This window comes from Hemitrygon akajei, chromosome 27 (genome assembly GCF_048418815.1).
Source record: "Hemitrygon akajei chromosome 27, sHemAka1.3, whole genome shotgun sequence".
In the NCBI taxonomy this organism is placed as follows: domain Eukaryota; kingdom Metazoa; phylum Chordata; class Chondrichthyes; order Myliobatiformes; family Dasyatidae; genus Hemitrygon; species Hemitrygon akajei.
The window spans coordinates 12712883-12784971 of NC_133150.1; the positions used below are offsets into that span (position 1 = coordinate 12712883).

At 46.2% G+C, this 72089-nt stretch overlaps 1 long non-coding RNA gene across 1 annotated transcript; it reads right to left on the reverse strand.

The window, feature by feature from the left end:
- Positions 1-21141: 21141 nt before the first annotated feature.
- On the reverse strand, positions 21142-59223 carry LOC140717130 (uncharacterized). Its single transcript, XR_012096455.1, has 4 exons — positions 57818-59223; positions 54476-54592; positions 39406-39740; positions 21142-21375 (listed from the first exon to the last, which is right to left on the reverse strand). It is a non-coding gene; the product is annotated as an uncharacterized lncRNA (long non-coding RNA).
- Positions 59224-72089: the final 12866 nt, after the last annotated feature.

The window sequence follows — 72089 nt, forward strand, 5'->3', positions numbered from 1 at the left end:
GGGATCTGCCTGCCTGCCCGGAACTGTGGGATCTGCCTGCCTGCCTGCCCCGAACTGTGGGATCTGCCTGCCTGCCCCGATCTGTGGGATCTGCCTGCCTGCCCCTGAACTGTGGGATCTGCCTGCCTGCCCCTGAACTGTGGGATCTGCCTGCCTGCCCCTGAACTGTGGGATCTGCCTGCCTGCCCTGAACTGTGGGATCTGCCTGCCTGCCCCGATCTGTGGGATCTGCCTGCCTGCCCCTGAACTGTGGAATCTACCTGTCTGCCCGCCCGGAACTGTGGGATCTGCCTGCCTGCCCCGAACTGTGGGATCTGCCTGCCTGCCCCGAACTGTGGGATCTGCCTGCCTGCCCCGATCTGTGGGATCTGCCTGCCTGCCCCTGAACTGTGGGATCTGCCTGCCTGCGCCGATCTGTGGGATCTGCCTGCCTGCCCTGAACTGTACGATCTGCCTGCCTGCCCCTGAACTGTGGAATCTACCTGTCTGCCCGCCCTGAACTGTGGGATCTGCCTGCCTCCTGCCCTGAACTGTGGGATCTGCCTGCCTGCCTGCCTGCCCCGAACTGTGGGATCTGCCTGCCTGCCTGCTCCGAACTGTGGGATCTGCCTGCCTGCCCCGAACTGTGGGATCTGCCTGCTTGCCTGCCTGCCCCGAACTGTGGCATCTGCCTGCTTGCCTGCTCCGAACTGTGGGATCTGCCTGCCTGCCTGCTCCGAACTGTGGGATCTGCCTGCCTGCCTGCTCCGAACTGTGGGATCTGCCTGCTTGCCTGCCCCGAACTGTGGGATCTGCCTGCTTGCCTGCCTGCCCCGAACTGTTGGATCTGCCTGCCTGCCTGCCCCGAACTGTTGGATCTGCCTGCCTGCCTGCCCCGAACTGTGGGATCTGCCTGCTTGCCTGCCTGCCCCGAACTGTGGGATCTGCCTGCCTGCCTCGAACTGTGGCATCTGCCTGCTTGCCTGCCCCGAACTGTGGGATCTGCCTGCCTGCCTGCCCCGAACTGTGGGATCTGCCTGCCTGCCTCGAACTGTGGCATCTGCCTGCTTGCCTGCCCCGAACTGTGGGATCTGCCTGCCTGCCTGCCCCGAACTGTGGGATCTGCCTGCCCGCCCGCCCTGAACTGTGGGATCTGCCTGCCTGCCCGGAACTGTGGGATCTGCCTGCCTGCCTGCCCCGAACTGTGGGATCTGCCTGCCTGCCCCGATCTGTGGGATCTGCCTGCCTGCCCCTGAACTGTGGGATCTGCCTGCCTGCCCTGAACTGTGGGATCTGCCTGCCTGCCCCGATCTGTGGGATCTGCCTGCCTGCCCCTGAACTGTGGAATCTACCTGTCTGCCCGCCCGGAACTGTGGGATCTGCCTGCCTGCCCCGAACTGTGGGATCTGCCTGCCTGCCCCGAACTGTGGGATCTGCCTGCCTGCCCCGATCTGTGGGATCTGCCTGCCTGCCCCTGAACTGTGGGATCTGCCTGCCTGCGCCGATCTGTGGGATCTGCCTGCCTGCCCTGAACTGTACGATCTGCCTGCCTGCCCCTGAACTGTGGAATCTACCTGTCTGCCCGCCCGGAACTGTGGGATCTGCCTACCTGCCTGCCCGGAACTGTGGGATCTGCCTGCCTGCCTGCCCGGAACTGTGGGATCTGCCTGCCTGCCTGCCCCGAACTGTGGGATCTGCCCGCCTGCCCCGAACTGTGGGATCTGCCCGCCTGCCTGCCCACCCGGAACTGTGGGATTTGCCTGCCTGCCCTGAACTGTGGGATCTGCCTGCCTGCCCCGATCTGTGGGATCTGCCTGCCTGCCCCTGAACTGTGGAATCTACCTGTCTGCCTGCCCGGAACTGTGGGATCTGCCTGCCTGCCCCGAACTGTGGGATCTGCCTGCCTGCCCCGATCTGTGGGATCTGCCTGCCTGCCCTGAACTGTACGATCTGCCTGCCTGCCCCTGAACTGTGGAATCTACCTGTCTGCCCACCCGGAACTGTGGGATCTGCCTACCTGCCTGCCCCGAACTGTGGGATCTGCCCGCCTGCCCCGAACTGTGGGATCTGCCCGCCTGCCCCGAACTGTGGGATTTGCCCGCCTGCCCACCCGGAACTGTGGGATTTGCCTGCCTGCCCTGAACTGTGGGATCTGCCTGCCTGCCTGCCTGGAACAGTGGGATCTGCCTGCCTGCCTGCCCGGAACAGTGGGATCTGCCTGCCTGCCTGCCCCGAACTGTGGGATCTGCCTGCCTGCCCGGAACTGTGGGATCTCCTTGCCTGCCTGCCCTGAACTGTGGGATCTGCCTGCCTGCCCGGAACTGTGGGATCTGCCTGCCTGCCTGCCCGGAACTGTGGGATCTGCCTGCCTGCCCGGAACTGTGGGATCTGCCTGCCTGCCTGCCCGGAACTGTGGGATCTGCCTGCCTGCCTGCCCGGAACTGTGGGATCTGCCTGCCTGCCTGCCCGGAACTGTGGGATCTGCCTGCCTGCCTGCCTGCCCCGAACTGTGGGATCTGCCTGCCTGCCCGGAACTGTGGGATCTGCCTGCCTGCCTGCCCGGAACAGTGGGATCTGCCTGCCTGCCCGGAACTGTGGGATCTGCCTGCCTGCCCTGAACTGTGGGATCTGCCTGCCTGCCCGCCCGGAACTGTGGGATCTGCCTGCCTGCCCGCCCGGAACAGTGGGATCTGCCTGCCTGCCCTGAACTGTGGGATCTGCCTGCCTGCCCGGAACTGTGGGATCTGCCTGCCTGCCTGCCCGGAACTGTGGGATCTGCCTGCCTGCCCTGAACTGTGGGATCTGCCTGCCTGCCTGCCCCGAACTGTGGGATCTGCCTGCCTGCCCGGAACTGTGGGATCTGCCTGCCTGCCTGCCCGGAACAGTGGGATCTGCCTGCCTGCCCGGAACTGTGGGATCTGCCTGCCTGCCCTGAACTGTGGGATCTGCCTGCCTGCCCGCCCGGAACTGTGGGATCTGCCTGCCTGCCCGCCCGGAACAGTGGGATCTGCCTGCCTGCCCTGAACTGTGGGATCTGCCTGCCTGCCCGGAACTGTGGGATCTGCCTGCCTGCCTGCCCGGAACAGTGGGATCTGCCTGCCTGCCCCGAACAGTGGGATCTGCCTGCCTGCCCCGAACTGTGAGATCCGCCTCCCAGCCCCGAACTGTGAGATGTGCCTGCCTGCCCACTCCGAACTGTGGGATCTGCCTGCCTGCACGCCCTGAACTGTGGGATCTGCCTGCCTGCCTGCCCGCTCAGAACTGTGGTATCTGCCTGCCTGCCTGCCCGCTCAGAACTGTGGTATCTGCCTGCCTGCCCGGCCGGAACTGTGGGATCTGCCTCCCTGCCTGCCCGGCCGGAACTCTGGGATCTGCCTGCCGGCCCCGAACTGTGGGATCTGCCTGCCTGCCCGCTCCGAACTGTGGGATCTGCCTGCCTGCCCCGAACTGTGGGATCTGCCTGCCTGCCCCGAACTGTGGGATCTGCCTGCCTGCCCCGAACTGTGGGATCTGCCTCCCTGCCCGCTCCGAACTGTGGGATCTGCCTTCCTGCCCACTCCGAACTGTGGGATCTGCCTGCCTGCCCCCTCCGAACTGTGGGATCTGCCTGCCTGCCCCCTCCGAACTGTGGGATCTGCCTGCCTGCCCGCTCCGAACTGTGGGATCTGCCTGCCTGCCCGCTCCGAACTGTGGGATCTGCCTGCCTGCCTGCCCGCCCGGAACTGTGGGATCTGCCTGCCTGCCTGCCCGCCCCGAACTGTGGGATCTGCCTACCTGCCTGCCCCGAACTGTGGGATCTGCCTGCCTGCCTGCCCGCTCCGAACTGTGGGATCTGCCTGCCTGCCTGCCCGGAACTCTGACTGATGTGTCCTCTCTGTGCTCTCTACCGTTCTAACTCCTGAACTCCTACCCCTACCTCACCAGATCCTCACTCACTCTCCTCTTGTCTGTTCCATCACTCCTTCGCTCCATTCCACTTCTCCTTCACTAGCCACTGCCCCCACCCTCCACTTCCCTTCTGCCATCACTCTGACTGACGTGTCCTATCCCAAGACCTCGCCAAGGACAAGGATATTAAAGCCATGCTCGAGGGTAGTCACATGCAGAAGCTCAGATCCAGATCGTGGAGGAAGACCCGGTTTTACAAGCTGCAGGAAGACTGTCAGACAGTGTGGTTCAATTCCAAAAAGATCCTGAAGTCAGCCAGGAGCCAAATGTGTGAGTGTTGCTCAAATCTTGGAGGGATGGTGTGACGGCAAACATATTTTAAATTAAGTTTTAAAAAATTGTCTTGGGCACCAACAATTGCAGGTATTAGTCCTGGTTTCCTGGTATGGCACCACACTCAGGCCAGTAGAGTTACTGCTTCACTGCACCAGTGAACTAGATTCTATCTTTCATTGATTCTGTTTTGTTTGGAGATAGAGTACAGACAGGTCCTTCTGGCCCAATCAGCCACACCACCCAGCGGTCCACCTGTTTAGTGCCAGCCAAATCACAGGACAATTTACAACGACCAATTCACCTACTAACTGGTCGGTCTTTGGACTGTGGGTGGAGTCCAGAGCACCCGGAGGAAACCCCCACACTCACAGGAAGGACATGCAGACTCCATACAGACAACACTGGAATGGACACACTGCAGTGGGTGCAGAGGCTCCCAGGGGTGGTGGCGAGAAAAGATCAAGATCAGCTTCATTTGTCACATGTGCATTGAAAGTAGAGTGAAATGCATCAAATCAAATCAGCGAAGGTTTTGCTGGGCAGCTCACAAAAGCATCACCATGTCCTGGTACCAACACGGCATGCCCACAACTCACTCATCTTACCTGAATATTTGCAATGGTAGCACCAGGAGCATGGCAACATTTGCAGGCTGTGTCCGGCACATCCTCGAATTGTGTTGCTCGTTGATGCAAATGAGGTGTTTCATTGTTCGCTACGATGTACATGAGACACATAAAGCTCATTTTACCTTAAATCCCAGAGGTTGGATTATAATCTGCCAAACAAAAGGAGCGAACTGGGGCGAGTCTCAGCAACTCTGCCAAAGTCACATGACTCCTGAGAGTCAATGCCACAGCCACCATCCATTCAACCACAGAGTCCACCAAGCTCGTCCCATTCGCTCACTTTTGGCCCAAATCCCTCTGAGCTTTTCCTAAACATGCACTTAACCAAAGGTCTGAAATATTATTATTCGACCTGCCACAACTCCATCCTCTGGTAGCTCACTCCACTTGACAACACCCTGATGTCCCTTTTAAATCTTTCTCCTCGCACCTTAAACCTCTGTGCCCTAGTTTTTGGTTCCATGTCCCTGGGTAAAGATTATGTATATTGGCCCTCATCATTTTCCTCACTTCAGTCTCTGGGCATTCCAAGGAATAAAGTTCAAGTTTGAGTTTATTGCCATGTGACAGTAATTATCTACAACCAAACGAAACAACGTTACTCCGAACCACAGTGCACCTACTAAATATATATCACTCTTGACACATAGAGTCTGAGCCTGCCCAACCTCTCCCTATTAACTCAGACCCTCGGGTCCTGGCTGCAGACAGGAAAATCTTCTCTCAACTCTTTCCAGTTGAATCATGCATTTTGCAAAACAGGCTAAACTGTACACAGTACTCCAAACACAGTCTCTGCCACTGCAACAGAATGCCCCGACTTCAACACTCACTGTGCCTTTTCTGACGACAAAGAAAGAATATTAGCTTAAGCAGTTTCTACTGTGTCATCAAGCATTCACAGCTCATTAAGTGGTGCCAGAAGCACCCATGGGTGTGGTGGAAGGGTGGCAATGTGTGTGCGCTAATATCCGTGAGCCTGGGGTTTGTGCAACCTGCCTTGTGGACTGGGCTAGCCAGGGGAGAAAGTGAGAGCAAGGGTGCCCTTCCAGGCTGTAGGCTCACACAGGTGCTTGTAGAACCGATTCCTGCCCCGTGTCCAGGAGTCAGAGTTACTCCAGCCCCAGGCTCTTGTCAGGGTGCACTCGGGCCCAGTTAAAACTGGCTAAGGCAGCAACAGTGTTATTCACCACACCACAGTGAGGAACACACTGACCCAAGCTCCACCGGTCCTGATAAAGGGTCTCGACCCGAAACGTCAAACATCGACTGTTCATTTCCCTCCATAGAAGCCACCTGCTATGCTGTGTTCCTCCAGCATTTTTTGTGTGTGTCTGTGTCTGTGTCTGTGTCTGTGTCTGTGTCTGTGTGTGTGCGCGCGCGTGCGTACTGCGCAGGATAACAACTCTCCAATTCCTTCAGCATTCCACAGGCAGAAAAACTTTCAGACGATAGGACCCACATGTTGCAATATTCTCCTCCTAAGCTCCTTTGTCTCTCAGCTCCTGGTCCATTTCCATTTCTCTGTTCATCCAGGTTTCCCACAAACATGACATGAGGCATATCCATCAGGCAGGAGCTAGGGAAACCTGAAGCAACAGGTAGGAAGGGGCAGAACCCCCGCCGGGCAGTGGCAGTCCGGCCGGAGCCGCCCGACGGAGGCAACGGGTAGGAAGCTGGGTCCAGGGTAAGTAGCAGAACTACAGTGATCCACCGGGTACGTTGGTAAAGGCAACCGAAAGCGCGGTTAAGACGAATAAGACTGAACGGCAGGGCCAGCGCACCCGAGAGGAGCAGGAAAAGCATGACGAACCGGGAAAAACAGGATAAACCAACTTCGGAGCAAACAAGGAGTAGACGAACCAGGTATAGAGCTGGTTAAACCAGCTTCGGAGCTCACCAGATACAAAACAAAATGACCACTCGCCCGGTCTCCGTCCCACGGCCCCTTATAAACACCTGCGGCCGAATTGGCCACAGGTGTGCCTCCTTGATCCAGGATGATCTTAACAGGCTCAAAGGGGCCGGGAGGGACAGCTGCAAAACCCGGAGTCCGGAGCATTTCGGACCGGATCGAGACCCGGAACGCGGATTCCGGACCGGACCCTGACAATATTAAAATAATACTGAGAAAAACATTACTAACTAATGGAATCTGTGGATGCTGAGGGCCTGAGGGAACTAAAGGTCATGTAGGGGAAGCAAACAGAAAAGTATTGTAACATGGGGATGTGCCTTTGACCTCCTACATGGGGTAGGGGTGGACTTGGCGCTCTCTCCCTGGCTCTGTGTTGTGGCAAACTGCTAGATAGATGCTTGATCAGCCATTCTCTCCTCTTCATGCGGCAGTTTCTCTGCATCAATTTAGAAATGCCACGGATCCAATGACTGGCCTCGTCGGCGTCGGTGCCACCAGATCCAAGTTCTTCCTGCTGCCTTTAAATATTATGCTGAAGCATTGATCGGTGGGTATTTCTGCGGCATACCGCTGTATTCCCTCCGTCTGATGACCAGGTTTCAACTCCTTGATATCGTCAATGGAGAATGCAAGGGAGGGAGCAAAACAGCGGCAGAGATCAGAACAAGAGATTCAGACACATTCATAAGCACAAGAGATTCTGCAGAAGCTGGAAATTCAGAGTAACACACACACACAAAGTTATTTATTCACAGTACTCTATCTATTTAGAGATACTCTGTAGGACTGGCCCTTCTGCCCCAAAAAGCCACATTGCCCAACACCCCACCTATTTAACACCAGCCTAACCGCAGGAAAATTTCCAATCACCAATCAGCCTTCTTTGAACTACAGGAGGAAACCCACATGGTCACAGGGAGAATATAAAAACTCCTTACACACAGCACTGGTATTGAACTCTGAATTATTAAGCACCCACTCCCAGCCCCCCATCCCTGACCGAGCAGCAACAGCATCGCACAAACCCCTCTGCTATTGTGGTGCCCTAAGATGCCGGAGGAACTCTGCAGGTCAGGCAGTATCTATGGAGAGGAGTAAAGAGTCAACACTTCAGGCCAACATCCTCCATCAGGATGAATCCTGCAGACGGGTCTCACTGTGTGTGTGTTTGTTCTGCCCCTTCCTACCCTTTGCTTCCGTCGGGCGGCTCCGGCCGAACTGCCGCTGCCCGGCGGGGGTTCTGCCCCTTCCTATCTGTTGCTTCTGTTGGGTGGGTGTGGCCGGACTGCCGCTGCCCGGCGGGGATTCTGCCCCTTCCTACCCGTTGCTTCTGTCGGGTGGGTCTGGTCGGACTGCCACTGCCCGGCGGGGATTCTGCCCCTTCCTACCCGTTGCTTCCGTCGGGTGGGTCTGGCCGGACTGCAGCTGCCCGGCGGGGATTCTGCCTTTTCCAACTCTCGTTTCCCAATGGTTCTGACCCGCACCTCCCAGGTGTCCGCGACTGGCCCAGGCCTCTGTGCTTTCCGCCTGGGCCTTGGCCCGGCCCTGGATCCATGTGGCCCGCCCTCGGGTCTCCTACCCTTTCCTCCCCTCATTTCCCATGCATTGTGCCCCGCACCTGCCCAAGTGTCCGGGACTGGCGCAGGCCTGTGAGATCTGCCTGCCTGCCCCAAATGGTGAGATCTGCCTGCCTGCCCGCTCCTAACGGTGGGATCTGCCTGCCTGCCTGCCTCCCCAAACTCTGGGATCTGCCTGCCTTCCCTGAACTGTGGGATCTGCCTGCCTGCCCTGAACTGTGGGATCTGCCTGCCTGCCTGCCCGGAACTGTGGGATCTGCTTCCCTGCCTGCCCGCCCGGAACTCTGGGATCTGCCTCCCTGCCTGCCCCGAACTGTGGGATCTGCCTGCCTGCCCGCTCCGAACTGTGGGATCTGCCTGCCTGCCCCGAACTGTGGGATCTGCCTGCTTGTCTGCCCCGAACTGTGGCATCTGCCTGCTTGCCTGCCCCGAACTGTGGGATCTGCCTGCCTGCCTGCCCGCCCTGAACTGTGGGATCTGCCTGCCTGCCCCGAACTGTGGGATCTGCCTGCCTGCCTGCCCCGAACTGTGGCATCTGCCTGCCTGCCCGGCCGGAACTGTGGAATCTGCCTGCCTGCCTGCCCGCCCTGAACTGTGGGATCTGCCTGCCTGCCCCGAACTGTGGGATCTGCCTCCCTGCCTGCCCCGAACTGTGGGATCTGCCTGCCTGCCCGCTCCGAACTGTGGGATCTGCCTGCCTGCCCCGAACTGTGGGATCTGCCTGCTTGTCTGCCCCGAACTGTGGCATCTGCCTGCTTGCCTGCCCCGAACTGTGGCATCTGCCTGCCTGCCCCGAACTGTGGCCTCTGCCTGCTTGCCTGCCTGCCCCGAACTGTGGGATCTGCCTGCCTGCCTGCCCGCCCTGAACTGTGGGATCTGCCTGCCTGCCCCGAACTGTGGGATCTGCCTGCCTGCCTGCCCCGAACTGTGGCATCTGCCTGCCTGCCCGGCCGGAACTGTGGAATCTGCCTGCCTGCCTGCCCGCCCTGAACTGTGGGATCTGCCTGCCTGCCCCGAACTGTGGGATCTGCCTGCCTGCCTGCCCCGAACTGTGGGATCTGCCTGCCTGCCTCCCTAAACTCTGGGATCTGCCTGCCTGCCTGCCTGCCCTGAACTGTGGGATCTGCCTGCCTGCCCTGAACTGTGGGATCTGCCTGCCCACCCGGAACAGTGGGATCTGCCTGCCTGCCCCGAACTGTGGGATCTGCCTACCTTCCCTGAACTGTGAGATCCGCCTCCCAGCCCCGAACTGTGGGATCTGACTTCCTGCCTGCCAGGAACTATGGGATCTGCCTGCCTGCCTGCCCGGAACTGTGGGATCTGCCTGCCTGCCCTGAACTGTGGGATCTGCCTGCCTGCCCTGAACTGTGGGATCTGACTGCCTGCCTGCCCGGAACTGTGGGATCTGCCTGCCTGCCTGCCCGGAACTGTGGGATCTGCCTGCCTGCCCTGAACTGTGGGATCTGCCTGCCTGCCTGCCCAGAACAGTGGGATCTGCCTGCCTGCCCCGAACTGTGGGATCTGCCTGCCTGCCCGGAACTGTGGGATCTGACTGCCTGCCTGCCCGGAACTGTGGGATCTGCCTGCCTGCCTGCCCGGAACTGTGGGATCTGCCTGCCTGCCCTGAACTGTGGGATCTGCCTGCCTGCCTGCCCGGAACAGTGGGATCTGCCTGCCTGCCCTGTACTGTGGGATCTGCCTGCCTGCCTGCCCTGAACTGTGGGATCTGCCTGCCTGCCCCGAACTGTGGGATCTGCCTGCCTGCCTGCTCCGAACTGTGGGATCTGCCTGCCTGCCCCGAACTGTGGGATCTGCCTGCCTGCCTGCCCGGAACTGTGGGATCTGACTGCCTGCCTGCCCGGAACTGTGGGATCTGCCTGCCTGCCTGCCCGGAACTGTGGGATCTGCCTGCCTTCCTGCCCGGAACTGTGGGATCTGCCTGCCTGCCTGCCCGGAACTGTGGGATCTGGCTGCCCGCCCCGAACTGTGGCATCTGCCTGCCTGCCTGCCTGGAACTGTGGGATCTGACTGCCTGCCTGCCCGGAACTGTGGGATCTGCCTGCCTGCCCGGAACAGTGGGATCTGCCTGCCCGCCCTGAACTGTGGGATCTGCCTGCCTGCCCGGAACTGTGGGATCTGCCTGCCTGCCCCGAACTGTGGGATCTGCCAGCCCGCCCTGAACTGTGGGACCTGCCTGCCCGCCCTGAACTGTGGGATCTGCCTGCCTGCCCGGAACTGTGGGATCTGCCTGCCTGCCCCGAACTGTGGGATCTGCCTGCCTGCCCCGAACTGTGGGATCTGCCTGCCTGCCCCGAACTGTGGGATCTGCCTGCCTGCCCGGAACTGTGGGATCTGCCTGCCTGCCTGCTCCGAACTGTGGGATCTGCCTGCCTGCCCTGAACTGTGGGATCTGCCTGCTTGCCTGCCCCGAACTGTGGCATCTGCCTGCTTGCCTGCCCCGAACTGTGGGATCTGCCTGCCTGCCCCAAACTGTGGGATCTGCCTTCCTGCCTGCCCGCTCCGAACTGTGGGATCTGCCTGCTTGCCTGCCCCGAACTGTGGGATCTGCCTGCCTGCCCCAAACTGTGGGATCTGCCTCCCTGCCTGCCCGCTCCGAACAGTGGGATCTGCCTGCCTGCCTGCCCCGAACTGTGGGATCTGCCTGCCTGCCCCGAACTGTGGGATCTGCCTGCCTGCCTGCCCGGAACAGTGGGATCTGCCTGCCTGCCTGCCGTGAACTGTGGGATCTGCCTGCCTGCCTGCCCCGAACTGTGGGATCTGCCTGCCTGCCTGCCCCGAACTGTGGGATCTGCCTGCCTGCCTGCCCCGAACGGTGGGATCTGCCTGCCTGCCTGCCCGGAACTGTGGGATCTGCCTGCCTGCCTGCCCCGAACTGTGGGATCTGCCTGCCTGCCTGCCCCGAACGGTGGGATCTGCCTCCCTGCCTGCCCGCTCCGAACAGTGGGATCTGCCTGCTTGCCCCGAACTGTGGGATCTGCCTGCCTGCCTGCCCCGAACGGTGGGATCTGCCTCCCTGCCTGCCCGCTCCGAACTGTGGGATCTGCCTGCCTGCCCCGAACTGTGGGATCTGCCTGCCTGCCTGCCCCGAACTGTGGGATCTGGCTGCCCGCCCCGAACTGTGGCATCTGCCTGCTTGCCCTGAACTGTGGGATCTGCCTGCCTGCCTGCCCCGAACTGTGGGATCTGCCTGCCTGCCCCTAACTGTGGGATCTGCCTGCCTGCCCTGAACTGTGGGATCTGCCTGCCTGCCTGCCCCGAACTGTGGGATCTGGCTGCCCGCCCTGAACTGTGGGATCTGCCTGCCTGCCTGCCCCGAACTGTGGGATCTGGCTGCCCGCCCCGAACTGTGGCATCTGCCTGCCTGCCTGCCCCGAACTGTGGGATCTGCCTGCCTGCCCCGAAATGTGGGATCTGCCTGCCTGCACCGAACTGTGGAATCTGCCTGCCTGCCCCGAATGGTGAGATCTGCCTGCCTGCCCCGAAGTGTGGGATCTGCCTGCCTGCCTGCCTGCCCTGAACTGTGGGATCTGCCTGCCTGCCTGCCCCGAACTGTGGGATCTGGCTGCCCGCCCCGAACTGTGGCATCTGCCTGCCTGCCTGCCTGCCCTGAACTGTGGAATCTGCCTGCCTGCCTGCCCCGAACTGTGGGATCTGGCTGCCCGCCCCGAACTGTGGCATCTGCCTGCTTGCCTGCCCCGAACTGTGGGATCTGCCTGCCTGCCTGCCCCGAACGGTGGGATCTGCCTGCCTGCCTGCCCGGAACTGTGGGATCTGACTGCCTGCCTGCCCTGAACTGTGGGATCTGCCTGCCTGCCCCGAACTGTGGGATCTGCCTGCCTGCCTGCCCGGAACAGTGGGATCTGCCTGCCCGCCCCGAACTGTGGCATCTGCCTGCTTGCCTGCCTGCTCCAAACTGTGGGATCTGCCTGCCTGCCTGCCCCGAACTGTGGGATCTGCCTGCCTGCCTGCCCCGAACTGTGGGATCTGCCTGCCTGCCCCGAAATGTGGGATCTGCCTGCCTGCACCGAACTGTGGAATCTGCCTGCCTGCCCCGAATGGTGAGATCTGCCTGCCTGCCCCGAAGTGTGGGATCTGCCTGCCTGCCTGCCCTGAACTGTGGGATTGCCTGCCTGCCTGCCCCGAACTGTGGGATCTGCCTGCCTGCCCTGAACTGTGGAATCTGCCTGCCTGCCCCGAACTGTGGGATCTGCCTGCCTGCCCCGAACGGTGGGATCTTCTTGCCTGCCTGCCCCGAACTGTGGGATCTGCCTGCCTGCCTGTCTGCCTCATCTGAACTCTTGGATCCTCCTGCTTGCCTGCTTCTTCTGAACTCTTGGATCCAGCCCCGCCTGCATTAACCCTTACATGCCATGGCATCCCCATCCTGTCCTCCCCCTAGTACTTCAGTGTCTGCGTCCTGCGTTTGGATCCATACGGCCCCCGTTCCTGACCAATATATAGTCAATCTTTAGGTTTTAACATTGTTATGAGTGATGGACAGACCTGATGGACAATGGGGTGCAGAGTTAACCATTCCCAACCCCCTCCTGAGAACTACGAACTATTGCTGTTGTTATGCTGCTCATGAGAGAGAGACAGTTGATTTACTGTATTATGACTCTTTCTGGATTATTTACTTTCTACTACAAGGACTGTACTTTACTCGTTAGCATTCCTCAGGAGATAGCAGGAGTGGCCTGATTTGATGGACACGGTCATTCGGAGTTGATGGATAGCTGAGACCCCGTGAGTGGGGATAAAAGACAGGTCTGGAGAGACACCCTTCAGACACACCAGTGGACACTGACTGAGTGTTGGGAACCCACAGAAAGGTGGGGAGTTTCGGAGACCGAACCAGGAGATCGGTCAGTAAAGCTCACAGTGTTACAGCAGGGCCGGTGGGGACTTGTGTGTGTGTCCACTCATGGCAGAGTGACGAGTCCACCACAGAAGAACGGTCTAGCTGAAGACCAGAGGGGTCATAACTGAATGGCCACAACGACACGACGGATTAAGGAAGCAAAGGAAGGTTTGGCTGCTGTAGCTGTTACCTCTCGCTCGCTCTCTCTCTCTCTCTGCCACGATTTCAACACAACAACCATAACTACTTCAGCATTTATGAACTTAACTTTATACTTTTCTATGACAATTCATTTACCCCTAGACATCGATAGAGCTTGTTTATTATTGCTTATTATTATTCCTACACTTTTAGGTTTATTATTGCTAACCTGTGTTATATGTATATTTGCATTATTGGTATTGTTTTGCTTATTTTACTAATAAACTCTTTTGAATATAGTACCACCAGACTCCAACGGATTCCTCAGTCTCTGCTGGTCTGACACCCAGTTACGGGGTACGTAACAACATGTTATAGGTATTATAGGCTAAACTTAATGTTATAGGTGTTTATGAAATGTAAAACTACTTTAAAGCTCTGAATGAGATACTTTATTGATATAATATTCTTCCAATCATCAACAAAAATACACAATATTTTGATTTTACAACCAATGCTGATGGTGGATGAAACCCTGTTTGCAAAATACATCGAGCACTGCATTTTAAATGAGTAATGAATCCTCTATGTCGTCCTACCATCAAAGAAGGATGCTTCCTTACACAAGCTATGATATTTTCCAGCGGAATTTTGTTTTTCAAAAATAGTTTCACCTTTTGTATCTGTCTCTAACTGTCAGGAAAAAAGCATTTCCTCACTGGTGTAATCTCATGTGAAAAAGTATCAATATTAAATATACATGTAAAAATAGAACTAGATTTTTAGGCAGGTTCTATGACAGTGTCATAGAGTCTGAGCAAAGTACAGCACAGAAACAGGCCCTTCAGCCCATCTAGTCCATGCCTAACTAAGCTGCCTTTTCCTATCGATCAGAGAAGATTCACAAGAATGATTCCAGGAATGAAAGGGTTACCGTATGAGGAACGTCTGGCAGCTCTTGGGCTGTATTCCCTGGAGTTCAGGAGAATGAGGAGGGATCTCACTGAAACATTCCAAATGTTAAAAGGCCTGAACAGATTAGATATGGCAGTTATTTCCCATGGTAGGGGAGCCTAGCAAAAGAGGGCACAACTTCAGGATTGAAGGATCAGGGATGTGGAGAAATTACTTTAGTCAGAGGGTGGTACGTCTGTGGAATTTCTTGCCATGAGTGGCTCTGGAGACCAAGTCATTGGATGCATTTAAGGCAGAGACAAATAGGTTCTTAATTAGCCAGTGCATCACAGGTTATGGGGAGAAGGCAGGGGAGTGGGGATGCCTGGGAGAATTGGATCAACTGGTAGCTTATTCACAATCTCACAATCCTAGACCCTAGGTTTAATCCTATAAACCTCAGGCGCTGTCCTTGTGGAGTTTCTGCATTCTCACTGTGACCATATAGACTTCCTCTGAGTATTCCAGCTCCTATTGGCTAAACTAGGTCAAATTCTGCCTTGATATCAAAGACAGTTATTCCTGACCCTCCTATGGAATTCAGCTTTCCAGTGCCTCTTTGGACCAAGGGTGTGATGAACGCAAGAACATTAGAACTAAGAGCACAAGTAAACCACCTGGCCTTTTGAACCTGCTCTGCCATTCAATAAGATCATGGCTGGTCTGGCCATGAACTCAAGTTCCACTTACCACCCTTTTCCCCACAGCCCCTGTGATGCAAAACTCTGTCTGAGTCTTATGTAACTGGGTGACCGTCGAATCTTATTCATTATCGTTAAAAGTGTACTTAGGCATCCATCTGCAGGCTTGTTGTGAAAACTTTAAAGACTTGAGCTTTTACTATGTTACGCTCAGAGGACACACCAGTTGAATTTGATTTAAATGAAGAAATTAGGGAATTGCGTAGTAGGTTTGATAAAGCCATGGCAACCATAGATACATTAAGCAAAAGGTCCTATGTATATGGCCCAAGGGAAAAGACACATCTTTCCATTGACGGGGGATGTTGAGAAAGATGGGAGGCCTGTTGATGACTTTATTGAAGAAGTACAATGTGCACTTCATTGCAGAAATTAGTCTGACCAGGATCAGTATGACTTTGTTATGTCCCTGCTCAGGGGTGCAGCCTTAGAGGAAGCACGTATGCACAGTGATGCTGAGGAAGACCGGGCTGATGACTTGTTCACCTATCTCAGGGAAGCTTTCAGAGACAGCGTAGTGCACCCCAGCTCTGGCATAGCTTCTACAGTCGCAACCGGCGTGAGGTTTCTGGTAAACTATGCGTATACCTGTCTGGACACGCCCCTCTGCTGACTGCTCCTGTGGCTCCTCCCACAGACCCCTGTATAAAGTCAATTGGAGGCTCTGTCTCCAGGATGTCGTGTGGTGGGCTCTTGCTGCTGACGGTGCTTTCTTCCAGCCAATAAAAGCCTACCTTGACTCACGTCTCTGAGAGTTATTGATGGTGCATCAATTTTATTAGCTGGAATTTTAAAACATGGAGAGCATTTTATGACCGGACAGATTGGACATTGATCCTCAAGCCCCAGAAGCAGCTATTGCCTTTGAACTCTGGCTTGCATGCTTCCAATCGTACTTGGAAGAGATTCCCATGACTCAGCCTGCTATCATGCACAAAATCCTCCTCTCCAGAGTCAGTCCGAAGGTATACCCCCTTATCAGGGACCTGCCAACCTACCAAGGGGCACTGGACGCCCTCAAAAGACAGTACCTGCGGCCGGTGAACACCGTCTTTGCAAGACATCATGTAGCAACGCGGCGGCAGCGGGCCGGAGAGTCGAGCGCTGAGTTTGTCCGGGCCCTACAGACACTCGTGCGGGCCTGCGACTGCAGGAGACTGATGGCGGAACAGCATGCGGAGCTCCTGGTACGAGACGCCTTCGTTACGGGAATCAGGTCCATGTACGTGCACCAGTGGCTGCTGGAAAATGCCGATCTTACCTTACGCTCGGCGATCGAGCTGGCCAACACGCTGGAGGCTGCTCTGCACAACGCTGACTCTGTCCTGCCGCGCGATCCCTCGCCGGCCCTGTGGACGCCGCAGACTCTGCCACCTGGCCAATTGACCTCAGCTGCTGCCACTTGCAAGTTCATGAACTCCCCGAAACCCTCTGGCGAAGCGACCACAGCTGCTGCCAGTCACAAGTCCGCGCAGTGTTACTTCTGTGGACTCGAAAAGCACCCCCGAAAACGCTGCCTGGCCCGAGAAGTTACCTGCTCCTGCTGCGGAAAGAAGGGCCATTTCACCAAGGTCTGTAAGTCTAAACCACGAGCGGGGTCAAGCATCACTGCGTGCGAGGCATGGGGGTCGCCATCTTGGTTGCCGCCATCTTGCCTGCCCACCTCGTGCAAGGCATGGCGGCGGCCATCTTTGTTGGCGCCACCTCGCCCCGCCTCCAATCCACAGGTGCTTACCGGGCACCAAGACGGCAATTCAACTCTGGCCTCCGTAACCCTCGACCAAAGCGCCCCACACCAGCTTGCAAGGTCAATGATGGAGATCCTGGTGGAGGGGCACAGGACTAGCTGCCTGTTTGACATGGGCAGCACTGAGAGTTTTATTCACCCGGACACAGTGCAACGCTGTGGACTCGTGACACTGCCGGTAAGCCAGAGGATCATCATTGCTTCTGGGTCATATTCCACACACATCCGGGGGGTTGTGTAGCGACATTGGTGGTGCAGGGCACAGAATATCGGAACTTTGCGCTACTGGTCATGCCTCAACTGTGTGCGCCTGTGCTATTGGGGCTGGACTTCCAGAGCCACCTAAAAAGTGTGACTATGGCATATGACGGGCCCCTCCCGCCGCTCACTGTCAGGAATCCTCAGTTTTGTGGGACTTCGTCATATACCCCGCTACTGACCACACACACACCGACCCACACATCCCACCCAGCACCATGCCGACAGCTGCGCTACTGACACCACTTGCAGCCTCTCCACCCTCAAGATCCCTCCCCCACCGCTGTTCGCCAACCTGTCCCCCGACTGTAAACCTGTGGCAACTAAAAGCAGAAGGTACAGCGCGGGGGACAGGGCCTTCATTCAGTCAGAGGTGCAGCGGCTGCTCAGGGAGGGGATCATTGAGCCAAGCACAAGTCCTTGGAGGGCCCAGGTGGTCGTTGTTCGGACCGGGCAGAAAAATAGGATGGTCGTGGACTATAGCCAGACCATCAATAGGTTCACGCAGCTTGACGCGTACCCCCTACCCCGCATCGCGGATACGGTCAACCAGATTGCTCAGTACAAGGTGTACTCGACAATAGATCTGAAATCCGCTTATCACCAGCTCCCCATCCGCCAAGAGGACCGCCCCTACACTGCCTTCGAGGTGGGCGGCAGGCTCTATCACTTCCTGTGCGTCCCCTTCGGTGTCACCAATGGTGTCTCGGTCTTCCAGAGGGAAATGGACCGGATGGTGAACCAGTGCCAACTGAAGGCCACATTTCCATATCTGGATAATATCACCATCTGTGGTCACGACTGGCCGGATCACAACACCAACCTCCAACGATTTTTCCAAGTGGCCAAAGCTCTGAACCTTACCTATAATAGGGACAAGTGTGTGTTCGGAACCACCCGACTCGCTATCCTTGGGTATGTCGTGGAGGACAAGGTCATTGGCCCTGATCCTGACCGTATGCGCCCCCTGTTAGAACTCTCTCTTCCCATCACTCCCAGACGGTGCCTGGGCTTCTTTTCCTATTATGCCCAATGGGTCCCTCATTACGCAGACAAGGCCCGCCCCCTGGTCAAGTCCACCACATTTGCCCTCTCTGCCGAGGCCCGCGCCTCCTTCAGCTGCATTAAAGGGGACATTGCCAAAGCAACGATGCATGCGGTGGGCGAGACCATTCCCTTCCAAGTAGAGAGTGACGCCTCTGACTTCACGCTGGCTGCTACCCTTAATCAGGCAGGCAGGCCAGTAACATTCTTCTCTCGTACCCTTCAAGGCTCTGAAATTCGGCACTCCGCGGTGGAGAAAGAAGCCCAGGCCATAGTGGAAGCTATTAGGCACTGGAGGCACTATCTCGCCGGCAAAAGGTTCACCTTGCTGACCGACCAGCGCTCAGTTGCATTCATGTTCAGCAAACAACAGCGGGGCAAAATCAAAAATGATAATTTTTGCGGTGGAGAATAGAACTCTCCACCTACAACTAGGATATCCTGTATCGGCCTGGAAGACTCAATGAGCCCCCTGATGCCCTATCCTGGGGAGCGTGTGCCAGCGCGCAGCTCGACCAGCTATGCGCACTCCATGCAGATCTTTGCCACCCGGGGGTCACCCGATTTTACCATTTCGTGAAAGCCCGGAACCTGCCGTACTCCCTTGAGGACATCAGGACGATGACCAGGGACTGCCAAGTCTGCGCTGAGTGCAAACCGCACTTCTACCATCCTGAAAAGGCGCAACTTATCAAGGCCACCCGCCCCTTTGAGCGACTGAGAGTTGACTTTAAGGGCCCCCTTCCCTCCACCGACTCAATGTCTACTTTCTCAACATTATCGACAAGTACTCGCGGTTCCCCTTTGCCATCCCCTGCCCCGACACCACTGCCACGTCCGTCATAAAAGCCCTGCGCCAGCTCTTCACTCTGTTCGGATATCCCTGCTATATCCACAGTGATAGAAGGTCCTCCTTTATGAGTGACGAGCTGCGCCAGTACCTGCTGGCTAGGGGCATTGCTACTAGTAGGACCACGAGCTATAATCCCCGGGGTAATGGACAGGTGGAGAGGGAGAATGCCACAGTGTGGAAGGCCACACTTTTAGCCCTTAAGTCAAAGGGATTGCCGGTCTCTCGATGGCAGGAGGTCCTCCCCAAGGCACTCCACTCCATCCGCTTCCTGTTATGTACGTCCACCAATGCCACCCCTCACGAACGCCTATTCTCTTTTCCCAGGAAGTCTGCCACTGGGACCACCCTACTGGCTTGGCTGACATCCCCAGGGCCAGTGCTGCTCCGGAAACACGCGAGGAGCAATAAATACTCCCCACTGGTCGAGAGGGTTCACCTTCTACATGCGAACCCCCAGTATGCCTACGTGGTCTTACCTGATGGGCGGGAGGACACGGTCTCCGTCCGCGACCTGGCGCCCGCAGGAGCAGCAGACCACTACCCCGAACACTCCACAGTAACTATGAACCCTGTACCCACCGAGGTGTATACCCACCTGACACTGCGCACACCGAGCCCTACACAGACTCCTCACGACATTCCCATACCGGGCGCCTCGCACACGCATGAGGGATCACCGATGCCTAAAGGGCTGACACCTCGTCAGGCCGGAACCAGCACAACCACCGTCTCCGGTGCAATGTAGATCGCAGCGACAGATTCGACCACCTGATAGACTTAACCTGTGAATATACTTGTAAGACACTTCACCCCATGGGGACTCTCTTTTAACACAAAGGGGGGGGGTGAATGTGGTGAACTACATATACCTGTCTGGACACGCCCCCTGCTGCCTGCTCCTGTGGCTCCTCCCACAGACCCCTGTATAAAGGCGATTGGAGGCACTGCTCTTCCTTCAGTCTCCAGGATGTTGTGGGCTCTTGCTGCTGATGGTGCTTTCTTCCAACTGATAAAAGCCTACCTTGACTCACGTCTCCGAGTTATTGATGGTGCATCAATGGTTAACATACCCATACGCAGAGATGCTTTCTGTAACTCTTGCCAGACCCACAAACCCGATTCAACATTATACTGGAAGACCACAATCTGTGCGGATAGGTAGTAACATCTCCTCCTCATTGACAATCAACTCTGCTGCGCCTCAGATGTGTGCTTAGCCAATTGCTCTACTCTACTCTAAGGCCATGACTCTGTGGCCAGGCACAGCTCAAATACCATCTAGAAATTTGCTGATGATGGCAGAATCTCAGATAGTGATGAGGAGTAGAGTGAGAAATACCAGCAAGTAGAGTGTTGTTGCAGTAACAACCTTGCACTCAATGTCAGTAAGACTATAGAACTGATTGTGGATTTCAGAAAGGGTAAGACGACGGAACACAAACCAATCCTCAGAGGGATCAGAAGTGGAGAGAGTGAGCAATTTCAGGTTCCTTGGTGTCAATATCTGACAATATGTGGTCTGAACATATTGATGCAGCTATAATGAAGGCGAGACAGCAGCTATATTTCATGAGGAGTTTGAGAAGATCTGGTTTGTCACCTAAAACACTCAAACTTCTACAGATGTAGAATGGAGAACATTCTGACAGGCTGCATCAGCTACCGCACAGGAGCAAAAGAAGCTATAGAAAATTGTAAGTCAGCTCTATCATAGGTATTAACCACCGTAGTATACCCCCATCACCCAGACATGCCCTCTTCTCATTGTTACTGTTGACAAGGAGGTACAGAAGCCTGAAAACACACACAGCAATTCAAGAACAGCATCTTTCCCTCTGCCATCAGATTTTTAAATGGTTGTTGAACCAATGAAGACGACATCACTTTATTTTGTTTTAGTACTGCTATTTTTAATTTAACTATTTAACAAACATATATTTACTGTAATTCAAGTTTTTATCATGTATTGCATTGTATTGCTGCCACTAAGTTAACAAATCTCACAACAGATATTAGTGATCTGAAACTATTGAAACATCCATACTGATTGTATCAACAATATTGATAACCACCGCATTATTGTCTTATGTAAGGAATGTCACTTGGATGGGAGTTTATTCCCATGTGCCTACTACCTTTGCTCTTCCACACGGGGTGGGAGCAGACTTGGGGACTGCTGTCAGTGAAGATATTGGGTGAAGTGGCATCCTCCCTCTGTGGTGTTCTCCCCCCCCCCCCCCCCCCCACCCTGGCAAATGATGTTGGTCCAGTCGCACTCTCCTGTTGATGCTGCAGTCTCTCTTCTTGAGTTTGGTGAAGTCATAGATCCAGTGGCAGGCCTCTGTCCATGTTTTCCTTCCTGCCTTTGAAGACAATGGTGAAGCAGCGGCTGGTGGGCATCTCCTTGGCGTACCACTGCATGACCTCTGACTGATGACCTGGCTTCAACTCCTGGATATTGTCACATTCTGCAGGGGTTCAGGGATGGGGATGGAGGGGTGGAGAGAAACAACAGCAGAGATCAGAATGGGAGATTCAGGTTCATAAAGAGATTCTGCTGATCCTGGGAATTCACAGTAACACAATTTGCTTATTATTTATTTAGAAATATAGCACAGAGTCGGTCCCTCTGTCCCAATGAGCAGCACCACCCAACAGCTCACCTACTGAACTCTAGCCGAATCACTGGACAATTTACAATGACCAGTTATGTTTCTGTAGCACAAATCCTTCACTATTGGTGGTGATGAGGGCCTCTGTCAGTCAGAGTTGACCATGGATGTTGTGTCCTAGGTGTCTGGGTATGCAAGTCTGGGCAGTGCCATATAGAAAGCAAGCTCCCCCCCCTCCACACATCTGATGAATCCAAAGCCAGAGACCGATACAGTTTGATACCAGAAGCATCACAGAAGTTGCCAGTCAGCATTGAACTCAGTATGGAATGCCTTAGGTATTCCATTTCTAGATTTTTCCCTCAGGGTTTACTCCCAAAGCCTTCTGCATGAGTGGGCAAGGCAGCAGACCTTTGAGATCAGAGTTTTCCTTCTCTTAGATGAGCTGCCAACCACAGTTGCCGAGCCTCATCTACACAAAGTTACTGATTTTAAGGTGACAGTAACCCTCCGTTTCCCTTCTGCCATTAGTAGAAATGGTTTCGATGGGCTTGTTAGCTAAACCACACGAGAATACCAGTAGCTGAATTTGGTTATCAGAGGCACATGCCACTGGGAGCACTTAATAGATAATGGAATCTTGTCCCCATACCACCCCTGGCTATAACAACCTTAAAATAGTAAATAATTCCTTGCTAACCTACCGTAGATTCCGGACTACAGAGCGCACCTGATTAAAAGCCGCTGGCTCTAATTTTAGAAATAAAATCAATTTTTTACTTGTAAAGGCCGCACCGGATTTTCGGCCGCAGGTGTCCCACGTTGTAATATGAGATATTTACACAGAAAGATATTACACGTGAGGATTTTTTAACTTTTAATTAAATCCATATCGTAACAAAAACAAATACATATTGCAAATGCTTTTTTTCGAACCGTGCCCGTAACGCGGCTACTTTTAAATATACATTGCGTATACTTCTTTACTGAACAACATTCCAATATCTCCTAACGACTGGTAAAAAATATATATACTGCAGCCTACCAGGAAAAGTTATTGATCGCCTTTAACTTAAAAGCAGCGTTTTGGCTCCGCCGCTCCCCCCCTCCTTTCCGTTTATCGCAAACTGGTATCCCACAAGACGCGGCGAAACCGGGTGTGACGTCATAGCATCCCGCGATGTAGTACAGAAAACAAATATAGTTAAAACTCTTCTAACTTTAACTAGAAAATGAATTACTAAGCGAAAATATTATAAACTAAATAACTTCCATAAAGGCAGCACAATGCTTTTCTTCGAGTGTTTTCCATGTTGATGAGGGTGAGTACAAATGACTGATTTACAATAATTTAATTGTGAAAGTGCGCTTGATTTATCGTACAATTTCATTGGACCTCTGTGAACTACTCATCAATTTTATTGGTCTACTGTTACGAGGCAAAATGTTTACGAGGCGGCATGAAAAAAAATCATGCATTAGCCGCTCCGTATTAAAGGCCGCAAAGTTCAAAGCAGTTCAAAATGTGGGAAAAAAGTAGCGGCTTAAAATCCGGAATCTACGGTAATCCTTTCTACCTACACAATGTCCATATCTTTGAGCCTTTTCAAATATCTCCATTATAATTGCCTCTACTACTATCCCTGGCAGCAACACTCTGTGTGGGAGAAAAAAAACACCTGTCCCATATATTTCTTCTGAATTTACCACTTCTCATCTTAAGTACATGACCTCTATTCCATTATCCAGTCTGAGTATACAACTTCAATTGGAGCTATTATCAGTAACGTCCTTTGGCACACCAGACATTCCCTCTTCGGCAGGTAGCCCTCATGCAGTAAATACCTAAGTCCAAGTTTGTGCTGTTGGAATCTCACATGAATTACACTGCTGCTCTTGGAACCAGAATAAGTGTCACCCTAAAATATCTTTGGGTCCATTGAATATCTAAGTTGTAGAAAGCTACATATCAAATGCAGATAACTGGGGCCACTATAGATGGGTCTGCATTGAGATAGTAAACCAAAGGGCCTTTTTCCCTGCTGTAGGGCTCTGTGACACATCATGGTCTCACAGATGCTTTAATTAACTGCACTCTCCATCTTGTTCATTAGCTGTCAGTTAGTGCAAAGCTTAACAGTGCCAGCACTCACCAGTCGAGGTTTAATTCCCACCGCTGTCTGTAAGGAGGTCTCCCCGTGACTCTGTGAGTTTCTTCACATTTCAAATTCATGCAGGTCACAGTTAGTAGATTGTGCGCCTACATCGGTGCTGGAAGCATGGCGTCTCTGGCGGGCTGTACCAGCACAATGCTCACACTGTTTATTATCGACACAAATGACGCATTTCACGTACTGAGGAATAAAACCGTAGCCTGACCAAGATGCAAGATGCAGAGATACAGCTTATATTTACATCTGTCTTCACTGTGATTCAGGATTCTTGATTGCACTCTGCTATTTTGTGCTCATCACTCAATTTTTTTGTGGAATTTCTGCCAAGTGTACTGTTTACTCTGTCACCATTCCCGTAAGCAAGCAATTGCATCCTGGTGTTTCTGACAGAAACTGTCTGTACATAGTCACACCCAAGCATCTTTCCTTCAGTGATATCAGTGGGTACGAGATGAGATAGTGCAAGCTTAGCTTTATCAAAAACATTAGTTTTATTTCTCACAGGAACATTGAAACATAAAATGAAATGCATCAATGACCAACACTGTGCGAGGTGGTACTGGGCAGTCTGCAAGTATCACCACACCTCCAGTGCCAACAAAGCACACCTACAACTTGCTAAACTTAACCCGTACATCTTTGAAAGGTGGAAGGAAATCTCAGCACACGGAGGAAATCCATGTGGTCATGGAGAGAATGTAAAAACTCCTTATAGCAGCGGAATTGAACCTTGATTGGTCATCGCTAGCACTGTGAGAGTGTTGCACTGTCACTCTACAGTGCTGTACCAGTGACAAGGGGCAGTTAAACAATTAAACTGGTACCTCCTCATTGAGTCATTCCATAAGCCCAGTTGAACAAGACCTGTTTCAATCAAGCAAGAGTTCAGAACTCCTCTACAAGTTACCAGCTAGGGTATCACTATTGCCATTTTGCAGTGCCAAAGATCACAATTAGGGTTTGATTCTCACCAACGTCTGGAAGAATTTTGTATGACTGGAATAGTTGCTTCTGGGTGCTATGGTTTTCTCCCTCATTCTAATAACGTCCGGGTTCAGGTTAGTGAATGGTAGGCATGTTTTGTTGGTCCGAGTACTGTGGCAACAACTGCGGGCTGCCTTCTGCACCCCGCTCCCCCTGCTAACCACATCCGTGGACTGTGTTGGACATTGACACAAAATCAGGCAGTTCACTGACTGTTTCAATGTACACGTGATAAATAAAGCTAATCTTCAAAAGGACAGCCTAGATTACTTCACAGAGAGGTAAAAAGACGAGGTGGTCAAGAAAGAGATGGCAAACAGGAAGGTGAATTCAACAACACAAGGAACTGTCAGACCCACTTCCTGCACTTCTACAACCACCACGGAGGAGGCCCCAGAACCTGAGATTGTTTCACAGCCACAATTCTTACCTGCCAAACAGAGTGACTCCCCTCATCAGGAAGGACAGCCTAGATTATTTCATGGAGAGGTAAAAAGAGAGGTAGTGGCCAAGAAAGAGATAGCATACAGAAAGATGAATTCAGCACTAACGAGGAACAGAATCCGCATTCATTTTTGAGTCACAGTCTTTTCTACTTATTAATACTGCTTAAACTTTACAGAATTGCAAATAGTCTTAAAGTACACTCAATGACCACTTTATTAGGTACACCCATACACCTGTTCGTTAATACAACAATCTTATTGGCTAATCACGTGACAGCAACTCAATTAATGAAAGCATGCAGATGTGGTAAAGAGGTTCAGTTGTTATTCAGACCAGACATCAGAATGGAGGAAGAAATGTGATCTCAGTTACTTTGACCGTGGAACGACTCTTGATGCCTGATGGGGTGATTTGAGTATTTCAGAAACTGATATTGTTTTGGGATTTTCACACTCACCAGTCTCTAGAGTTTACAGAAAACAATGGGATAAAGAATAAAGACATCCAGTGAGCGGCAGTTCTGTGGGCAAAAATGACATGTGAACAAGAGAGGTCAGAGGAGAATGGCCAGATTAGTTCAAGCTGACAGGATCATGGTAGTAACTCAGATAATCATGCGTTATAAGAGTGGTGTACAGAAAAGCATGTCTGAATGCACAAAATGTCACACTTTGAATTGTATGGGTTTTTTTGAGCGTGTCACACCAGACACTCTTGGACATTCTTGTCTGGCACGTCATGTCAGGATTGGTCTTCTTTCAGGTTAACCAAGTCACAATATGAACGTTCCTGACTCGACCATTATATTTTTTACGAGGCTTGACGCTCAACCCGGCACGGATGGAAAGTGTGCTCATGGATGGCCAGACTTGGATTCGAACTTGGGAGCCTTCGCTCTGGAGTCCGGTGTTGATGCCATTGCGCCACCAGCTGGCCAGTGAATGGGTTACAGCAGCAGAAGACCACAAAGATATACATTTCTGCCAATACACTTAATTTCTCAAACTCTCTCAAGTAAACATACAGATCTATTTATCTAACCCCTTTTTACCTTCATCTACTCCATAAGAATTAGGATTCCAGCCATCTGATTTTGTTGAAATACAACAACTCATCTTTTCAATTTGATTTAACTATCTTACCTTCAGACACCAGTTTTCTAACTCTGGAAGCCCCCCATTGCCTCTGTGTCGCTCCCATCCACTCTTCTGCCTGCCTGAATCTTCTTGCTTTCAGAATCAACTCAGCTGTCCTCTCTTCTCCTCGGTCGCTTCCACTCCCCAGCCGACCTCACCCCACAGAGATCTGTTGCTCACTTACAGGCCTGTTGGCCACAGATTCCATTCTCCCACTCAACCACTCAATTTCTGGTCCAGCTTCCTACTTCTGGCCCTTCCTACTGAACTTCCAGCAGGTTAACCAGCCAAAGAAGATGGCAGCCACGCATGGCGACACTCCGAGGACCATCAGCGCCGTGAGTATGTGGAGTTACTTCGGTCAGATACAGAACTGCTGCCTATTTCAAGGGAATATGTTCCGAGCTTCAAACGATATTCCAGAGACAAAGTAATAAGACATCATCATCTTCAGCATAGAGGGGAACGGACTTGTCAGGTACAGCTTCCATCCTGCAGTTAATGGACTGTTGAAGAGCTCCATAGTATTCTTCACAATCTACCACATTGTGATTCAGCATGTGAATACAAGAAATTGAAGCGTGTTGTGGAAACAGCTCAGCACATCACGGAAACCAACTTCCTGCAGTACAATAAAAAAAGAGTTGTCACTTCACAATCTACCTCATTACGATCTTACATGGGACTCCACTCAATGTAGTATATACCAGGCATTTTGACTGGTTGCATAAACTTCATATATGCAGGTGCAATTGCACAGATTAGAAAAAGCGACGTAGGGTCATAAACTTCATAATGGGCACTAGTTTCCTTGGCATCAAGGACTTCATTAAAAGGTGGTAACACCATAGAATTTCAATATATTGTAGCATTTAAAAAAAATATTTGACACACATCTAAGAAATACTAAAAAGCTGAATTTATTTTTGTATGTGTATTCAATACTGATACTTTTCACATGAGATTACACCAGTGAGAAAACGACTTTTTGCCTGAAAGCTTAAGGCAGATACCAAATGTGAAACTATATTTGAAATCAAGAGCTATTTCTTCAAAAAAAAAAAATCCACTGCAAAATATAATGCCTTGTGTATCTGGTAATGCTTTTTCTATGATAGGAAGATACAGAGAATTCATTGTTCATACAAAAAATGCTGTTCCTGATGTTTCTGCATACACTGTGTCCACCATCAGTACCTGATTGCCATAATGTTGGAAGAACATTGGGAGATATTGTGAGATGGGAATGACATTGACATCACATTGCAAGAATATCTTATTAAGCTGCACAGTGAGATAACAAATCAAGCAAAATTCAAGTGCAGCAAGCAACATTTCTGGATACCAGTGATATTCACGATAATTTTCCAAAACTCTGAGAGAAAGCCAAATTGATTTTTTATGGGATTTCCCACCACTTACCTAGTTGAATTGTTTTTATTCAATCTCTTCATCTGCAATCAAAACACTGTAAACATCATGCTGTTATGAACAAGATATTCAAAACCTCACGTATAAACAAGCTGGATGAACTCAGCAGATCGGGCAGCTGCAGCATCTGTTGAAATGAGCAGTCAACGTTTCGGGCCGAGACCCTTCGTCAGGACTGAAGAAGGAGGGGGCAGGGTGCCCCATAAAGAAGGTAGGGGGAGGGTGGAAAACCAATCAGAGGAAAGATCAAGGGGTGTGGGAAGGGAAACAGGGAGGAGATAGGCAGCAGAGGTGAAGAAGGAATCTAAGGGGAAAGCATTGTGTAGAAGAAGGCAGAATCATGAGAGAGGTGATAGGCAGCTAGAAGAGGAGACAAAGTGAAAGTGGGATGGCGGGGTTTCCGGTGATGTCATCATCGAGAATGGCAGCTTAAGTCACTAGCTCCTCTGGAAAAATGCGTATTAACCCCATTAACCCGTCAAATATAATATTTTTTGAAAGATATTTGAACTGAAAAGAGGGGCAAGAATGGGGAGAAGAAATGGAAATAAAAAAAGTGACACTGTGGAGCCTGCGTCCGAGAGGTGTGCAGCGAGTGGCTCTCCTACCCGACCGCGTGCTAGCGAGGCGGCTGCTGGGCCTCATTCAGTCGAAGCAGCAAATGTATTTGAAATCCTGAAAGAAATAATGGAGGTCCAGCCAGATAAAAAGCAGCAGCTCCGTGATATTAAGGCAGAGCTCGCCAACGTTAATCAAAAAACAGCGGTGGCAGAGACTCGCATTGAGAAGGTGGAAGATCGCGTTCAAAATGTGGAACGGATACTGAGCAAGACAATAAAAATAATACATCACCAAGAAGGTAAACTGATTGACCTGGAGGGAAGATCACGGCAGAAAAATATCAGAATCTGCAACGTTCCCGAAGGAGCAGAGGGCTCATCTATAACGGAGTCTGTCGGAAAGTTACTGCGGGACGCGCTGGATCTTCCCCCGGCTATGAAGTTGGAAGTCGAAAGAGCCCACCGCGCGTTAGTCCCAAAACATACTCAGGATACAAAGCCACGCTCAATAATAATTAAATTCCTTTGGTACAGCACCAAAGCGGAGATTCTACGAAGGGCCTTGGGTAAGAAGAGAGTGTTTTTAGAGGATAAATTAATATATTTCGACCAAGATTACCCCCCCCACCCCTCCGCGGTGCTCCAGAAACGCAAAGAATACTCCGAAGTAAAGCGAGTATTAAAGCAAAATAAGATTAGATTTCAAACTCCGTACCCTGCTAAACTGCAAGTGCTTTATGACAACGGGACGCAATTGTACCAGACAGTGAAAGAGGTGACTACAGACATGAAGGCCAGAGGGTTGCCCGTGAGCATGACCAAAACGAAGGAAAGCCTGGCTGAGGAATTGTCCTGCTCGGCATGGGAAATAGTGCGAGAAACGAGAAGGCAGGAGACGGGAGGAGGCCGAGAGAAACATATCAGGAAGAGACCAGGAGTTTCCCAAACACAGTCCTCATCCCTTTCAGTAGAGCCATAAGGTTTGGCCAACTTTAAAAATGTTGAGAAGCTAAACAGAAGCAAAAGTACACAGTGATGTATCTATCTCGAGAAATACTTATTATAATGTGGATCTTATATTACTTAGTTATTCTTTATTCGCTCACTTACTCCTTTTTACCCACCAAAATGAGAATATGTACATATGTGTGCATGTATGTGTGAATTGTGTGTGTGTATGTATATATGTGTGTGTGTGTGTATATATATGTATGTGTATATGTGTGTGTGTGTGTGCGCGCGCGCGCATATATATGTATATATAGGAGTACACAGGGAAATCTTTTCTGTGTAATGGATTTGTTCACTGACTTTTATGAATACTGCAATGGGGGCCCTCAACTCACAAGTAGGAGGGGTTATCCCCCACAGCTAGATATTTCCTCTAGCTTAACGCAGGGTCATTTACTAGAGACCTCAGCCTTGGAATCACACGTTCATTGCCATTTTTGTTATTATTTGAATTTCCTGGTTCTTATTTGTTCAGGGAGTAGATGGATTAAGTTTTATTCTAATTTCAATGATACATTGACAGATAAATACAGATGGCTAAGGACAAGGTAAAATTCATTTCTTTTAATATAAATGGGCTATTAAATCCAATCAAACGTAAGAGAATTGTATCCAAAATGAAGAAAGAACAAGCCCATGTAGTATATTTACAGGAAACTCATTTAAGTGATAATTAGCATAAAAAACTAAAGAGAATGGGCTTCACTAATCTGTTTTTCTCCTCATATAAATCAGGACATAGGAGAGGAGTTGCTATTCTTATCTCAAGTAAGCTAAGTTTTGAAAAAATATTCAAATTGGGAGATAAAGAAGGCAGATATATTCTGGTAAGGGGGAATATAGATGGCAATTCAGTTACTCTATTAAATATATACGCACCCCCGGGAAGTGATATTGGTTTCTTTCAGAAAATTACTGATATTATGGTAACGGAAACAGAAGGTCTCCTGATATGTGGGGGAGACTTAAATTTACAATTACAACCAAACTTAGACTCTTCCAATAGAAAAACCTATGAAACAAAATCTTTACATAAAGTTAATACACTTTTTGAGGATGTTGGTTTAATTGATATATGGAGGGACCTTTTCCCTGACAGAAGGGATTACACTTATTATTTTGCTCCACGTTCTGTATATACAATAGACTATTTCATAACATTTGGAAAAGACAAAGGCAAAATAAACACCTGTGGAATTGGGACAATAGATGTAAGTGACCATGCACCTATATATTTATCTGTTGATTTTGACCTACAACCAAAGAATACTATTTGGAAATTAAATTCAAGTCTACTCAATGATCCGTACTTTAAGGAACAAATTAAAAAAGAAATTGGTCTCTACTTAGAATTTAATGATAATGGAGAGGTTTGACCTCACATTTTATGGGATACTCTGAAGGCGGTCTTAAGAGGGAAAATTATAGCGATATCTTCATATAAGAAAAAAATAAGGAATAAAACATTAGAGGAATTACAAAATAGGCTGAAGGAACTAGAGAAAAAACACAAATTGAATTTGGCACAGGATACATTAGGGGAAATTAAAAGAATTAGGAATGGAATAAATAATTTGGCTACACAAGAAATCAGGAAAAACTTAATGTTTCTGAAACAGTGACATTATGAAAGTGGATCGAAATCTATGAAAATACTGGCGTGGAAACCGAAAAAAAAAGATAGCAGAAAATACAATTCATAGAATTAGGGACCCAAGAACAAAAATGATAAAAAAATAAGCTAAGTGAAACTCAAGAAGCTTTTGAAGTGTTTTACAAAACTCTATATTCCAAAGTTCCGGGGGAAGCATAACCCAAATTGACATCTTCTTGAATTCTCTAGAGTTACCCACTTTAAGCGAAGAACAAAATAGAAGGATGACTGCTGACATAACTGAAGTTGAATTAAAAGCTGCAATTAGTAGGCTTAAATTAAGCAAGTCACCAGGATCAGATGAGTATACGGCAGAGTGGTACAAAGAATTTAAAAATGAGTTAATTCCTGTTTTACTCCCCACACTGAACTGGGCTCTAAAAAAGGCACAAATGCCACCCAGTTGGAAGGAAGCGATAATCTCAGCTATACCGAAAGGCGGCAAGGATAAAAAGGAATGCGGGTCATTTAGACCAATATCCGTTCTTAATGTAGATTATAGGTTATTTACCTCCATCATGGCCAAACGATTACAGGAGTTTCTACCCATACTGATACGTAATGATCAGACAGGTTTTATACGACAATGCCAGACTCAAGACAATATACGAAGGACACTTCGCATTATGGATCATATACAAAAAAATTAAATCAAACCAATAATGATAAGCGTGGATGCTGAAAAAGCATTTGATTCGGTTAATTGGAATTTTCTTTACAGAGCTTTACATAGATTTGGTTTCCAAGACACAATTATTAAAACTATACAGACACTATATGACAAGCCTACTGCTAGGATTAAAATCAATGGATATTTATAAAATAGTCTTACCCTAGAAAGGGGCACGAGACAGGGTTGTGCATGGTCACCACTACTCTTCGCGTTATATCTGGAACCATTAGCTCAATACATCAGACAAAATGAAGATATCAGGGGAATTACTATTAAAGGGACAGAGCATAAATGGGCTTGTTATGCGGATGACATTTTGATCTATCTAGGGCAACCAACATACTCTTTACCTAAATTGATGCAATCCTTTGAACAATATGGTCAATTATCAGGATACAAGATCAACATAGATAAAACCCAATTACTTTCATATTACTATAACCCACCAAGAGAAATTGAAAGTCAATACCCCTCGGCATGGCACAGAGTCTTTCAAATATTTGGGCATCATTATGCCAAAAGATTTGGCAAAATTATCAGAATGTAATTATCAGCCTTTATATAAAAAAATTAAGGAAGATATGGCAAGATGGAACCTGATTCCATTTTTCAGTCTCAGTTCAAGGATTGAGTCTATTAAAATGAATATACTGCCCAGACTGTTATATCTCTTTCAGACCCTACCAATAGAGATTAATCAAAATCAATTCAATGAATGGAACAAGATCCTCTCAAGGTATATTTGGCAGGGTAAAAGGCCTAGAGTTCATATGTTGGTGCAACCCATCATATGACGCTCAATGGAAAAACATTGAGAAGCGGGTACTTCCCACCCCCATACAAAGGTACATAAATACTATTGATAACCCATGGGTGAAATTGACTCTTAAAATATGGAAAACTACTATAAAAGAATATAATCTAGAGGGAGATATTGCAATTCTTAAATGGGGTGCATATGACTCTGATTTTATACCAAATAAATTGGATGCTACATTTAAGGACTGGACAACTAAAGGAATAACAGTTCTTTGCAACGAAATGAAAGAAGGAACACTGTTCAGTTTTGAAATGCTTAAAGAGAAACACTTATTAGAAAAACAAGATTATCATCGATATTTACAGTTGCGACAATATGTTATTAAGACGCTTAAAAATGTAACCAAGGCAAATATGAGCTTGATAGAGCTCTTCAGAAAAGCATATAATTCAGATAATGGTAGTAGAATCATTTCAAGCATGTATAAGGGGTTGTCAAATCTTAAAACACATTCGACTTCATACATTAAAACAAAATGGGAGAAGGAAGGAGGGATAATTATATCTGAGGAAGAATGGACAACAATATGGAGATATCAATGGAAGTGTACCATATAACAATATGGAGACAACAATGGAAATGGAGGGAGTTTGGATGGAAAAACTTGATAAGATATTTTATTACACCCTCTCAGAAATCCCATTATGATAGTAACCTCCCTGTTTGCTGGAGAAATTGTGGAAATCAAAATGCAAATCATTATCATATTTTTTGGGACTGCCCTGTTATCAAAAACTATTGGAGGGGATACACAATGCCCTACAAGACATCTTTAAATGTGCAATACCCTTGGAGAGTAAGGCCATATATTTTGGATATATACCTCAAGAATGGTTGAAAAGAGATAAATATTTAATGAATATACTGTTGGTGGCTGTTAAAAAGACTCTTACTAGGAAATGGTTATCACAGGAGAGCCCAACTTTAAATACATGGATGGAAATTACAATGGACATTTACAAAATAGAGAAGATAACAGCATCTGTTAATCATAAGCTGGAACAATTTGATTCATACTGGGAAAAATGGTTTAACTACATAATGCCTCATGGGCCTGATTTTATTCTCACTAATCAATGAATCTGTTGTAAAAAAAAAAAGATCACTCCCTAGTTGTACATAGTTCTTTCCTTTTGCTTGTTTTTTCTTTCCACTCTTTTCTATAAGTGGATACCCCAGATAAATACTTTGTGGAGATTTTGTGATATATATGATTATATGATATTGTTATGACCCCAGCCCCCACCTTTGTGAGAGTCGTGAGAGAGAGAGAGAGCAGCCTTATAGTTTGGAATGTGGGCTGGCCTCTCAGTCAGACAAAAGCCATGGACATAGCCATTGTCTTGGGAGACACCTTTGTGGAATAAGGGACTGGACTACGTGCAAACCCTCAGGGCAACGTGGGCTGGGTGATGGGGGAAAGATTGCCTCACCCCCACCATGATTGACATCTACAACCCTGCCAGTCCAGATAAAAGGTGGGCTGCCGAGGCGGAGCCTCAGACGCACCAAGGAGACACACGAAGAAGACACGATAGCACTTCCCGTCGGAGCGGGAAGCCATTCTGAAGGAAGCCACGTGCGTTAGATTCCGGATCGGGAGTCTGTGGCTAGAACCAAAGGAAAAACCGTTTTAACTAACAACAGGGATTTGCTTCGCAAAGACGACGGGCAAGTGTTCCTTCTCTCTCTCTCTCCAACACGTGAAATGCCAGCGGTTCCCGAAACAGGGAAGCCTGCAGACTTTGAGTGACTCTTATATTCCATTGGACTCAGTATCCCCTAGACAACGATAGAGCTTATTTTTGATTGATTATTACTATACCTGTGCTTTAGATTGAGTTTTGACAATGTATATGATCTGAATGTTTTGTATTAACCATACGTTTGTGCCCCTTTATAAATAAAAACGTTTAAAAATAGTATCATCAGGCTTCAGCGGACCTCTCTATCTTTGCTGGTAAGTCACCCGGTTACTGGGAACGTAACAAGTGGGGCCTCGTCCCGGGATTTGAAACCAAAGGGGAGGGTCAGTGAATCGGGCTGTAAGTCCAAACTTAAATCTGGTTACGCAGGTAGCCAGACAGGAAACCAGCAAAGATGGATGTGAATGAATTTATGAGAAACCCGACTGTAGAGGCGCTAGGGGCGGCTACCAAATTAGACTTGGTAAATCTGGCAAAGGAGTTAGACCTCACAGAGGTGAGGTCATCAATGAAAAAGCAGGAAGTGCGAAGGGTCATAAATCTGTATTACATTGGGAAGAAGGTGTTTGCAGCTGAGGATTTGGAAAATATCCCCGAAAAGAGATTAGCGAGTGGGACAGATCAGTTAGAGTTGGAGAAATTAAGGTTGGAACATGAACTTAAAGTAAAGCACCTAGAAGCAGCTGAGAAGGAAAAGGAACGGGCTGAGAAACGGGGTCATGAGCTCCAGCTAAAGCAGCTGGAAGCAGAAGAGAAAGAGAAACAAAGGAGCCATGAATTGGAGCTGGACAGGCGAAGGCAAGAGCAAAGAGCTCAAGGGGTAGAGAGAGAGGAGGGGTTTGATGTTAGTCGGGCGTTGAGGTTGGTCCCCCCGTTCGAGGAGACGGATGTTGATAGTTATTTCTTGCTTTTTGAAAAGGTGGCAGTGAATCAGAAGTGGCCCAGAGAGCAGTGGGTGGCGTTGTTACAAAGTGTGTTACGAGGGAAAGCACAGCGGGCATATGCAGCGTTGCCCCCGGAAGGGGAAGGGAATTTTGACCAAGTAAAGGAGGCCATTCTCCGAGGTTATGAGTTAGTACCTGAGGCGTATAGACAAAGGTTCCGAAATTTAAGGAAAGGGTGGAATCAAACATATACCGAGCTAGCCCATGAGAAGGGTGTGCTCTTGGACCGTTGGTGCATGGCGGAAAAGGTGGCCAAGAACTATGGGCGTCTCAGGGAGTTATTTTTGATTGAGGAATTTAAAGGTTGTGTTCCGGAAGAGATCCGGATGTATTTAAATGAGAGGACGAATCAGTCCATCTCAGAAATTGCTAGGTTCGCAGATACCCACAAGACAAAGTTTTCCTCGCCAAAAAGTTACCCGAGAGACCGTCGGAATTGTAGGGAAAGCCCGCCGGCTGAGGCGGAGATCCCGCTGGGAGCTAGTGGTAAAATTGAGGAGGAGAGGCAAGACGGCAGGAGAGGTCCTGGCTTGACCTGTTTTAATTGTGGAAAGGTGGGTCATATTGCATCTAAATGCTTTGCTCTGAGAAAGGAGCCAGAGAGAGAGAGAGAGAGCAGCGATCCCTATCGGGCGTGCAGTGGTAATCAGAAAATCGGCAAGAGGGTCCCAGGGGAGCAGAGAGCGCGAGGGGTCGGAGATTTATCTGTCACCCGGAACCGTGTCTGTGAGGAAGGGGGACCCGCCAATCCCCGTACAGATTTGGAGAGACACGGGGGCGGAGCTATCATTAATTAGCCGTAACGTATTACCATTCGGACCTCCGACGGGCGAGGTAACCCTGAGAGGCATAGGAAACCGGACCGAGGTAGTGCCTTTGCATAGGGTCCTTCTAGATTCTGAGTTGGTGTCGGGACCAGTGGAACTGGGGGTCCTGCCGGAGTTGCCGGGAGAAGGCGTAGACGTCCTTCTGGGTAACGACCTAGCGGGTGGGAAGATGGGAGCAGCCGTGAAGCTGACAACCCAGCCCGTGAGAGTTGAGGCCCCGCCCATAGAGTCCCCGAGCTGTCCCGCATGCGCGGACACTCGCAGCCTGTCGAGAGCGGCAGCTGAGAAAGCGAGCAGTTTAAAATTGGCCCAGACGTCTTTACCGACCCTGTGCCACGAGGGTTTCGAGGGTGGTAAAACGAGGAATAGTAACGTAAAAGGGGGTAAAGGAGAGAAGGTAGATCCTCCCTTAGCGAAGAAAAAGGTCCTAGAGGTAGGAAATAAAGATGAAAAACAGATAAAGCTGTTAAAAGGTCCAGGGTTGGACATGGATGAGTCTAAAGGTGTTCCCGATAATAAAATGAGGGCAGTCCTCGATGAAAAGGATGCCATTACCTTGAAGAAGTCTGCTGGGTTGGCAGATTGGGTTGTTTCAGCCCGCAGGGTTGAGTTTACTCCGGAAGTGAGTTGCCCAGAGAGTAACTGGGAGGATCAGGGGAATTTAGAATTTGAAAAGGGTATGGGTATTGAAAGCCTGGAAGAGGCCAATGCCCCGTTTGAGTGTGTCCAAGATGGGGATGCCCGTGGTCCTAAACCTAGTCACGGAGCTCAGAAAAAGTCTGAGGTATTTGACTCGGCTGGACGAGACGGCCGTCCTTTTGGATCAGATAGACTTGGTTCGGGGAAGAAGTTGTCTGTGCTGAAGGGGGTGTTCAGAGTTAATGTGGTGTTTACGAATGGGGAGATAACTGTTGTTGTGGAGGAGAACGGTACATCTGTAGTTCCTAAATCGAATGAAAAAAAGTTAAAGTCTAGATTGATGCCTGTGCATCGATTACAGGTTGATTTGGAATGTAAAGGGACCTCACACGCTATTGTTATTCAAGAAAGCGCTGTGAGGAAGCCGAAATTTAAATGCGGCCAGAGAAAAAGGTTTGAACTGAAACACATCAGCCTGCATGGTCTTGACAAAAGGGTTAACTACCTGTGTAGCATTAAAGAATTGGGTGGAAGTTCCCATGATGGACTAGGTTGGGGACACAGAGTTAAGAGAATAACCCTCGTGGAAAGGAAAGGCGGGAGAGTACCTCGCCAAATTACTCAAGTTCCCCACGGGGGGACTCCCCGGGAAAGAGGCGATGGTTAATAGAAATTGTCATTTTTAAACAGCAACGCCGGTTGTACAGGTTTGTGCCAAAGCCTGTGAATAATAAAGACAACCCCTTTGGAGACCTGCCGGTGAAATAACACGACCGAAACGATTAGTATTTGTATAAACTTTTGTAGATGCACCTAAGCTAAGATCACACCTCCTTAGTTTTGTTGCTGAAGAAAATAAATAAAAATAGGTGGTTATTGAGCTGAAGTTTGATGCTACCAGACTTTAGTACGGTACGTGATGCTAAGATATTAAAGAAAGGGGCACTGTAATTGTTACCTGTTTAGATATAACCATATAACCATATAACAATCACAGCACGGAAACAGGCCATTCCGGCCCTCCTAGTCCGTGCCGAACTCTTAATCTCACCTAGTCCCACCTACCCGCACTCAGCCCATAACCCTCCACTCCTTTCCTGTCCATATACCTATCCAATTTTACCTTAAATGACTCAACTGAACTGGCCTCTACTACTTCTACAGGAAGCTCATTCCACACAGCTATCACTCTCTGAGTAAAGAAATACCCCCTTGTGTTTCCCTTAAACTTTTGCCCCCTAACTCTCAAATCATGTCCTCTCGTTTGAATCTCCCCTACTCTCAATGGAAACAGCCTATTCACGTCAACTCTATCTATCCCTCTCAACATTTTAAATACCTCGATCAAATCCCCCCTCAACCTTCTACGCTCCAATGAATAGAGACCTAACTTGTTCAACCTTTCTCTGTAACTTAAGTGCTGAAACCCAGGTAACATCCTAGTAAATCGTCTCTGCACTCTCTCTAATTTATTGATATCTTTCCTATAATTCGGTGACCAGAACTGTACACAATATTCCAAATTTGGCCTTACCAATGCCTTGTACAATACTGACTGGAATGTATAACGGTAGTACTCTGTGAAGAGAAAAGCTTGTGTAGTATGTTAGATTCCAAAAATCCTACACCAACTTGTTTTTAACCGCTGGTAAAAAAACTTTTAAGAGGGGAGGTGTTATGACCCCAGCCCCCTCCTTTGTGAGAATCGCGAGAGAGAGAGAGCAGCCTTACAGTTTGGAATGTGGGCTGGCCTCTCAGTCAGACAAAAGCCATGGACATAGCCATTGTCTTGGGAGACACCTTTGTGGAATAAGGGACTGGACTACGTGCAAACCCTCAGGGCAACGTGGGCTGGGTGATGGGGGAAAGATTGCCTCACCCCCACCATGATTGACATCTACAACCCTGCCAGTCCAGATAAAAGGTGGGCTGCCGAGGCGGAGCCTCAGACGCACCAAGGAGACACACGAAGAAGACACGATAGCGCTTCCCGTCGGAGCGGGAAGCCATTCTGAAGGAAGCCACGTGCGTTAGATTCTGGATCGGGAGTCTGTGGCTGGAACCAAAGGAAAAACTGTTTTAACTAACAACAGGAATTTGCTTCGCAAAGACGACGGGCAAGTGTTCCTTCTCTCTCTCTCTCCAACACGTGAAATGCCAGCGGTTCCCGAAACGGGGAAGCCTGCAGACTTTGAGTGACTCTTACATTCCATTGGACTCAGCATCCCCTAGACAACGATAGAGCTTATTTTTGATTGATTATTACTATACCTGTGCCTTAGATTGAGTTTTGACAATGTATATGATCTGAATGTTTTGTATTAACCATACGTTTGTGCCCCTTTATAAATAAAAACGTTTAAAAATAGTATCATCAGGCTTCAGCGGACCTCTCTATCTTTGCTGGTAAGTCACCCGGTTACTGGGAACGTAACAATATATATGTACAATGTCTGAAATACATCTTATGGAAATGTTTGTTTGATGAACTTCAATAAAAAAAAAATTCCAAAAAAAAAAGAAAGTGGGATGGGGGAAGGGAGAGGGAGGGAATTACCGGAAGTTGGAGAATTCGATGTTCATACCAAGGGGCTGGAGACTACCCAGACGGTATATGAGGTGTTGCTCCTCCAACCTGAGTTTGGCCTCATCATGGCAGTAGAGGAGGCCATCTATGGACATATTCAAATGGGAATGTGAAGCAGAGTTGAAGTGGGTGGTAACCGGGAGATCCTGTCTGATGTGGCAGACAGAGCGGAGGTGCTCGACGAAGCGGTCCCCCGATCTGCGTCGGGTCTCACCAATGTACAGGAGGCCACACCGGGAGCACCGGATGCAAAAGATTACCCCAATAGACTCACAAGTGAAGTGTAGTCTCACCTGGAAGGACTTCAGCCTTGACGAAGGGTCTCGGCCCAAAATGTTGACTGCTCATTTCAACGGATGCTGCCCGACCTGCTGAGTTCATCCAGCTTGTTTCTACGTGTTGATTTGACCCCAGCATCGCAAGTTACTCCCTCTTGTTCATGCTGGAGTCTCGTTTCTTGAGTTTGGTGAAGTGATAATTTCAGTGCCAGGCCTCCTTGCTGTCAGTGGCCACCAGGTCCAGCTTGCTGCCTTTAAAGACGATGGTGAAACAGTGGTCACTGGGCATTTCCATGGCATTCTGCTGCATCCCCTCCGACTGGTGACCTGGCCTCAACTCCTAAATGTCACTGATCGAGATCGAGACCACAGGGGTTCAGGGGTGACGGTGAGAGAGGGGGAGTAAAATAACAGCAAAGATAAGAATAAGAAATTCAGATTCAAAGGCATAAACACAAGACATTTTGCAGATACTAGACTAACACACACATATTATTCATTTATTGTTTTATTATGAAATATTGTGTGAATAAGGCCCCTCGACCCAAAGTGCTGCTCTGCAATGCAATCCACCAATTTCACAACAGTATAATCACAGGATATTTACAATGACTAATTAACCTGCTCATCAGTGCTACACAGAGCAAAAATATTGAAGCGTTGTTCATGGGTTTATACCTAAAAAGCTGAGTGTGTGTCTTCAGACCCCTGCACGTCCTCGCTGATTGTAATAATGAAAACAAGACATGTCTTGTGTGGTGGGGATCTTTAATGACGGATGCAGACTTTCTAAGGCATCACGCATTGAAGATGTCCTCGATGCTTGGGAGGTTGGTATCCACAATAAAGCTGGCTAAATTTAAAACCCTCTGCAATCCTGTGCAGTGGCCCATCTATAGCAAGGCAGTGATGCAACCATTTAGAATGCTACAATAATACCATAAGACATAGGAGGAGAATCAGGCCATTTACCCACTGAGTATGATCAGCACTCTGTATGTCAAAGAATTAGGAGGCTGGAGAAATCAAATGGAGGGCATGCAGGTAAGATGCAAGGATGTTCATCTGGAGAACAAGTAGAAGCAGGGATCAATGGGTTTAATGGACTCCTTATACTTCAACTTTCTGATGTGCCAGTGAATGCACTAAGAAAATAGTCAACCTTTCAACAGCACCGGCGACTTCCGGTAAGATGGCGATTGTTTAGCTGCTCCGAACTTTTGTTCCGTTACTGTCGCTACCTTTGCACTAAATGACTCCATTTTTTAAACCTTAGGAATTATTTCGGTATCTTACTTGCCTGTGAATATATCTAACTTACAATGTCTAGCAAGAGTTCTAAATCCAGGAGAAATGAAACTATGACCCCGTCGGACGGGACGCTGGTTGTGCTGGGAAAGCTCCGAGACGAAATCTTAAAGGAATTTAAAACCGCTTTCAAACAGTTAGAAGACAAACTGGATCGGATCAACGATAAAGTGGACAAACATGCTGAACACTTATCTCGCATCGATTCGACTTCTGAAGATTTAGAAAGTCGTGTTCGATACTTGGAGACTCTCTGTTCCAGCTTAGAGGAAAAATCTAATAAGCTTCTTTCCAAAATGGTGGATCTCGAAAATCGTAGCAGACGCTGCAACATCAGAATTCTGGGATTACCAGAGGCGACTGAAAAGGGACCAACCGTGAAGTTTTTCGCCGAGTTTCTCTGTGAGTTATTCGGGAAAGATTTGCTTCCGAAGCCGCCCGAGCTCGAACGGGCACACAGGGTTTACGTTCCCCCCGGAATTCTGGGATCCCGTCCACGACCAGTAGTCTTGTGTTTCCATCAATACCAGGTAAAACACAGTCTAATTGTGGAGGCACGTCGCAGAGGTTCTTTTTCTTTCCAGGATACAACCATTCGCTTTGTGGAAGATTTTGCACCCTAGACCTTAAAGACGCGCGCTGAGTTTAAAGGCGTAATGAAAGTGCTTTTTGATCGTGGTTTCAAACCTTCCCTCCGTAACCTTGCTGATCTACGAATTAAGCTTAATACCGGGGAATTCAAGTGGTTCAAATCAGCAAAGGAAGCTGAAGCGTTTGTTGCAAGTCTTCCGGCTATCCCAGTCATCTTCGGAATCTGATCGGACCTCCTAAAATGGTGGATAAGTACTCCTCGTAGTAAAATTACTTTCTCTGGACTCGGAATTCACTTGAATCACTCAGACATTATTCATTGAAACTTTAAGGGCTGTTGACAATCTCTCCCGGGATTTGGTGTGTGTGTAACCTATTTTTATTCTTGTATAACTTTACCTACAGAGTTCTACAACTAATTCTAACTTGTTTTGGAGGTTCGAAGTCTTTAGTGAAGGCCTTCCTATTTGTCGGTTCACAGTTCAACTGCTGATTTATTTTTCCTTTGCTTTAAATATTTATTTATTTTATCTTTTTCTTTTCTTCACCCCTTTTTTCTAATCTCTGAATTTTTCTCTCCCTTCTCTGTAAATGGTTGATAAATACTCGTCTTGAATTTATAATTTCCCCTTCCTCTTTTTTTTCTTTTTCCTTCTTACCTTTTTTTTCCCCTTTCTCTTACTTTATTCTTCTATAATTTTTCGTGAGTAGGTTAGTTTTGGTTTTCTTCCGATTTTCTCTGTATTAAGTTGTATATTTCTGCAGAAGGTGTTCTAATCTGTAGTTATGTTTTCTAGTGCATAAACTAGTTATTATTTGCTATAGTATTTATACGGAACTGTTGTTAATGACACAGATCTGGAAGTTGTATTTGGGTTAATTTTTTTGGTAGAGCTAGCTACTTGTTTTGGTAGCCGTCTAGTTTTGGGTTGTGCGGGTGGGGTGGATTTTCCAGTTCCAACATCTCTTTATTGCTTAGGACATGTTTATATTTTGACCTTACGAATCTATGTTTACATCTCTGCTCCCAGACTGCTATTGCACTGCTTGATTTTTTATATGCCTGCTGCCTTTTATGCATTAGTAATTGATAATGGCTAGTGCACTTAAATTCGTGAGCTGGAATGTAAAGGGACTGAACCACCCTGTTAAAAGGAGGAAGGTATTCTCACATATTAAACAACTCAAAGCTGACATTGCTTTCCTCCAAGAAACTCAAATCCGTTGTTTTGATAACTCCCGGCTTCTGTCAAAGTGGGCGGGTCAGCATTTTCATTCATCCTTTGCCGCTAAAGCTAGGGGAGTTTCCATTCTTATTAACTCAAATATCCCTTTTGAACTCCATAATAAAATATCTGATACAAATGGCCATTTTATTATTGTTTCTGGTAAACTATATAACACTAAAGTTGCACTAGCAAACCTGTATGCCCCCAACTTTGATGATGTTAACTTTTTTGAACGGTTTTTTCCCTCACTACCGGACTTAAACTCATACTCTCTTATATTGGGTGGTGACTTCAACTGTTGGTTGGATCCTAAACTGGACCAATCGTCCTCTGTTACCAGATCACCTACTAAATCTGCCTTAGCTATTCAATCGTTTCTCTCTAATTTTGGTATCTCTGATATATGGCGTTTCCTCCATCCTACGGAGAGAGATTATTCTTTTTTCTCACATGTTCACCATACCTTCACTAGAATTGACTATTTCTTACTCGATAATCAACTTATCCCATTTGCCCACTCTTGTGACTATCAGAGTATACTGATCTCTGACCATGCCCCAATTACCCTCTCTCTGAACTTTCCTGGTCTCCCTCAGAGGAACAAACACTGGCGGTTCGATTCAACTTTACTATCGGATGATGATTTCGTAAAATTTATTAAGGACCAGATAACCTTTTATTTCAACACTAATACATCACCTGAAGTGCCATCCCAGATTGTCTGGGATGCCATGAAAGCATATCTGAGGGGTCAAATAATCTCTTACACAGCAAATCTCAATAGAAGATCCCGTGCAGATCGAGCAGACCTCATTAACCAGATTAAAGATTTGGATCAAATATATGCCCAAACTATGAACCCTGAATTATACAAGAAGCGCGTTGAACTCCAAACTAAATTTAACCATCTGTCCACTCAACCTGTCGAACGCCAACTTCTTGAAAGCAAGAGCCGCTTTTACATTCATGGGGATAAGTCTGGTAAATTCCTAGCCAATCAGCTGAGACGTTCCAAAGCCAAACAACATATTACAAAGATCTGGAAGGAGAACGGAGACTTTACATCGGACCATTTAGAAATTAATGACGCATTTAAAAAATTTTATTCTCGGCTTTATTCCTCTGAATCCCTGAATGACAATATCTCTGTGGATCAATTTTTACAGAATCTGAATATCCCCTCACTTTCATCTGATCTCAAAGCCAAACTCAATGCGCCTATATCACCAGAAGAAATATCTTTTGCAATTTCTGCACTGTCCTCAGGGAAATCTCCTGGACCTGATGGGTTCCCTGTGGAATTTTATAAATCATTCTCCTCACTTCTTTCTCCTCAGTTACTTTCAGTATTATCTGACTCGTTTAATTATGGCAAATTGCCACCCTCTTTCAATGAGGCATCTATTATTCTTCTTTTAAAAAGGGGCAAAGACCCAACAGAGTGTTCCTCGTACAGGCCGATCTCTCTGCTCAATGTTGATGTAAAGATCTTAGCTAAAGTGTTGGCTCATAGATTAGAAACCGTTATTCCCTCCATTATCTCTGATGACCAAACTGGCTTTATTAAAAACCGTCTCCCTTTTTTTAACATTCGGCGTCTATTTAATATTTTATACTCAGTTCCAACTGGGACTCCTGAATGTGTTATCTCCCTTGATGCGGAGAAAGCATTTGACCGTATAGAGTGGAACTACCTTTTTGCAGTCTTAGAAAAATTTGACCTCGGCCAAAGTTTCATCTCTTGGATCCAATTGCTGTACCTGTGTCCTACTGCTTCTGTTCTAACTAATTTTCAGAAATCCCAAGTATTTAATCTCAAACGTGGCACCCGTCAGGGATTCCCCTTAAGTCCCTTTCTCTTTGATTTGGCTATAGAACCTCTGGCGATAGCATTTCGAAACTGTCCTGAATTGACCGGGATTTGGAGAGGGGGTGTTGAGCATAAAGTTTCTCTCTATGCTGATGACTTACTACTCTTTCTCTCAAATCCGTCTACATCCTTACCTCTAATGTTTTCACTTCTTGACCAGCTTAGCCAGATCTCTGGCTATAAACTTAATTTACATAAGAGTGAACTTTTCCCAATTAATAAAGAAGCACAAGAACTAATATTTCGTGATCTCCCTTTTAAAGTAGTCCATAATCAATTTACTTATCTTGGAATTACAGTCACAAGGAAGTTTAAAGATCTCTTTCGTGAAAACTTTGTCAATCTTTCATATGCTATAAAACAGAGTCTGGTACAATGGTCACCTCTATCTATGTCCTTGGTAGGTCGTATTAATGTTGTTAAAATGTATGTTCTCCCCAAATTTCTATACTTATTTCAATCTATCCCAATTTTTATTCCTAAATCTTTTTTTGATTCCTTAGACTCTATTATTTTGTCATATCTGTGGCAGAATAAGCGCTCTAGAATTAATAAAATCCACCTCCAAAAATCTAAAAAAGAGGGTGGCATGGCTTTACCTAACTTTCGCTTATATTACTGGGCAGCTAATATACGTTGTGCTGCCTTCTGGTCTTTCTTCCACGGTCAACCTGAGTGCCCTAACTGGGTGGCAATGGAGTTGAGCTCCACTAAAGAATTATCTATATCTGCACTTCTTGGCTCTGCACTCCCTAGCAGTCTGCCCAGATCAATAGCTAATCCTCTGGTTAGACACACTTTGCATATATGGGCTCAGTTCAGGAAATGCTATGGTTTCCAGGGGTTTTCCGTTTCTAGCCCTGTCGCACATAATCACCTTTTTTTTTACCTACTACGTACGATTCAGCATTCCATGTTTGGTACAGGAAGGGCATTAGACATTTTGAAGATCTCTTCATTGATGATCGCTTCGCTTCTTTTCAGCAGCTCTCCGTTAAGTTCAACCTGCCTAACGCTCACTTTTTCAGATATCTCCAAATCCGACACTTCACTGCTCCTTTAATTCCTAACTTTCCTGAAATGCCTGCGAAAAATGCTATGGACGTATTTCTTTCCATTAATCCACTAGGTAAAGGTTTAATATCAATTATCCGAGATAAACTAGCAGCCTTACGACGGGCCCCTGTGGATAAAATTAAAATGGCCTGGGAGCAGGATTTAAATATCTCCTTATCCGAGGAGAGCTGGGACTCAGTTCTCAAATCGGTTAACTCAACCTCCCTCTGTGCTCGCCATTGCCTCTTACAGTTTAAGATTGTTCATAGAGCCCATATGTCTAAATCTAAACTATCTCAATTCTACCCTGGCATTAGTCCGCTCTGTGATAAATGCAAGAGGGGCGTGGCCTCTCTCATCCACATGTACTGGTTCTGTCCTAGTTTGGAGAAATTCTGGAAAGACGTCTTCACTACATTATCGGGTATTCTGAATCAGCACCTAGAACCTAACCCCTTAATTGCTCTTTTCGGTTTTTGGGGCGAGACAGATTTATGTCTGGGTCCGACCAAATGCCGAATACTATCCTTTGCCTCTCTCCTGGCGAGACGCTTGATCCTCCTTAGACGGAGAGATGTTGCCCCGCCCACTCATGCGCAATGGCTTAACGACATTATGGCCTGCTTGGACCTCGAAAAAATTCATTATTCAGTTCTTAATTCGGATCTAAAGTTCCATAAGGTCTGGGGACCTTTTATCGAGTACTTTCATAACCTTCCTCTTGACTAGGGTTTTTTTTCTTTCTTTTTTTTTCCTCTTTTCGATCCCTTGCTTTCAGCTCCCTTTTTTTTCTGGTAGTAGGCATTATTACCCTCTGTTGCTAAGTGTATTCACAGTCTGGGAGTTTGACTGTCCGGACTTATACTTTTTATACTGTGTGGTGGTTGGTCTGGAGTAGTTGTTGTTTTTTTCTTGTGTTGTGGGGCTTGGGGAGGACACTAAGCTCACTTGTCTTTAATTTAGGTGCTTTTTTGTTAAATTCTCTTCCTCTGTAGCATATTGTTATTGTATGCTTAATCTTGCACTGTATTAATGCTCCACATTGGGATTTGGGGTTTTTAATTTTGTAAAATGTTTTGAAAAACTAATAAATTTTTTTTTTAAAAAAACAAAAAACCTTTCAACAGCACCTTCACCATTTAGAAACAAGATTATTTGTTCTCCTGAAAGCCTTGAACACGCCACCACAAGTAGCATCTTATCAGTATCATATCTCTTCTGGCAAATCAGAATCAGGTTTATTATCACCAGCATGTGACGTGAAATTTGTTAACTTAGTAGCAGTAGTTCAATGCAATACATAATCTAGGGGGGGAGGGGGGAGGGTATCTTTCGGTCCTGTGCAGTAGCCCCTCCATACTAGACAGCGATGCCACCAGTCAGAATGTTCCCCATGGTGCAACTACAGAAGTTTTTGAGCGTGCTTGTTGACATGCCAAATCACTTCAAACTGCTAATAAAGTATGGCTGCTGTCTTGCCTTCATTATGACTACATCAATATGCTGGCACCAGGTTAGATCAACTGTTAGCTCCTTCACTGTGACCTGTCCTGAGCCCTGCACATAGATGCAATAACAAGGGAAGCACCTCAGTGTCTTTAATTTCTCGGGAGTTTAAGAAGGTGTGGATTGTCATCAAACAATATTCTAGACGTACTAATGAAATTATCCTGACTCATACCATCATAGGCTTTTACGACAATTCGAATGAGAAGGAATACAAGAAGCTGCAGAGAATAGTGGATTCCGCCCAAGACAACACAAACACATACCTTACCCCACCTGCAGTAGTATCTACAGAAGCTGCTGCCTCAAGAATACACTAAAATTTATTGTATTTTGTTCAAACTACTCTTTCTTGTAAGAGATGTGAATGAATTATTTTTAATTTTTTTCCCTGTGACTGTTGCTTATCTGATGTGATGTGCCTGTGATGCTGCTGCAAGTAAGTTTTTCATTACATCCCTGCATACATGACTTGTGCAGGTGACAATCAAATGGACTTCAACTTTAACACAATGCAACACTTAAAGTGCTGTCACTTTCTCCTGAAAGACCATAAGACAGACGAGCAGAATTAGGCTATATGGCTGATTGTGTCTATTCCGCCATTCATTCATGGCTGATTTATTTCACTCTTACAACCAGTTTTCCTGCATTCTCCCCATAACCTTTGATGCCTGACTAATAAAGCACTTATCAACCTCCACTTTAAAGATACCCAATGACTTAGCCTCCAGAGCTGTCTGCAGCAATGACTTTCCCAGATTAACCACCCTCTGGCTAAAGAAATTTTTCCCTTTCTCAGAATAGAAGCGGTATCTTTCTATTCTGCGCCTGTGTCCTTTTGTCGTGAGACTCCTCTACTATAAATGCCATCCTGTCAGCAACCACTCCATCTTGCCTTTCAATATTTGATAGGTTTCAAGGAGATCCCCCTAATTTTTCTGAACTATAGTGAGTAAAGACCCAGAGCATTCAGCCACTTACGATATGTTAACCTTTTCATTCTTGGGTTTTCTCCCATGCTGCTCTGGACCCTGTCCAAAACCTCCAATGCTAACAAATCCTTTATTACCTGGGAGCCACAAAACTTCTCACAATACCAGAATAAGAATCATATCACTAGCATATGCTGTGAAATTTCTGAGCTTTCTTGCAGCAATACAATACTGATAATATAGAAAGCAAACCGCTGATTACACCAAGCTTAAATATGTATACCAAATAGTTAAATTAAATCAGTTGTGCAAAAACAGAAATAAAAAAGTAGTGAGGTAGTGTTAATAGCTTCAATGTCCATTCAGAAATTGGACGGCAGAGAGAAATAAGCTGTTCCTGAAGGGCTGAGTGTGTGCCTTCAGGTTTCTATACCTTCTGTCTGATGGCAACATGAGAAGGGGGCATCTCCTGGGTGGTGGATTTCCTTAATGATGGACACCTTTTCAAGGCATCGCTCCTTGAAGGCTGTTGCTGTGACACTACTCAACTAGCTGGTATATCTCACTCCTGTACACCTTTTTGTTAGCATCTGAGATTCTGCTAACAATGGCTGTCCCATCAGCACATCTTTAGATGGCATTTGAGCTGTGCCCAGCCACCCAGTCAGAGGTATACAGAAATTGAAGAAGTGGGCTAAGTACACATCCCTGAGATGCCCCAGTGTTGACTGTCAGCGAGGTGAAGATGGTGTTACCAAAAGGCACAGACTGTGGTCTTCTAGTTAGGAAGTCGAACATCCAGTTGCAGAAGGACATGACCTGCAGTATCCTCAGAATAAAAGATAGGGTACTCAGCAGATTAACAAAGGCAGAATTGGGGCACAGTGAGGCATTTAGAAATATCTCATTCTTCTCAAAAGTATAATGTGACAATTCTTGTGCATGCCTCTTCCCCAGGGCACCGCTGCTCAATACAAGAGGGCATGGCTTTAAGGTAAGGGGTGGAAAGTTCAAGGGGGATATTAGAGGAAGGTTTTTTTACTCAGAGTGGTTGGTGTGTGGCATGCACTGCCTGAGTCAGTGGTGGAGACATATACACTAGTGAAATTTAAGAGACTACTAGACAGATATATGGAGGAATTTAAGCTGGAGGGTTATAAGGGAGGCAGGGTTTAAGGGTCAGCACAACATTGTGGGCCAAAAGGCCTGTACTGTGCTGTATTGCTCTATGTTGATGCCCTGGAAAAACCAGATCAAAGACTCAAGAGATGATGTAAATGCCATGTTTATCAAAGATCCCTTGTTATAATATAGGATCTGCTTGCAAGTTTGGAACACAACCAGCTCACATCCATAGTCCATCTGTGCTTCCATATTTTCAGCTCATGCCCCTCCCAACTCATGGTGAAGCAGCTCACACCACTGCCTCATTATAGGAGGAATGTGGAAGCAATAGAGAGTCTACAGAGGAAATTCACAATGATCATATCTGGACCAGTGTATAAATGTTATGATGATAGGGTAAGCAAGAAGGATTTCTCTCTGGAGCAAAGGAGGATGAGAGGAGACTTAGTCAAAGTGTACAAGCTGATAAGAGGCATTGATCGAGCAGATGGCCATAGACTTTTTCCCAGAGCATAAATGGCTAATGCGAAGGGGCATAATTTTAAGGTGACTGGAGGAAGTATAGGGTGCATGTCACATGTAGTGCTTTTTTAAAACTACACAGAATATTGAGTGCGTGGAACACACTGACAGCAGTGGTGGTAAAGGCAGATACATTAGGGACATTGAAGAGATCTCATCCACATGTCACCAAACTTCTCAGTTCATCCCCCTTCTCACATCTCCTACCTTTCCCCTGATCATGTTCACCTCTCACCTATCAGTTTTTACTCTTACCTCTCCTCTCACCCTCTTCTCTGGCTTTTGCTTCCTTCCTATGTCATCCTAATGAAGGGTCTTGGCCCAAAATGTCAACTGTTTATTCTAGTCCATAGATGCTGCCTGACCTGTTAAATTCTTCCAGTATTTTGCTGTGAGCCTGTGGTGCTCCACAGTTTCACCTTAAGTCCCCCTAAATTTTACCACTCACCTATCCACTAATGGCTATTGACAGTGGCCAATTAACTTAAGGGCCTTTAAAGCCACCAACATAACCAGGAAATCCTACCACACAGGTCATTCTCTCTGTTCCCTGTTGGGCTGAAGATTTAACAGCTCAAGAATACAGGGACAGCCACATTACTGGTTGAACAGTTATTTGCATTAATGAGCAGCTGTACAGGGATACAGAATAAAATAGCCATTGGATGTATATTCTGCATTTTGGCATTGTTTTTCCTTTGTATGACTTTAATGTACTTACATTTTTAAATAATCTGTGTAGCTGTCAGTCATATTTATTGTCATATGTAAAGTACATGTGTGAACAGGGGCAATGAGAAACTTACTTTCAACAGCATAACAGGCTCATAGTATCAGATCAGTAGCATTCATTAGAAAATAAAATTATATGCAATGTATTGAAAAAACGTAATTACAAAAAAACAAGGTCCATTTCAGTGCAAAGTGATTTATGCAAAACACAGTTGTACACTGTATCTCGTCATGCGTGAGAATAATACCCCAATTATTAATAAGTGGAAGGAAAGTGAAGCTCCCAGGAGAAACACATATGGCGACAGGGAGAAGGTGCAAACTCCACACAGACAGCATCAAATGTCAAGGGGTGTAGTGGTTAGTGCAACACAATTACAGCTTGTGCCATGGGTGCTTGGACCTGTAACCCATCTGTACAGAGTTTGTACGTTCTTCCCATCAGTGCGTGGGTTTCCTCCGGGTGCTCCAGTTTGCATCCACATTCCAAAGATGAACCAGTTGGTAGGCTAGTTGGTCATTGTAAGTTGTGCTGTGATTATGCTAGTGTTAAATAGGTGGGTTGCTGGGCAGCACGGCTCAATGGGCCAGAAGGGCCTGTTCCACGCTGCATCTCTCAATGAAATAAGTAAAATGTATACTGGTGCCTTGACGTAGAAACTCCACTGGCTTCAGCATATCAGGAATCAGGGACTAATCACAGGCACAGCTGTCCAGTATTCTGGACAAATACTTTTGTAAACTTTCTTTAAACATGCTCCCTCCGCCATCATCCCTCCAAAACTCGTCAATACACACAGACTGATTCCCGGCCAACATCAGGATTTCGTCCATGAGCCAGATTTGATCTTCTGTATGTGATTACCCCCCAACATGGCTTAATATCTTCACACTTGATGAAGTGAACCGAGAGGAAGCATCAAAGAGATGTTGTCAGGGAAGGGGAGGATGGGATGCAGGGTAGTGAAGAGGAAGAAGACAAGTGGAGGTTCAGCTGGGATGGCAAGTCGAGCGTGAGGAACTGGAGAGATAGCAATAAGGAGTTCGGAATTAGGAAGGTACGGGTGAGCAATGGAGAGAAGGGGAAATTTGTTAACATACGGGAAGGTGAAGAAATTACAATGAATGAGACTGAACACAACAGTACAGTATGGGCCTTTCAGCCAACAATATTGTGCAAACAACTTAAGCAGCTCTAAGATCAATCTAACCTTCCCTCCTGCAGTAACACTCAATGTTTCTATCATCCATATGCCTATGAGTTTCTGCAAAGTACCTAATTTACCTATCTCCACCTCGATCCCTGGGGTGGTTCAGCACATCTACCAGGCTCTGTAAAAAAAACTTTATCTCTTTCTGCCCTGGGAAAAAGCTTCTGGATATCCACTCAATCAATGCTGGTTATGATCTTGTAAACCTCTATTAAGGTTACCTCTCATGCTTCTTCATCTTAAAGAGAAAAGCCTCAGCTCACTCATCCTATCCTCAGAAGACAATATGAGGATAGATTGAACAAGTCCAGGCAGCAACCTGTTGAACATCCACTACACAAAAGATAGGAGACAGGAGGAACAGTAACAGTTCAGTGAAAATTGTAAGCTTTTAATTGATCTTGGAGTTGGTTAATAAGTTGGCACAACATCGAGGGTCGAAGGTCCTGCTCTAATGTTCTATATAAGAGTTCAGAAGAGGCTCAACAGTATGATTCTGGGAACAAATCCCAAAGTTGCAGGAGGTGAGCAGCTGGGTGACTGTCAGGAGAAATAGAAACAGGCAATTAGAGCAGAACACACCTGTGGCCATCCCCTCAAAAATAAGTATACTGCTTCGGATACTTTTGTGGGGAATGACTTCCTGGGAGAACGTCACGGTGACCAGGTTACAGGCACTGAGCATGGGTCCGTGGTGCAGAAGGGAAAGAGAGAAGGGAGCGGTAGTGATAGGGGACTCAATAACGAGGGGAACAGATGGGAGATTCTCTGGACATGAAAGGAGATGCAGTGTATGTTGTCTATTTGGACTTTCAGAAGACCTTTGACAAGATGCCACACATGATGCAGTCTACCTAGTTAAGAGCCCATGGTATTACAGGAAAGTTACTAACATGGTTAGAGCATTTCCTGCTTGGTAGGAGGCAGCGAGTGGGAATAAAAGGATCCTTTTCAGGTTGGCTGCCAGTGACTAGACGTGTTCTACATGGATCGGTGTTGGAACCACTTCTTTTTATACTGTATATAAATGATTCAGCTTATGGAATAGATGACTTTGTTCCCAAGTTGGCAGATGAAATGAAGATTGGTAGAGGGGCAGGTAGTGTTGAGGAAACAGGTAGGATGCAGAAGGACTTAGACAGATTAGGAGAATGGGCAAGAAACTGGCAAATGAAATACAAAGTTAGAAAATGCATGGTCATGCACTTTGGTATTAGAAATAAATGTGCAGAACATTTTCTAAATGGGGAGAAAAGCCAAAAATCTTGAGATGCAAAGGGACTTGGGAGTCCTTGTGCAGAAAACCCAAAAGGATAACTTGCAGGTAGAGTCAGTGGTGAGGAAGGCAAATTCATTGCAAGAGGTCGAGAATACAAGAGCAAGGATGCGTTGCTCAGGCTTTATAAGGCATTGGTGAGGCCTCACCATGAGTATTGTGAACAGTTTCGGGCCCCTCATCTTAGAAAAGATGTGCTGGCATTGTAAAGGGTCCAGAAGAGGCTCACAAGGAAGATCCCAGGAGTAAAAGGGTTATCATACGAGGAACGTTTGATGGCTCCGAGTCTGTACTCGTTGGAATTCAGAAGGACGAGGGGGTGGGAGGAAGAGAAGAGGTGATTGAAGGATAAGGGTGTGAAAGGAAAAGTCAGACAGGAGCAGAGAATAACGTGGAGAAGGGTAAAAGCTGCAGTGGAGAGAGCAGGGAGCTGAAATACTCTCATCATTTACGACAATCATATCTTGACTGCTTTCACCATGTGCAGAGTCGAGCCACTGGAGGAACTCAGCAGGTCAGGTCAAATATATTCAGCAGAATGATCTCAGCCCGAATTTTCAGCCATCCATTTCTCTCCTTGGATGCTGCCTGACCTGCTGAGTACCTCCGGTTCTCCCTGTTTTCGCACTCCACATCCCAGCATTTGCTGCCCCTTGTGTCTCTGTTTTGATGAAGACCATTGTGTATCATGAGATAATCTGTGGTACTTTGGGCTAAATGTCATTGACTATATGGTAGCAATCAGTTACCCAAAGCCCAGCTCTCAAATTCGAAAGTGAACAAGCACCAAGATATCTGGTGTCACTGAGATGGTAACGTCTCAAACCGAGGGAACACAAGGCCCTTTTGGCTCTTCTGAGACCCTGAAGGTTCTGGTCCAAACACACAGACACCATGGCTAACAAAGCCCACCAGTACCACTCCTCCCTCTGGATGCTAAAGAAATTCAGCAAGTCCACTTTGAACATCACCAATTTCTCACAACACATCACGGAGAATCAAACTCAGAATCAGACTTTAATCGCCAAGTACCTATGCACATACAAGGAATTTACTTCCGGCAGATGTTGTCTCTCTGCTCATAACAATAATAATGATAAATATAAATGAAAATATAGATTATACATACAGGTAGTGCAATCCAAGTAATAGTTAGCCGACAGTTAACTGTTCAGCAAAGTGACCGCAGTAGGGAAAAAACTTCTCCAGTGCCTATTAGTCTTAGTCTGGAGGGATCTGAAGCGCCTACCAGACAGAAGCAGATCCAATGTGGGATGTATCGCAGCTTGGTACGGCAACTGCTCTGCCACTGAATGTAGGAAACAGCAATGAGCTGTGCACACAGCTCAACATATCACAGAAACCAGTCCATGGATTCAGCGCACACTTCTCACTGCCTCAGTAGAGCAGCCAACATAATCAAAGACCCTCAATCTCTCTGAAGCATTTACTATCATTCTCAAGAAGTTTCTCTCCCACTGTTATAAAACTACTGAACACTTTTGTTCTACCGTACGAATTGCACATGCACACACAATCTACTACATCATGGCCTCGAACCTACACTGCACTTTCTCTGTAACACTTCATTCTGCATTCTCTTATTGCTTTTCCCCGGTACAACCTCAATGCACTAATGTCATAAAATGATCTACATGGATGGTGTGCAAAACAAAGTTTTTACCAGTGCAACTTGGTACATGTAACAATAATAAACCACTTACAGTCATTGAACCGTCTCAAATTGTCACCATTTCCAGAGAAGTGTGAGATGCCACGTGCTGTCAGTACTTTCAGTTCCCAGTCCAGGAACTTCAGTTTATGATAGAGGATGCATTCTCCTGCATGGTGGGGAAAGAAAGGGTTAAATAATGGATGGGTATGGTGATAAAGACCACTTGATTGGACACACTAATACTGAGATATAGATCACGTTAAAGGACAGTCCATGGAAAGTGACTTTCCACTAAAGTACAAAGTTAAATTCAAGCTGATTAGAAGACAAAAAATATTGGTTGTACAGAATGTCCCAAGATTGCAAAACAAAGGACACTCTTAAGAGTCAAGTACCCACTCTGCAGAGACCACGTTACAGGTAATGAGAGACTCTAACCAGAGTCTGCTAACTATCTAGAAAATGGAACAGCACAGATCTGAAAAAGGCTCTTTGCCCCACCATGCCTTGACAAAATAATTACAACAGTAATTAATTCCTACTTAACCTGCCCTCTTCTGCCTACACAATGTCCATTTCTTTCCATTCCATACACATTCATCTACCCATGTAAGAGCCCTTTAAAATACCTCTTTTATCCTTTCCTCCAGTACCATCCCTGGCAGCCACCACTCTCTGTGTGATTAACAACTTGCCCAGCACATCTCCTTTGAATTTACCCTTTCTCATTTGAACTAATTGCTCAAAACCCTATTATCCGGTCTGAGTGTACAACTCCATTCTGGAACTAATATCAACAAGTGTTCTCTGGCACAACAGACATTCCCTCTTTGGTGTCCCTCGTGCAGTTAATGCTTATCTAAGACCAAGTTTGTGCTTTTGGATTCTCACCTGAACCACATCTGTCTTAAACCACATCTCTTGGAACCAGAATCAGTATCACCCCAAAGTAGCATGGATAGGGGCCCCTGTTGAAGGCAACAAATATGATGTTCATAACTGGGATACTATTGATGGGTCAGCATGGAGATTGTGGGCCAAAGAGCCTTTTTCCCTGTTGTGGGGCTCTATGAAACTTCATAGCCTGACAGAACAACAGATTATGGTCATTACAATGTGGGCCTGCCATGTTGGTGCTGGAAGCATGGTGACACTTGTACACTGTCCCCAGCACAGTCTTCAGACTGTGTTTATCACTGACACAAGAAACATATTTCACCGTCTGTTTCTGAGAATTGTATAGCATTAAGAAAAAGGAAGTATGAGAGAGCTAAGGTGAGTGGGAGGACAGATGATTGGGAAGTTTTTAAGGAACAACAGAACTTAACTAAAAAAACAATACGGGGAGAAAAAATGAGGTATGAACGCAAGCTAGCCAGGAATATAAAGGAGGATAGCAAAAGCTTTTTTAGGTATGTGAAGAGAAAGAAGATAGTTAGGAACAATGTTGGGCCCTTGAAGAATGAATTGGGTGAAATTGTTATGGGAAACAGAGAAATGGCAGAAGAATTTAATAAGTACTTTAGATCCATCTTCACTAAGGAAGACACAAGCAATCTCCCAGATGTATGGATGGGCCAAAGACAAAGGGTAACAGAGGAAATGAAACAGATTGACATTAGGAGGGAAACGGTGATGAGTAGACTGATGGGACTGAAGGCTGACAAATCCCCAGGTCCAGATGGTCTGCATCCTAGGGTACTAAAGGAGTTGGCCCTGGAAATTGCAGATGCATTGGTAATCATTTTCCAATGTTCCTGAGGATTGGAGAATGGCTAATGTTATCCCACTTTTTAAGAAAGGAGGGAGGGAGAAAACAGAGGACTATAGACCTGTCAGCCTGACATCGGTGGTGGGGAAAATGCTAGAGTCCATTATTAAAGATGAAATAGTGGCATATCTAGATAGCAGTGATAGGATTGGGCTGAGCCAGCATGGATTTACCAAGGGTAAATCATGCTTGACTAATCTGTTGGAGTTTTTCGAGGATGTAACCAGGAAATTAGACGGGGGAGATCCAGTGGATGTAGTGTACCTCGATTTTCAGAAGACATTTGATAAGGTCCCACATAAGAGATTGGTGGGTAAAATCGAAGCTCATGGCATTGGGGGGGAAGACATTGACATGGATAGAAAACTGGTTGGCAGATAGAAAGCAAAGGGTAGCAGTGAATGGGTGTTTCTCGGAATGGCAGGTGGTGACTAGTGGGGTGCCACAGGGCTCGGTATTGGGACCACAGCTGTTTAAGATTTACATCAACTATTTAGATGAAGGCATTGAGAGAATAACATCAGCAAGTTTGCTGATGATTCTAAGCTGGGTGGCAGTGTGATGGAAGGCAGATTATTATCTGAACGGTGTAGAGTTAGGTAAGGGAGAAATACAAAGAGATCTAGGAGTCCTTGTTCATCAGTCACTGAAGGTGAATCAGCAAGTGTAGCAGGCAGTGAAGAAGGCTAATGGAATGTTGGCCTTTATTACAAAGGGAATTGAGTACAGGAGCAAGGAAATCCTCTTGCATTTGTACAGAGCCCTGGTGAGACCACACCTGGAGTATTGTGTACAGTTTTGGTCTCCAGGGTTAAGGAAGGACATCCTGGCTGTAGAGGAAGTGCAGCGTAGATTCACGAGGTTAATTCCTGGGACGTCCGGACTGTCTTACGCAGAGAGGTTAGAGAGACTGGGCTTGTACACGCTGGAATTAAGGAGATTGAGAGGGGATCTGATTGCAACATATAAGATTATTAAGGGATTGGACAAGATAGAGGCAGGAAATATGTTCCAGATGCTGGGAGAGTCCAGTACCAGAGGGCATGGTTTGAGAATAAGGGGTAGGTCATTTAGGACAGAGTTAAGGAAAAACTTCGTCTCCCAGAGAGTTGTGGGGGTCTGGAATGCACTGTCTTGGAAGGCAGTGGAGGCCAATTCTCTGGATGCTTTCAAGAAGGAGTTAGATAGGTATCTTATGGATAGGGAAATCAAGGGATATGGGGACAAGGCAGGAGCTGGGTATTGATAGTAGATGATCAGCCATGATCTCAAAATGGTGGTGCAGGCTCGAAGGACCGAATGGTCTACTTCTGCACCTATTGTCTAGAAGTGTGGATGATTGTTGATGCCAGGCAGGGTGGTTTGAGTATCTCAAACTGCTGATTGTTCAGGCTTTTCACGCACAACAATATCTCCAGTTTACAGGGAATGGTAGGATAAACAACAAAAACAAACATCCTGAGTGGCAGTTCTCTGTGTAAAAGTGCCTTGTTAATGAGAAAGTTCGGGGGTGCATGGCCAGACTGGTTCAGGCTGACAGGAAGGAACAGAAACTCAAATAATCACTCGTTATATCAGCGGTGTGAAAAACAGCATCTCTTAATGAAAAACACGTCAAACCTTGAAGGGATGGGCGCCGGCGACAGAAGACCGTGAACCACTTCATTCGACACAGGAGATCACTGCGTTGATTTCGTATTAAAACTAAACTTGATGCATTTTTTCCTTGACATTTACCCGCTCAAACTCTCTCACGCACACAGACAGATCTATTTTATTATCATTTTTGCCTTCATCTACTCCATAAGAGTTGGGATTCGACTTTCTCTATTTTTTACTTGATCTCTTCGGGCACTGTGCCGTGTTGTTCTATGTTTTATCTGGTCCCCCCCGGTCTCTCTTCGTCGTTCAGCTCCTGATCATCTCCGACTCTTCCTCTGCCCTCACTTCACATTTTCACTCTCTCCTCACCAGGATCCCAGTTTCCGTCCATCCTGTTCATCTTTGGGCCAACTGCCACTTCCTGAGGCTTGATCCCCTGCCCCTTCCCTCAGAGCCCGTCCCCGCTTCCATATTCCCGCCTGTAAATTGTGGCATCCAGGCTCCGGATCCATATCCAGATTCAGTCTCCCCTCACCCACATGCAGGTTCCCAACCTCCTGATCTGATTCCCTCTCCCCTCGATCCAGGCTTCCAGTCTCCCGGCTCCGCTCCCCAACCTTCCGACTGGGCCGGGCCGCCCCAGCTTGGGGCTCCCCGGTCGCTTCCTCTCCCCCACGGGCATAATTCCCTCAATTCCTGACCTCTCGGCCACCGACTCCCTTCTCCGGCTCGGCCGCCCCAGCTTGGCGACCCTTCCTGCCCCACATCGGACGGCCGAACAGCCGAAGCCGAGGGCGGCCCCGCCGGCCGACAGTCGCAGCCGCCAGCGCAGGGAGTCTGCGGACTTGCACCGGTCGGACGGGGCCCATATCTGGGGAAATGTCCGTGTGACGGACAGCAGTTATCAGACTATTGAACCGAGTGTGGGTGGCAGACACGGAGGGTGAGGGAGTGTGGGGGGAGGATTGGGCCGGGACAGCGGCTCACGGGGAGCGGACACAACCGGAGAGTGTCGGCTCTGGCGGATTGCACCGCCGGCAATGTGAGTGAGGGGAGCCGATGGGAGGAAAGTGCTGGGTTTTGGCGAGGAGAAAGAGTCGGGGCTGGGCGGGTTCCTGACAGGTGCAACCCACCATCAGTACAGAAGAAGAATAGTCTATCGAGACATTCCACAGCACAACCAGATGGACTCATGGCTTCACAATCTCCCTCATTATCATCTTGTCCGTGACTACAAGACATTCAGAGGATTATGGAGACACATCACAGAAATCAATCTCCCCCCGGGAACTCTGTCTCCACTCCTCACTGCCTCGGGAAAGCAGCCAGCAAAATCAACGCCACTCCACCCTCTCTCCTGTCCCCTCTCCATCCGACAGAGTTTACAAAAGCCCCGCCGCCATGCTGAACACAGCTTCCACTCGTGCTGATGTCACGTGTGTTGGACAGCGTTCTGAGCATGCGCGGAAATCTGAGAAAGATCCAGAATGATCGAGAAGCATGGCGGTTTAAAACGTGGTTTGGTTGTTGTCAATAAAAGTTCCAGTTATATTCTTCCACAATATGTTTCTTTATGCGTAACCCATGGGACGTATTAATATAAAGAACACAACACTACCCCATCTGTCCTTGACAATAGGACAGGTACAGTAGGGAAAATAAGAAACTCTTAAAATTTCTTCTCCTTTTTCAATATTTTATTAATTTCTAAATAGAAGAATACAGAGTTCAAGAAAATACATATTATAAAACAAAAGAATGATGTAATAATACCAAATAGATTATATTTGAATCACATTAATGAATTCCTTACCCTATATTGATGTAGACTACATTAATTCATATGTTGAGATATGAATAATTTTTATATATATAAAAAATCTATACCCACTACCAAAGCCAAAGCTGTTTGTAAAGAAAAAAAAGGAGAAAAACCCTTATCAGAGAATGAAATATGCTATTAACAAGCATCTGTACTTTAATGGGAAATCCAAGGTTTTTAAAATAATTCAAAAACAGTCCTTGCAAATTTTGAAAATCTTGGTTAGATTCATAAATTGAACAATGAATCTTTTCTAAATTTAAGCATGCCATAACATCCCGTAACCAGTGAGCGTGAGTAGGCGGAGCAGCATCCTTCCTTTTAAGCAAGAACAGAGCTATAACAGAGATAAAAGCCAGAATATGCTAGTCAGATGTCTTCAAAATGGTATCTTTCCCTCCAACAATACCAAATAAAGCAGTCAATGGATTAGGCTTAAATTTTACTTTAAAAAGAACAGAAAATTATTGGAAAACTTCCTTCCAATATTTTTTAAGTCTTGCCATGTTCAAAACATATGAATAAATGAAGCTTCTCCATTGTTACACCTATCACAGTAGGGAGATGTATCCTTCGCGAAGGAAGGGGCATGCGTAAACACGAGCAATTTGAACTACAAATCCCAGCTACGATTGGAAGTGGAAGTGAAAATGAATCCGAGGTGGATTCGGATTCTCTGGAACATACAGATGAAGATGAAGAGGCAAAAGAAGAACAACAGGAAGAGGCTGGAGGTGGAAGATCTTCTGGAGACATAAGAAAAGCTTTGGTGCAAATAATGCAGGAATTAAAAGAATTAAAAACATTAAAAAAATAAAAGAAGATATTAAAAATATGAAGACTATGTTTGATAAAATGGTGAAAAAACAGGAGAAAATGGACAAAAAAGTTAAAAAGTTGGAAGAAATAACGGGAGACACTATTGATAGAGTGAATAAAATGGAAGATAATATTCTTGCCTGGACATCAGAAAGAAAACGACTGTTGGAAAAAATAGACGTACTTGAAAATTTTAGTAGACGAAATAGTATTAAAATTGTTGGTCTTAAAGAAGGGATAGAGGGAGAGGATCCAATAAAAAATTTTCAAAAATGGTTTCTGGAAAATTTGGAAATGGAAGAGGGAACCCAGTTGATTGAAATCGAAAGCCTTAAGACCAAAACCTCAACCTGATCAAAACCCACGACCAATCTTGATAAAATGCTTAAGATATCAAGATAAAGAAAAGATCCTGAAGGCGGCTGCCCAGCGTGCCAGAGAGAGAAATGAGCCATTGATGATAGAAGGGAAAGCAGTTCTTTTCTATCCTGATATAAGTTATGACCTTTTGAAGAGAAAGGAGGAATTTAATCCAGCAAAAAAAGTTTTCTGGGAAAAGGGTTATAAATTTATATTGCGCCACCCGGCAACACTGATAATTTTTTTGGATGACGGAAAAAGAAGATTTTTTACTGATCGTCGGGATGCAGAGGAGTTTGCACAAGAACTCCCAAATATTCGCTAGACACAGTAAAGATTTAAAAGTGAAACAGATTAAAGATGAAGAAGGGGACAGTGAAGTGAGTTGATGGACATTAAGGACAGAAGAATATTTAAATATACTTTTAATTATATGATACAGGGGGAGAAAGGTAAAAATTTGAGAAATATTAATTGAGAGTAGTGATATCATTTTTTCTTCTCTTACATATACTTTTTTCATGCTACGGGGGAGCTGGGGGAACTTTGGATCGATCGCTACGGGATTCACGTGTGTAATCATGGCGTTTGCCATGACCCGCACAACTGATGGGGGTAATGTTGTGTTTTTTTCATTCAGAACATTAGCAGGGGTTTTTTGTTGTTGTTTTTTTCTTTATAATTTATTTTTCTTTTATCTTTCTTTCTTTGCCTGGATGATCAGAGGGGAGATACATAGCAACATGGAGAATTTTAAAATAATTCCCCAAGGTACTACGAGAGTTGAAATATTATGTATTATTATAGATTGGAGTAACCCCGTTAAAAATAATGACTAATTTAATGAATTTTTAAAGTTTTAATGTTAATGGGCTTAATGGACCAGTGAAAAGAAAAAGAATTTTAACGTACATTAAGAAAATGAAAATAGATATAGCTTTTATACAAGAAACACATTTAACAGAGATAGAACATCAGAAATTAAAGAGAGATTGGGTCGGAAATGTTGTTGCAGCTTCATTTAATTCAAAAGCGAGGGGAGTTGCAATTTTGGTTAACAAAACTTTACCAATTAAAATACAAAATGTATTAATTGATTCTGCGGGAAGATATGTAATTTTTCATTGTCAAATCTTTTCAGAACTATGGATTCTTATGAATATTTATGCACCAAATGAAAATGATGTAAAATTTATACAAGAGGCTTTTTTGAATTTGGCTGACGCACACGATAAAATGTTAATAGGTGGAGACTTTAACTTTTGTCTAGACCCAGTTTTAGATAGTTCAACAAAGGTTGTTACAAAACCAAAAGTAGCAAAATTAACTTTATCATTGATGAAAGATTTAAATTTGATTGATATATGGAGAAGAATTAACCCAAGAGAAACAGATTATTCATTTTATTCAAATAGACATAAAACTTATTCAAGGATAGATTTTTTCCTATCAGTGAATATTCAAGACAGAGTGAAAAATATGGAATATAAAGCAAGAATATTGTCAGATCACTCCCCTTGATAATGACAATGATAATGATGGATAAGGAGGAATCGATTTACAGATGGAGCTTTAATTCAATATTATTAAAATGTCAAAATTTTTTGTGATTTTATGAAAAAACAGATTCAGATTTTTTTAGATACAAACTCACATTCAGTTGATGATAAATTTATATTATGGGAAGCGATGAAGGCATATTTGAGAGGCCAGATAATAAGTTATACTTCTAAAATTAAGAAGGAATATATGGTAGAAATAGATCAATTGGAAAAAGAGATTACAAAATTAGAAAAAGAATCTCAAAGATATATGACAGAAGAAAAACAAAGACAACTTGTTAATGAGAAGCTACAATATAATACACTTCAGACATACCAAACAGAAAAAGCAATTTTGAGAATAAAAGAGAGATATTATGAACTAGGTGAAAGATCACACAAGGTTCTTGCTTGGCAGTTAAAAACAGACGAGGCTTCCTAAACGATAAATGCAGTTAGAACAAGTGTAAATAAAATTACTTATAAACCTTTAGAAATCAATGAAACTTTAAAATTTTTTTATTCTGAACTGTATCAATCAGAATCACAAAATGATATCGTTGAGATAGAAAAGTTTTTATTAGAAATAACTCTCCCAAAATTGAATTCGGAAGAACAGAAGGGATTAGATGTGCCTTTTACATTAAAAGAGGTCGAAGAAGCTCTAGGTTCACTTCAGAGTAATAAATCTCCAGGAGAAGATGGTTTTCCGCCTGAATTTTACAAAACGTTTAAAGATTTATTAATTCCTCCTTTTATGGAGCTAATACACCAAGCAGAAAGAACGCATAAACTTCCAGAATCTTTTTCGACGGCTATTTTAATAGTATTACCAAAAAAAGACAGAGATCTTTTAAAGCCAACATCATATAGACCTGTTGAGAATATCTTCATCTTCTGTGAGACAGTTTCCTTCTTTGTCTTGGATGGTGCTGACTCGTGACTGTCTCCATTTAATGAGATCCTTCACAATTTGAAATACTCGCCTGCTGTTGTTCTTGTTCAGGTCATCTTCTATCTCTGTACACTGTCTGTCAACCCATTCTTCCTTGGCCTTGATCATGTTTTTCCTGATCTTCTTCCTGATCTCTCTGTACACTACAGCTCCTGTTGTTGTGATCTTAGTTTTCTTCAGGTCTCTTCTGGTGTCATATATTTTCAGGATTAGGTTCTGTTACCCAGGGTTAGGTTGCCCGAGTATCTCATTGGTTGATTCTGTCATCAGTTCATTAAACTTAGCTGACACCATTTCAACATCTTTGTCAAGCATCACCAGTGGTACAAATTTTCCGCCAACTGTAGGCTTGAAGGATTTGGTGATGGAGGGGTCCTTCAGTCTGTCCAAGCTGAAATTCATTTTGATGTTCTTGGACTTCTTGACTTTCTTCAGCCTGATTCTAAAGTTTATTATCACTTGCTCATGGTCACTTCCAATATCAGCAAATGAGAACGTCCTTGTGGCTCTCTTGATCCCAGGCCAAAACCAGTTCTGCACCAGTATACAATTAATAATAACCATCCAGATAAACTGTTACAGGATAAACAAGCACAAATAACTTACTTAACAGATACAGCCATTCCAAACACACAAAAGGTACAGAAATCAATAAGTGAAAAACAGCAGAAATATGTGGAATTAAAAGAGGAAATTGAAAGACTATGGACTATGAACAGGCAATACATTGTTCCAATAGTATTATCTACAACTGGAATTATCACAGAGTTACTACACAATAGCATTAAATAATTAAGTCTACACAAATATTTATGCAGATCTCCAGAAAGCCACAAAAATAAACACCACTGGAGTAGTCTGAAAGTTCCTAGCAATTGAGAAATGAGAGTGCATGGTTATGCCTGTATCTCAAGTTTTACTGATTTTAGCTGAGAAAAAAATAATAAAAAGACTCTACATACTAAATATAACATGTCATCAAAAGTTGAAAAAATTGTTAATACTCCCAACAATATTACATCACCACAATATTTAGGGAAACTTGAAACATTTGAAAAATAAACACAATAACATACTCCGCAGCATTAACAGAAGTGAAGTGCAATGGCTCCAAAATAGATAGATACTTTATTGATCCCAGAGGAAATTACAGTGTCACTGTAGCATTGCAAGTGCACAAATGTACAACTATTAGAAGAGAAGTAAGAAAGAATTAAAAAGAAGTTACCTCAAACAGTCTTACGGGGCTGGGGGATCATTACTCCCCTGGCTATAGATTGACTCATTGCAGAGCCTCATGGCCGAGGGTAAGAATCACCTTATGTAGCGCTCTTTGGAGCAGCACAGTTGTCTTAGTCTATTACTAAAAATGTTCCCCTGTTCAGCCAGGGTGGCATGCAGAGGGTGAGAAACATTGCCCAGAATTGCCAGGATTTTCTGTAGGATCCTTTGTTCTAACACAGCCTCCAGTGTATCTAGTTGGACTCCTATAACAGAGCCGGCCTTTCTAATCAGTTTATTAAGCCTGTTGGCATCACTCGTGTTGATGCCATTGCCCCAGCACACCACTGCATAGAAGATTGTACTGGTGACAACAGACTGGTAGAACATGTGAAGGAGAGGCCTGCACACTCCAAAGGACCTCAATCTCCTCAGGAAGTAGAGGCAACTCTGGCCCTTCTTGTACAAAACCTCCATAGAAGCACTCATTAATAGAAACCTAAAACTGAGTAAGAAAAATGAGAACACTGAAATGGCAGAACGTATTAAGAAACAAAATTGAAACCTTATAAGCAGAACTAGCCCACCCAATGGAGTATAAAATGGATAATCCAAGCAAGAGAATTAAGAGAAAAGCTAAGGAGATACTGAGGAAGTACAAGGTCCATTCAAGATAAGATCAACCTAACAAAAACATTGTTGAATTTATAGATACACAAAAACAAAAGCCATAACTAAATATATAGATACAGACTAAATAGACTCATGAAAGTTGTCAGATGAAGAAAACTGAATTATCAGTTCAGAAACAATGAAAAAGGTTTATACTGGACATTGAAACTAAATTCAACACACCAAAATGTCACCATAGAATTACCAACAAACACAGAGATAATGAACTTTTGGTCTAATACCTGGTCAAACAGGGTGACGCACAATCAAGAAGCAAACTGGATTAGGCAGATAAAGGATGCACCCATACAATTGAATTCCGTCCAACATTCAGGGTTAATAGAAGTTCTAATATATGTAAAATACACCCAATAATCATGAAATTTGATGAAGCATGAGCATACTATAATTACGCTATCGTTTAACAACCAAAAAAGAACAACCACTGTTATCAAAATAAACCAAGGCACTTTCCAGGCCAACTTTCTAAACCCACTATGGTTTTATCTAGTTTTAAACCCACTCTCTAATTTACTGAATCAGACAAAAATTGGGTATCAAATTAGAAACAACCAAACTAATTATATCTTAACACACTTTCTATAAACGGAGAATTTGAAATTATTTGCCCCTTCATCAGTAAAGCTAAACAATTAACTCAAACAGTAGAACTGTTTTTGAAAGATATAAACATGAACTTCGGGCTAGATAAATGCAGAACATTATATATATGAAGTACAGTGCAAAAGAGCTAGTACAATATAAAACAGAGCGTCAGGATACAATACAACCAATGGATGAACATGAAACAAGCAAAGAAAATAGATCATATTATGATAAAGGGAACATTTTTGACAGGATTTACTTCAAGGCTTAAGAAAATCTGCCAAACAGACTCTTACAGTGCTGGAAATGAATTCTCAAGTCTGATTGTCCGAGCTGCAATACCATTGCACTAATCACTACACTACTGCCTGGTGTGTCAACTCTTTATATACTCCATACAGAGATCCCTGACCTGCATATTCAGATTCAGATTTTTGTATCACATATACATTGAAAAAGCAGTGTAATCAAAGTCACCTCTCATTTAAACATGCACTTCTCTCCACTCTCCTGTTGCGATAAAAAAGCTTAAAAACATGCACCAATAGGGTAGGAGTTATGTATCAATTTTATGCCGTGTATCTACGTCCTGTCACATGGGTTGGGGCTTGGTTGAAGCAAATGAGTATGGTTACGTATTCTCATTTTGTTGGTTGTTTCATTTATTCTAGTTGAGAAGGAGGGGTAAGCCATGGAGAATGATTTTTTTTTGTTGACAGCTAATTTCACTCATATACATACAACAGATTGGAGGAACTCAGCAGGTCGGGCAGCATCCGTGGAGATGAGCAGTCAACGTTTCATGCCAAGACCCTTTGTCAGGACTGAAGAGGGACGGGGCAGGGGCCCTATAAAGAAGGTGGTGGGAAGGAGAAGGCTGGTAGGTGCCAGGTGAAAAACCAATCAGAGGAAAGATCAAGGGGTGGGGGAGGGGATAGGCAGGAGAGGTGAAGAAGGAGTGTAAGGGGAAAGCACTATGGGTAGTAGAAGAAGGCAGAATCATGAGAGAGCTAATAGGCAGCTGGAAGAGGAGGCAGAGTGAAAGTGGGATGGGGGAGGAGAGAGGGAGGGAATTACCGGAAGTTGGAGAATTCAATGTTCATGCCAAGGGGCTGGAGACTATCCAGACGGTATATGAGGTGTTGCTCCTCCAGCCTGAGTTTGGCCTCATCATGGCAGTAGAGGAGGCCATGTATGGACATGTCCGAATGGAAATGTGAAGCAGAGTTGAAGTGGGTGGCAACTGGGAGATCCTGTCTGTTGTGGCGGATGGAGCGGAGGTGCTCGACGAAGCGGTCCCCCGATCTGCGTTGGGTCTCGCTGATGTAGAGGAGGCCGCACCGGGAGCACCGGATGCAATAGGTGACCCCAACAGACTCACAAGTGAAGTGTTGCCTCACCTGGAAGGACTGTGTGGGGCCCTGAATGCTGGTCAGAGAGGAGGAGTAGGGACAGGTGTAGCAATTACGCTTGCAGGGATAAGTACCAGGTGGGAGATCTGCCAAATGTAAAAATGCTATTCCCTATTCCCAGTTCCTCCGTCTCTGTCGCATCTGCTCCCAGAATGAGGCTTTCCATTCCAGGACATCTCAAATGTCCTTTTTCTGTAAGAATCATGGTTTCCCTTCTGCCATCATCAATGATGCCCTCACCTGCATCTCCTCCATTTCCCACACTTCAGTCCTCACCCCATCCTCCCGTCACCACAACAGGGACCGTGTTCCCCTTGTCCTTCCCTACAACCCCACCAGCCTCCGGATCCAGCGTATTATCCTCCACAACTTCCGCCACCTTCAATAGGACCCCACCACTAAGCACATCTTTCCCTCTCTACCCTTTCTGCTTTTTGCTGGGATCATTCCCTCCGCGACTCCCTGGTCCACACGTCCCTCCCCACAGATCTCCCACCTGGTGCTTATCCCTGCAAGCATAAGTGCTACACCTGTCCCTACACCTCCTCTCTTACCACCATTCAGGGCCCCAAACAGTCCTTCCAGGTGAGGCAACACTTCACTTGTGAGTCTGTTGGGGTCATCTATTGCATCCGGTGCTCCCGGTGCGGCCTCCTCTACATCGGCGAGACCCGATGCAGATTGGGGGACCTCTTTGTCGAGCACCTCCGCTCTGTCCGCCACAACAGACAGGATCTCCCAGTTGCCACTCACTTCAACTCTGCTTCACGTTCCCATTTGGATATATCCATACATGGCTTTCTCTACTGCCATGATGAGGCCAAACTCAGGCTGGAGGAGCAACACCTCATATACCGTCTGGGTAGTCTCCAGCCTCTTGGTATGAACATCGAATTCTCCAACTTCCGGTAATTCCCTCCCTCTCCCTTCCCCCATTCCACTTTCACTCTGCCTCTTCTTCCAGCTGCCCATCACCTCTCTCATGATTCTGCCTTCTTCTACTACCCATAGTGATTTCCCCTTACATTCCTTCTTCACTTCTCCGGCCTATCCCCTCCCTGATTCCCCTCCCCCACCCCTTGATCTTTCCTGTGATTGGTTTTTCACCTGGACCTTCCCACCCTCCCCCCACCTTCTTCATAGAGCCCGTGGCCCCTCCCTCTTCAGTCCTGACGAAGGGTCTCGGCCCGAAACGTTGACTGCTCGTTTCCACGGATGCTGCCCGACCTGCTGAGTTCCTCCAGCGTGTTGTACGTGTTGACTTGACCACAGTATCTGCAGTGTACTTTGTGTTTAATTTCACTCATAGAATGCTTAAATGGTAGTTCATCTGCTAATTTGATACTTCACTAATTTAAATGTTATATTGCTAATTTCGTTTCATTAGTTTTTCATCACTACAAGATCACTTGTCTTTGCTGGTTTCGTAATAAAGGATCAAAAGTACCTTTTTCAAATATGGAATTTCATTACTTCGAAACACGTCATAAAGTGTCGATCTCCTGGTTCAATCTTGCAGCAGTCTTTGGTTGTTTTAAAGTAACTGCTACAGGCTCAAGGACAGCTTTTATCCCACTGACACATTTCTGGTTACCTTATAGGAAGGATGTGGAAGCTTTAGAGAAGGCCCCAAAGAGGTTTACTATGTTGCCCAAACTGGAGATCATGTCTTAGGGAGCTAGGTTGAGCGAGATAGTGGAGTGAAGGAAGATGAGAGATGACTTGATAGATGTGTACATGATGCAAGGATGCTCATTGGTAGCACAGATTAATGGACTGAATGGACTGCTTCAATACTATAACTTCCATGGCGTGTCACTAAAACACTGAGAAAATAGTCAACCCTTCATCAGGATCTTCACTGTTTAGAAACAAATCATTTGATTTCCACAAAGCCTTCTCCATGCCACCTCAGATAATTTCAGCATCTTATCTCTTCAGGCAAATCTGAGGTGTTAAGCTCCTCCATCATGACCTGTCTTGAGTCCAGCACATAGATGCAACCATAAGGAAAGCACGCCAGTGTCTTTACTTTCTTCAGAGGTTAAACGGGTTGGCTTGTCACCAAACATATGTACTAATGAAAGTATCCTGGCTCATGCCATCACGTCTAGTAGGGCAGTTCAAATGCGCAGGGATGTTAGAAGCTGCAGAGAGTAGTGGACTATGTCCAAGACGTCATGAGTACATCCCTCCCCACCATCCGTACTACCTATAGGAGCAGCGGCATCAAAAAGACAACTTCTATCATTAAAAATCCCCACCTTGTGCCATCTTCTCACAGCTACCATTGGGCAGGAGGTCTCACACCACCAGTTTCACAAACAGCTACTTCCCTTTATCCATTCGTTCTTGAACAAATCAATACAACCAATGGTCTAACAATACTCTGACCACTTTGGTAACTTTGCATTAATTTTATTTTGTTTGAATTGTATAAATATAAATCATGTATAATTTATGTGTTTCCTGTGAATGTTACTTATCTGATGTGATGTGCCCATGGGGCTGCTCCAAGTAAGTTTTTCATTGGATCTGTGCATACTTGACTTGTGCAGATGACAATAAAATTGACTTCAACTTTGACATAATCCACACTCAAAATGCTCTCACTTTCTCCTGAAAGCCAACAAGCCCATCGAGTCTGTTCCTACATTTGATCATGGCTGATTTACTAACTCTTCTAACCCCATTCTCCTGCATTGTCCCCATAACCTTTGATGCCCTTATTAATCAGGAACATGTCAACCTCTGCTTTAAAAATAGCCAATATGTTGGAGCATCTGTGGCAATGAATTTCAGATTCACTATTCTCTGGCAAAATAAATTCTTCCTCAGCTCTGCTTCAATACGTTACAATAGGTACATTTAATGTCAATGTATAGTACACATCCTGAAATTCTTTTTCTTTGCAAGCATTCACGAAAACAGAGAAGTTGCCCCAAAGAATGAATGACAATTAAAATGTTAGAACCCCAAAGCCCCCTGCCCCTCAGATCCCCCTCCCACCCCCACTCCCACCATCAAAAACGCATCAGCACCCTCCACTGAGTACTCAGGCGTGCATCAATAAAGACACAGACCTGCAGTACCCCAAACACTACTTGTACAACATACCCATACCACAGGCTCTCTCTCTCTCTCCCTCCCTCCACCTAATAAGGGAAAAAGAGGTGTCCCCATTTCACAGCGAGAGGGCATACAACTTGCTGATTTACAAAGTTTAAAGTCTGTTGCGTTGCTTTTTTTGAGCTCTGCCCCCAGAGAGACAGCACCAAAAGGGTGCAGCTCTCCGGACACACAACCCTCGACAGCTAACCCGCTGCTCCCGATGATCCGTCTTCTCCCGCGACGCTTCAGACAGGGGCACCGGCCCAAAATCAGCACCTCCCCAGAACCCTGAAGGCGCACTAGTCTTCCAGGCTGTGTCCTTGGGATATCAAAAAGTGGCTGGTTGAGAGGCCCTGAGAGAGGGTCCCATTCTCACAAGGAACTGAAGGCAGAGTGTAACTCCAGGTCAGTGTCTTCAAAAGAACCTTGAAAGGGAAAAAGATATCAGATAGAAATAGAGCTGTTTCCAAAGATGCTGTTTAGCGCCATCTTGACTTTGCTCTGCTTCTCCGCAGGGATATACTTGAATTCTGAGGCTTTGTCCTCTGGTCCTAGACTCCCCTTCTACGGGAAACATCCTTTTCACAGCCACTCTATCCAAGCATTCCAATATACAATATGTTTCAGTGAGATCCCCCTCATTTCTCTGAGTACAAGCCCAGAGCCATCAAACACTCCACATGTGTTAACCACCCTTTCATTCCTGGGATAATTCTCGTGTGCCCCTGGCCCTTATCCAATGCCTGCAAATCCCTTATTAGATAAGAGCCCCAACCCTGTTCACAGTACTCCAAGGGTAGATGATGTGATAATAATAAACTAATTCCAATATCAATGTCAAAATACCATAAGTAAAGAAGGAGGTCCAAGGCCTAGTCACTGGTGTTCAATAGTGGGAGGGGAGGCATCCATTTTAGTTTCAATATGGTTATTTTGTGGCCAACATTTCCTGTGAGTTCCCACTCTCAATGTGACACTGAGCCTGAGGCAATGCCGAAACTAGAAGACTTTGTAGTACTGGAGACACCAGAGACTGCAGATTGGAGTCAAAGTGTCATACAGCACACAAACAGGCCCTTCCGCCCAGTTCTTCCATGCCAAACATGATGCCCATCTAAGCTGTTCCCATTTGCCTGCATTTGGCTCATGTCCCTCTAAACCTTTCCTGTCCAAATGTCCTTTAAATGTGACAGTTCCCATCTCTACCACTTCCTGTGTCAGCCGATTCCATATAATCACCTTCCTCAGTGTAAAACACTGACCTCCTAACTTTATAAACCTCCAAGGTCACCCCCTCAGCTTCCTGTGCTCCAGCCTTTAATTACAATTGCAACCCTCCAGTCCTGCTCCCTGTAACATCTTTGTAACTTGAGTTTGATAACCTCCTTCCTCTAACACGATGACCAGAACTGTGCAAAGTACTCCGAATGTGTTTTTACCAACATCTTCTACAGCTTTGTTCTACAACACTCCCAGACCCTATCATTTACTGTGGAAGTCCTGCCTTAGTTGTCTTACCAAAATGCAACACTGAACTGAACTTTACTTGTCATTCCTTGGCCCACTTGTCCATTTGATCAGGATCCCTTTGTAATCTTCGATAAGCTTCTTCAATGTCCAATTCTCATATCATCTGCAAACTTACTAACCATGCTATCTACATTCTCCTCCAAAGTAACGCATGAAAGAGGGCACAGTACTGACCCCTGTAGTACACCACTCATAACAAGCCTCCCCTCTGAAGTACGTCCCTCTGCCAGCCCTTGACTTC